This window comes from Alexandromys fortis, unplaced genomic scaffold, assembly GCF_014885135.2.
Source record: "Alexandromys fortis isolate MF-2015 unplaced genomic scaffold, M_Fortis_MF-2015_v1.1 scaffold_77, whole genome shotgun sequence".
NCBI classification, from domain to species: Eukaryota; Metazoa; Chordata; class Mammalia; order Rodentia; family Cricetidae; genus Alexandromys; species Alexandromys fortis.
Window position 1 is genome coordinate 607,793 of NW_026067967.1, and position 52,618 is coordinate 660,410.

A 52,618-nucleotide genomic window follows, 5' to 3' on the forward strand; every position below is an offset into this window, starting at 1 on the left:
CATGGCTTGTTTTCTCCTTTCCCCCATAATCCCCTGAGTTTAGAGACTTTGTTTTTTGTTGATGAAAAAGCAGCTGTGGTTCTGATGTAGCTCCTAAGCATTTCCATTCTATCCCTCTTTCTTTCTATGGTGAGCCAGAGATGGGGTCATCCTGGGGTCATCAGGATCGCAGAGATCAGCTCAGGCTAATCCAGTCTGTAAGCCAGTGTTAACAGCGCCATGGCTGGGGTGGGGTGAAGAGCAGCTGGAAGATGCTTGCCAGCACGCATGGACTCTAGGTCCACTATCCAGCACTTCACACTGGCCATGACGTGCGAGGTTCAAGGTCATTCTTGGTTATGTAGCCCATCTGAGGCCAGCCAGGACTAAATGAGACCTCTTTCAAAGACACCGAGATACCTTTTATCTCCTGTATAGTTTGTGTCTTAAAAACTGGCAGGATTATTTTGAATTAAACTTGTTTTCCTTTTTAAAAGCTTCTGCCAAGGCATTATGAAATCTTGCGAAATGCTTAGCACTTTCAATCTGGATAGAGAACTAAGATGTTAGAAAAATATAGACTGTCTGGAGCACCTGAGCTTGCATGCACAGCAGCCTTGTAAAACCTGGGCGTACAGTTTGTCTGCAATCCTAGCACTGGGGGCAGGGACAGATGGATTCCTGCGGTTTGACAGTTTAGCAGAAATGGAAAATCCCAAGTTTGGGGGGTGAACAGGGGAGGGGAAGAGGGGGAGAGGGGGAGAAAGAGTGGAGGAGGGGAAAGGGAGAGAGGGAAGGGGGGAAGAAGGGAAGCGGAGGGAGGGGGAGATCCTGTTTCACGAAGAGTAAGAAAGAGAATAAGGAAGATGCTCATTGATGACGTGTGGCCTTCACAAGCATACACATGTACTAACACGCTTGTATACATGCATATACATGTAGTAGCACGCGTGTGCGCGTGCACACACACAAACACACACCAACAAAAACTGCCCAAAAATGAAAAGTAAGAAAAATGTAGAAGACTGGATGGATAACAACAAAAAGAAAACAATAAAATTTGAATTTCTTTCTTTTTTGGTTCAGGAAGTTAGGGTTCCAATCTCTAACTCTCTTTGAGATGGATATTCACATATCTACATATATGGTTACCTCTCTCTCTCTCTCTCTCTCTCTCTCTCTCTGAGGTGTTTGCCAATTTAAATGGATGATGGAGAAAGTCTGTTTCATGTAGTGAATCTGAGAGGCGAGAGGAAGCGCCAGGGAATGGAGGTGGCTGATCAGCCGGTTTGCATTAAGGCTTAGGCTAAGTCCCTGGGAGCAGCAAACAAACAGAATTGTTGCAGACTATTCCTTTACACTGTGAGAGGTGTCACTCTGATTGGTTAATACAGAGCTGAATGGCCATAAGCTGGACAGGAAGAGGGTAGGAGGGACTTCTGGGGTCAGAGAGGACTCGGAGAGGAAAACAGCAGGGTTGCCAGCCAGATGGAGAGGAAGCAGGGTGGGCAGTACAGAGTCAAGGTTAACCGAGCCACGTAAAAGAGTGTACATTCAAAGATAGGGCTTAATTTAAGTTCTAAGAACTAGTTAGGGACAAGTGTAAGCTAAGGCCAAGCGTTCATAATTAATAATAAGTCTATATCATTTTTTGTGAAAGGAGGCCCAAAGAAAAATCTGTCTACACAAAACAAAACACAAAAACCCACCCCTCAAACTGCTGTACATATGTGAAAAGTTAAAAAAGGTATATACATAAAAATCAGAGTATCTCCATATATTTCATATTAAATATAACACATTTGTAATAGGGTATACATTTTAAAATTTATTATTCACTACAAAAAAACTCCACTTACATAGGAAGTTACTTAGAAAATCCAACCAACTTCACTGTAGTCTTTTATTTTATATAAAAAAACTAACTGCAATAATCAGCAGGGACATAAAATCCAGTAAGTATGTAGACTATAGAATTGTTTTCAAGTATGCAATCTGATAACAAATCCTACTTCATTTATAAAGCTGCAAAACTCAAATGTAAAAACTGTTTCTGTTGCTGTAGTTACCAAAAGGACAAACCAGGCTTTGGGAGACAGCTCTTCAATACAATAACGTCATACAACACAAAAATAAAACACCAAAATACTGCTATTTAGTCCATAGGCACTTTGAAGAATTTGTAGTAGTACACTCTAAGGAGTGATGGGCAGCAACAGCAGGGGTGTCGATTTTACTTCCAGAATCTATAAAACCCCAATGCTATTGCCAAGCAAGTGAACACCGAGGCTGTGGAAGAAAAGAAGCTATGTTACAAGTTATAGTTTAATTAATTTCGGGTCGTAAAATAATAATTAAATAAACAGAAACAAAATCAGATTTATAGCCCATGTTCTTTATTCCCTAGAAAACTAAACTAAGGATAAAAGGCATTTGTAAGGCAAGATTTATATCAATAGCCTCCTGTATTGCAGAGAGTAAAAATAAAAATAATTTTAAAATACAGTTATGTGAGCAGTACTTCAAAGTTGCTAGCATTGTGTCTTAGGGTTTCTACTGCTGTGATAAACACTGTAGCTAAGCAGCCTGGGGAGGAAAGGGTCTATGTTATCTTACACTCTGAGGTCACACTCCATCACTGAGGGAGGTCAGGACATGGAGCAGGAACTGAAGCAGAACCAGCTTGCTCACTGGCATACTCGGCCTGCCTTCAGCCTGCCCAGAGGTCAGTGGCACCACCCACAGTGGCCTGAGCCCTCTCACATCAAACATCAAAATATGCGAACAGATTTATGGGCCAATTCTTAGCTTAGCTCATCTTCATGAGTCTGATTACATAGTCAGGGTTTCTCTTAAGGTTCTATAGAATCCAACTCCAAGAGTGTACACGATGGGGCTATTCTACACAACGTATCTTAAGGAATTCACCCGCACTGCTGATAGCCTGCCCAAGACTTCCCTTCAAGGACTGGCACTTTAGTTTAAATTTACATAGGGAAGGTGAATGTCCTGGACCAGTCCTCACACTGCCATCATGCCAGGGAGTCCCATGCCTACCACACAATAATTAATATTTGTCATTATAGAATGCAGTTATAATAAAGTCTTTCTGAAATGGATCTTGACCACCAAAAAAAAAAAAATTCCCCACAGGCGTGGCTGACCTTATGGAGGTATTTTCTCAGTCAAGGTTGAGGTTTCTGGGCACAGACTTGTGCCCCATACTTCCAGATACTTGGGAGGCTAAGCCTAGAAGTTTTGGGCAAATTGACAGCCAAATCCTACAGTGTTTGTGAATCTTCAGTAAATGGGACCTTATTGTCTTATTAGCAACATCTCAGGTATTCTAGGGAAAGTAGGTCCACTTAGGCTGTATCTTCCTACTTATTTAAAAATACGTAATTGTGGCTTCCTAAAATGCTTGCCAGTAACAACAGTACTAAGACATATTTAAAGAAGGAAGGAGAAAATGCCTCAGTATTACTGATTTCAAATCCTCAGTGAAGAAAACAAAAGAAGAATGACCAGGAAAGTCTTTATTTTTGTGTGTATGTGTATTTTACATGTATGGCTGTGAACCATGTGTGTGACTTGTGCCTATTGAGACCAGAAAAGAACACAGCATCCCCTGGGACTGGAGTTACAGAAGGTTGTGAGCCACCATGTGGGTACTGGGAATCAACCCTTGTCCTTGAAAATAACAACCAATGCCCTTAACCACTGAGCCTTCTCTCTAGACCCAGAAAAATCTTTTTTAAAACAATCGCTAATTTGCTTTACTCTTTTGCTACCACTAAGCCTATTAGATTTACCCTGGAGATGTAAACTGCTAAATGAAAGCTTTTTAGAAAATGTCACCATCTTCAACTTGGAGGGTAAAGGGGATTTGTTTTTAACTGTGGTATTTTGTAAGTAAATATGCTAGAGAATACTGGAAAATGCCAGCTCCAATTCGAAACCATTCCTTTGTTACTTGGGTACTGATTTTAGAAGAGAGTGAGCATCCCAGAGTGATTAGCATTACAGTTAAGCTCAAGGCCTTCGCTTTTACAGATTTTTCTAGAGTAGGGGTCTTCAAAGCCTAGCTTTAGAATTATTATTATTCTTATTGGTTTTTGGAGACAGGGTTTCTCTGCGTAACAGCCCTGGTTGTCCTGGAACTCATTCTTTTAGGCCAGGCTGGCCTCGAACTCACAGAGATACGCCTGCCTCTGCCTCCCGAGTGCCACTACTGCTGTCTTAGAACTATTTTTTTAATCTGAATTTTAAGAAGGAACCTAATGTTAAGGAGATAAAAAACAAGAGCTGTCATAGTTAAGAAAGAAGGTGCTGGGCTGGACAGATAGATAACTCAGTCGTTAAGAGCACTGACTGCTCTTCCAGAGGACCCAGATTCAATTCCCAACACCCACATCGCAGCTCAAAATTGTCTGTAACTCCAGTTCCAGGGGACCTGACACTCATGGCAAAATACAAGTGCACACAAAATAAAATAAAATTTAAAAAATTAAGAAGAAAGAAGCAGCTTTTTAAAATTTAATTTTTTTAATTTTAAAAAATTAGAAAGAAAGAAAGAAAGAAAGAAAGAAAGAAAGAAAGAAAGAAAGAAAGAAAGAGAAAGAAGCATCAGCTGAGGGCTGACTCCATCCTCTAACTGGTCACATCACCACAGACAGGGGCTGGCTGGAAAACCACTATGATCAGGGTTTTTATAGTATTTTGTTAATGCACACATTTAAAACAGTTGTATCTTCTGACTCCAAGTTTTTAAGCGCATAGCAACAAGGGTATAGCAGCGTGTGTCCTCAGAAAGCACGCACGTGCACGGATGTGCAGACTGGCAGGGCTCTTCAGGACAGAGAATTGAAAGCAACGTTGTTGGGGGAATTATAACATTTTGAACAACAGAATACTATCTTTTGTAATAAAAAGATGTGTGTTAATGTTAAAATATACTTAAGACATTTAGTTACATTTGAACACACAGAGTTAATTATAATGTATAATTCCTTTTTATAAGTAGATATATAACTTGTATATAGCAGACAAGAGATAAACTGCAAATAGTAAATAAAGAAGGTGAGGGAATTTTCACTGCTCTTGAATTATATGGATAATTTAAATAAAAACACATTGCTTTTATGAAAAAGGAGAAAGACAAGTAATACGTAACCAGTACATTCTCCTATTACACGGGGCCGTGAAATCTTCAGTCAGATTGAAGCTGTGGAGCTCAAAAGGAGACAATCTAATTTTGGGATGGTATCTGTGTGCTCAGTCGGTTTGGGGTGAGATGTTTCCGGACCCTCCACTCCTTTCTGCTATGTTTTTTTTAACAGCCTGCATCTACTTCAGTGATCTTTCTAATGCCATTCAAACTATAAAATGATTTTTTCCCCCAAAAATTTACCCAATTAATTTTACCACTTTGTTCTTGGGTTTATTTTCTCAAGAGCCAGACACCCTTTTCTCTAACTGAATTGCCCAGTTGCCTGATAAACTTCAATCTTGAAACTTCAAGCAAAGCAGGGTATCAATCAGTAAAGAGTATTTTGCTCCTTTTTCTTCTCTCCTGGAATAGTTATCCAGACACATAGGAACCAACAGATCCAAAAACTGTCAGCAGCACTTCCTTTCTGACAGACTTACCTGCAAGATAACGAACGGTTTCAAGTTTGTTTGATTCCATCAGTGTTTTTAAGGAAGCAATTTCAGTATCAATTTTATTACTGGTCTCTGAAATAATACTTTTAATTTGGGTATCCTATAGCAAATCAGAATAAAAAGAATTATATTTTTGTCCCTATGTAATATGAACAAAACATTTATATTAAAACCTTCAATTGTGTGCTAACTGTGCATCTAATAAAGTCTTAATAGTAAATGAATACTGCCAAGTAACAAAAAATTCCCCTAATTTCGTATCTGGAGGTAATTTCCTCGAATTATTCAATACTGGGCACAGCCTACTAAAAATCTCCTAAGATATTTGAGACCTAAATATATATGATAAACTAAGAAGTAAACATTTTAGTCACACCTATCGTTTTATAGGTAAAGTCCTTGGAATATTATTAATAATTTAAACATAAGAGCATATTTTAAATACATTTTGCCAAAAAAATCATCCAAGTTTATAATATGAACGGAGATGAATATACAAGGAACTGGCATACACCTGGTGGGTAACTCTGCAGTATAGGGAAGAGCGCTCAGAAATTAGCTGAGAGAATTTGCTCATTTTCTTAATTATCTATTTTTTCTGGCTAACAAGTCTAAGAAAACGAATTCTTGAAAGAGCACAGGTGATCTTTCCATCTCCAAGTTCCGAGCAAGAGAACTTTTAAAGAAAAGGATGAGGCTAAGTCAGAAAGCTAGATTTTACTTATTGTTTAATTAATATATTCAGGATTACTGAGAATGTAAGCAGACCTCTAAGTACAGGGTTCAGAGCCTGGATTCTTTATTTGAGATAGGATATTGCATAGTAATCTAGCCTGGCTTCAAACTCATGGCAGTCCTGAGTTCTGGGATTATATACCACACCTGGATTAGAATCTGAGTTCTTTTTTAAAAAAATTATTTATATTTCATGTGCATTACTGTTTTGCCTGTATATGTCTGTACGAGGGTGTGAGGTCCCCTGGAACTGGAGTTACAGACAGTTGTAAGCTGCCATGTGGGTGCTGGGAATTGAACTTGGGTTCTGGAAGAGAAGCCTGTGCTCTTAACTCCAGCTCCTACAATCTATGTTCTTTTCTCAACTCTATCAACTTCTGGCTGTATGATTTTAACCTTTTCGTGTATCATTTTCCAAACTGTAAAGTACAAATAATACTCAGTATAGAGGCTGGCCTGAAGATTAAATGCGTAGCAGACACAAGTATATGTATAATGGTAGCTAGTATATAATAAATAGTAAATATTTACTATGATTTAAAATGTTTATTTAAATCTAGACATTTACTTAAACAATAGTGAATTTCTTTTTATAAAAGTAGCTATTATCTATATAAAAAGTTAAAATTTGAAAAGTATGTCATGAACAAGTTAATTCTTTGGGAGGGGGCATTATTTTCAGAACAGAGTTACACTGTGTAGCTCTGATTGACCTTGACTTGACTATGTAGAGATCAGGCTAGCCTTGAACTCACAGAGATCCACCTGTCTCCCAAGTGTTGAGATTAAAAGCAGTGCTACCATGCCCAATCCTTACTTCAGTTTTTCAAAGTATTTGTTTTATTTTAGATTGTGTCTGTGTGGATATGTGATCCCCTGGAACAGGAAGTACAGGTGGTTGTGAGTGCTGGGAACCAAACTCTAGTCCCTGCGAGTGTAGCGTGCTGAGTGGCCACTGTAGCCCTGGGAGGCTTTCATTCTTATTCCAAGGGTGCAGCTCATGTAGCCCCGCTTCCGAAGCAGCTTCCCCAGAGGCTGGCGGGCTGAAAGAGCTGCGAGGAAACCAGATCCTACAGGCTCGGTATGTGAAGTCCAAGCTTTTACAAACTGATGCACACCAAAGTGTCACACAAACAAGGAACATGACATAAGGGGAGGGGAACTTCTGTATATTAGCCTTACCTTTTTGGTAAATTCATTGGTTGCTTCCATAAGTTGCTTTTCTTGATCTGTGAACTAAAGGATATAGAGGCAGAAGGTTAAAAGAAAGAGGGGCAGCAAGATGTCGCAGTGGGGAGAGACACTTGCCACACAGGCCTGCAACCTGAGGGTCCTGGGAGCCCACAGGCGGGTGAAGGACAGACTGATTCTGTGACGTTATCCCTCACCTTCCATGCGTCACAACGACAACAGGAAAAGGTTATACATAATTTAAAAGGGAAAAAAATAAAAAGTTCATTTAAAAGCACATTGTTGGAGGTGCTGGGAGGATGCTCAGTCATCAAGAGTGCTTGCTGCTTTTCCTGGGGACTTCAGTTTGATCTCTGGCACCCACACAGTGCAGTTCACAGCAGTTATAACAGCAGCTCCAGGGGACCTGACACTTGTGGCCTCCTAGGGTATCTGCGCTCATGCAGACAGCCACATGTGGACACACAACATCCTCACATCTACGCATAACTAAAAAAATATTAAAAAGCAAAACAAAACAAAAGCACATTACTGGGCTGGTGAGATGGTGGCTCAGTAGCTAAAGACACCTGCTACCAAGCCTGACAACCTGAGTTCTATCCCTAGGATCCACATGGTGGAAGGAGAAACCTAACTCCCATAAGTCAGTCTTCTGACCTTCACCAGTGTGCCCACACAAATCACATACACAAAATGAATAAAATGTAATTAATTTTTTAAAAAGCATATTACCATGTCTGTTACTCGGCTCCTTTCCAGGTTGATGTCCAGCTTATTGTCTGCTCTGATCCGACTGGTTTCATGCTTTAAAGAAAAATCAGTATTTTTAACAATTATCTTGTAGTGGGTATTTGTTACAAAACCAGTGAAATAAATTTCACTTACGGTCAGCTGCTGCTTAACTTGATCTAATTCAATTTTCATTTTCTAGGTGTAAAAGAGGTGACAATTAGCATCAATCCAAAAGTCCCGAGTGTTACTTTAAAAGTTTGAAAACTAATATAAAGGAATACATATTACATTTGTATTTTGGAGTCTGAGTTACCTCACTCGGGATTATTTTCTCTGGCTCCACCCATTTGCCTATAAATTTTATGATTTCCTTTTTTTAAATGCTGAGAATATCCCTTTGTATAAATTTACCCCATTTCTGTCTATTTGTCCATTGATGAACATCTAGGCTGTTTTTAATTTCTAGCTATTATAAATAAAGCAGCAATAAACATGAAAAAAAGTTTGAAAACTTAGATTAGCAGAATTTGTACCTCTATGGATTTTTAATACAGGATTATGATTTAAAAAGCAAAACACTAAGACAACTGTAGTCATTAAATAAACATCAGGTAGAAAACATTTAGTCCTGGTATTAGATTCTACCTTTAAAATGATTTGCTTTTTTTAAAAAAAGATTTATTTTATGTGCATTGGTGTTTTGAGCGTGTGCGCGTGAGCGCGCGCGCGCACGCGCGCGCGCGCACACACACACACACACACACACACACATACACGCTGCCATGTGGCTACTGAAAATTGAACCTGGGTCCTCTGGAAGAACAGCCAGTGCTCTTAACATCTCAGCCATTTCTCCAACCCCATGTTGTTTTCAATTCTAAAATATTTAAGCTAGGGCTGGAGACGTGGCTCAGTGGTTAAGACTGCGTGCTCCTAGTTCAGAGGACTGAGTTTAAAGTTCCCAACACCAACGTCTGATAGGGGCCAGCTGCCTGTAACTCTGATACCCTCTTCTGACCTCTGTAGGTATCATAGGGTATATCTCTCTCTACGGTCCCCCTCCTCTTCCCTCCCAACCCTCTCCAAATTGATCTTAAACTTTGGCTAGTAGAGAACTCAATTTCTGACTTAACCACAAAGATACATTTGGGGGTCTACAGAGATGGCTAGTGGTAGCTTGGTTTCTAGCAATCAAGTCCAGTTGCTCCAACTCCACAGGATCTGATGCTTTCTTCTGGCGCCTGCACCCATACACATACAACCACATACATATAAACAGAATTTAAAAATAATAAGTATTTAAAATACATTTTTCTCATGTTGTCAAACAACAGCATTAAATAAAATGGAGAATATCACAGTACTTTCAGTTTAAAGAATAACATATGATAAGCTATACTAGAAAATTTATATTGGCACTCAAATTTTTCTCCTTTTATAAAAACAACTTACAATATGTATGCAAAAAATGGTTTACAGATAAAGATTAGCTAAGGTTAAACAGTGAATTTTGTTTTTGGTTTCTGTGACAGGATCTCACTTTGTAGCCCTAGCTGGCCTAGAATGTGCTATGTAGACCAGGCTGGCCTAAACCACACGGAGATCCCCCTGCCCCTGCCTCCTAAGTGCTGGAATTAAAGGTGTGCATCACCATGGCCAGCTTTAAACAGTGAATTTTAATCTAAAAACTTGTAGTACATAATATTTTGGGGTCTTTCTATTTAATAAAGAAGCATAATTGTGAGATCAGTTACTTTTTTATCACTAGTAGTAAGTTAAAAGTTCTGTCACCTCATTCTCTGCTCTCAGATTCGCGAATTCACTCTTCTCTAGGATGACCATGTCTTTCCTGATGGAATCCAAGTGAGCCATCAGCTGCTGGACTGTGATTTCCTACAACAGAAAATGAAAACAATGCATGGGATGTCATGTATGGAATGGCGGCATCCTTCTAGTTTTGAATTGCCTTATGGAACTGTCAAAGAGTATGCCGACATGCAAACATGTAATTACTACACATGGAACCCACCTGTCTGAAGTAGCAAAGGAAAAACGAGGAAATTCAAGGAAAAAACCCCTCACTTTCTCACAGTGAAGAGCAGTACCTAGGTCTTTTCATGAAGAGAATCCTAAGAAAAGTGCTTACATTCCTCAACAAATGGTGTTTCACGGATGTTTTAGGTTAACTTATGCGTTTTATGTATATGAGTGCTCTGTCTCCATGTGGGCCAGAGGCGGAAATCAGATCCCATCACAGATGGTTGTGAGCCACCATGTGGGAGCTGGGAATTGAACTCAGGTCCTCTGGAAGAACAGCCAGTGCTCTTAACTGCTGAGCCATCTCTCCAGCCCCTTGGTTCTGTTTTTTTTAATATTTGTTGTTTTGATTTTGAGAGACTTTTATACCACAGGAAAATACTAAGATATCAAATAGGAGTCAGAGGTTTGGTTGTAAAGAAAATAAGCTACATATTTTCCTTTATCAGGACAGCATATTTAGTTTGGTTTAAATTTCCTGGACTCTCCTATATTTGACACTACAGAGAAAATATGAAAGAAAAGGTAACTCCTACAGGAAAGAATCATTCATATGCATTTGCTTTATAAAGAACTTTAAATGTGATTTTTGGAGAAAAGGTCCTGTTCTACGTAACTTTAAAAAATACTTAGAGACTACTTTATTAGTTTCTGTAATAAACCCTGTACAAATGGGTAAAATTAAGTTTAACATTTTCAAGTTACAATTTAAAAAAACCCAAAACATTAACATATCCTGACCACTTGCTTAAAATGGTGTCAGGTTGTTTTACTATCAAAAAGCTAGGTGACTACCTTCTGTGTGACAGGTGCAAATTGTGCCTTGTACGTTGCCCACAATTCTGGCTGCCACACAATATAAAAACATGGGCTGTATAATTCGGCCCCTACAAGCTAGTTCCAGATAGGCACCAAAACTACACAGAGAAACCCTGTCTGGAAAAACAAACAAAATTTTCAACTTCATATCCACTCAGATTTGAACATTTTAGCCAGGTAATTTATAGTCTTTTCTAGCAATGTTAGTCCCTTCTAGCTTTTGAAGTTTGTGAAGATTAACCATGCATACATAAAAACAGTGAATGTGTCATGTAAAAAGATTAGCTCTTCTATTTTGGAGGCTTTTCCAAAGGAAAAGGTGTTTCACCATCTCCTGACTGAAACACTACATTTATCTTGCTCAAGGGAAGGTGGCCAGATTCCACACTTGGTACACTGTACTCTTGTGAGGGACACTCCAGTCCTGTTTCTAGACAGACTGTGAAAGGCCTTTCCAATTCTTCCTTTCCTCCTTCCCTGGAAACGACAGGAGCGATAAGACAAAGAACGTATTACCTGCTGGGCTTTAGTCACCATCTCCTTATAGATGGTGTCCAGGCTGACATTCGATAGCGTACTTAGGACCGACACAATCGTCTGCGCCTGCGTCTTGTCAAACCCTGTATACAAGGAAACCTACAATTTAAGCATGGCATGACTAGCGGAAGAGATAGCTAACACCCTTTCAGCACCCCAACTGTTATACTTAAAGCAGTTACAGTGGAAATATGACAGACGATGCTATCTTATCTGATAATGCTCTAGTTCCCAACAGAGCTAGGTCGACAGCAAAACCCAGCATGTCTAGTCTCTTTTGATAGATTATATAACTGGCAATACGTGGTATGACTTTCATTTGTACTTTGTGGATGGTGTGGCTAACACTTCCATATACATTTTTAGTTAATTTTTGGTATACTGTTTTACATGGCCTTTGCCTAGTTTTCTATGAAATTACTAATCTTTAGCATTAGCCTTTTAAAAGTTTTTTGTTGTTTTTACTTCAATGAACTTATTTTGTGCATATAATATCATACAGTGCCTCTCGTCACAGTATGCCTTTTCCCAACATTGTGATTCTAAGTGACTATAAAATACTGTGTGTACAGTGGGCACCTCTCTTTCAAAAATCCCCCTTCACTGTTGGTAACGGTGCCACTGTCTTGACTTGGGAATTTATTATATGAGTGCTGCTTTCCTTTTTCGAGTACTCATTTCTCACCGTGAGTTTCCAAGTCCTGCACCAGCGCGTGGGTATCAAAAGTTAATTTTCGTTGTTCTAGAGGAGTTATGTCCACTGGCCTCCTGTCATAACTTGCCTTAGTTATGGTTGTCAAGAAACCTGAAAAGAGGAGACAGTGTCATCCTGTAATAATGTATAGTGGTATCACACTAAGGCTTCTAAAGAGCTCTCTTCCTGTAATCTCACCCAGATTAACTGGCTCTTCTGTGGTATAGGACAATGGTCTGTATGCTGTCAATTTTATTTTAAATAAACGCTGATTGGCCAGTAGCCAGGCAGGAAGTATAGGCAGGACAACCAGACAGGAAGTAGAGGCAGGCCAATGAGAACAGGAGAATTCTGGGAAGAAAGAAGTCCTAGTGTGCAGTCCTGACCCAGCCACAGAGCAAGCAAGATGTAACTGCCTCAGTGAAAAAGGTACCAAGTCACATGGCTAACACAGACAAGAATAATGGGCTAATATAAGTTATAAGAGTTAATAAGAAGCCCGAGCTAATGGGCCAATCAGTTTATAGTTAATGTAGACCTCTGTGTGATTTCTTTGGGACTTAACGACTGCAGGAACAGGCAGGACAGAAAACTCAGTCAACACTTCTGAACGCTTTTCATCTGAAAAGTCTCTGATGTATTCTGTGCACAGCAAACATGTAACATATTCATCATTCAGAAGTGTTTTCAGAGTTGCTCTAGATCCTAACGTGGCATATTCTAATTACCAAGTGTCCCCACTTTCTGTGGTGCCTGCAAGTTGCTTAGTGCTACTAAACTTTTCTATGTGTATGTTCTTATCTAACGTAACCTCTGTTCTCTTACGGACCCATATCACCTATTTCCTACGGTGTTCAGCTCAGATACAGTTAGCATGCTGGCTGTTCTTTCTGACCTAGACTATGAGCCCTGTGCTGCTGTGGGCTGTACTTTTTGTTACGCAGTCTATAGGACCCCTAAGGACACTTGTGCAGCAGTTTCCTCTGAGACTGGAACATTCCACCTTGTAGAGAAGCTTCTTAAACAGGAAGGTAAAATAACTCAAAATACCTTCAGGAAGTCCCTGAAACTGACCAGGTTCACTAGGACCCCCTTCCTGCCAGGGTAAATGATAAAAGCTGAGAGTCCCCCTGGAATGGAAGGAAGTTGTGTAGACAATTCTAGGAGAAGTCAAATTGCCGAGAAGGCTCGGACAAACAAAACTGAAAGAGGAGAAAAGCTCCAAAGATGATTCAGACCAGAACAGCTGCCCCAAAGAAGCAGAGACCAGCTGGGCTGCCTGGAGGAGGTTCAGACCAACCGAGGCATCTGGAAAGGACACTCTCCAACCTGTTGAGCTGCCTGCAGGCTGTACAGTGTGCTCTAAGTCCTCAGCTTTGTCCACTGTCACCCAGGCTGGGGTGGGGGTGGGACAGCTGCTGATACATTTGTCTCTGAGTCATTTCTGCTTCTATAAGCAAGCCCTCACCTGTCTTGTAAGTAACCACAATAAAACTCATGGGTCACCAAGTTGGACTTCGGTATTATCTGTACTTTGGTCTGTCATGGGCTCTCTAACTGGGGTGAGTAGATGTGTGTGTTGTGTCTACCCAGGAAAAGTTCTGTCATACAGCACTTTGATACACAGGTGAGTCATGATCAATGAATCTGATTTTAAGTCCTGGAGCATTTACTGGTCAGTTCTGAAGTCTTTTGGTCCTGCTCCATTCAATTCCCAAAACTTCACTCAGACACAGATTAGTCTTTTTCTCTGTTACTGATTAATTTTATTATAAAGTATTTCCTCTGAAGATGAATTCTGCACATATAAAACTATTATGATACATTAAGATAATAACCGTCAGTGTAATAGTCAAATACAAGGTATTATAGCAGATAACTTATATGCCGCCAAGGCAAGGTAGTATTATTCACTTCTTTAAATTAAAAACAAAACAAAACACTTATTAGAGTTGGACATGGTACCTCACACTGGATATGGTGATTCTAGTACACAAGAGACTGAGGCAGAAGGATCATGAATTCAATGCTATCCTGGGCTACATAATGGAACCAGACCAAACTAGACCAAACCATACCACGCTTAGGAAAGGCAAAGGAATTTGCTTAGGTTAAAGACCCTATGGCAGGTAAAAGGATTTCAATTTGGGTTCTTTTGACTACAAAGCTCACATTCCATCACCTTGTGTGGTCTGCCTCATTTATCCCAAGGTACTTATATATCTAGGTACTTAAATGGCAGCCTCAATTTCAGGCATTACTTTATGCTAGTGATTTATAGGGCATATGTGATTTCTTCTTAAATATCTTTATAGTCAACAAATGTAGACTAAGCACTAGGTCTGTGCCAGGCACAGGGCAATACACACTGAAGCCAGGCATTCCTGCCGTCTTACTGATTTTATCGATTGGAAGGCAGGAAATAGGCATTATTAAGAAAAATGAAAGCTTCACATCTGAATTCTGTTTAACCAAAGAGATAATAAAAGCAGCGGCTGGAAAAGGCGGACCCATGCTTTAAAAATAGATTAGCACAGTCAGCCTTCTTGTAGCTGAGTGCCATCTAGGAAAGGGGTAAAAATGTGCTTTTGTGTGTCACACCCAAAGGAGAGAAAAATAAAAATCAGACCTGTAGATTTCAGTAGCTGCCCTATACAGCTTCGTTAGGAGTGATGCTTGTTACCCTTAATTACCGCTTCCTCATTAGAAGTTCATTCTAGTTTAGAAAGAATTAGGAATACTTACATAACACTTTAGTGTTTTCATGCTTACTACCAAATTCTTAAAATTCTCATTTTATTAATGGATAAAAGTGATGCTCAGAGGCAAGTATGATATCTTAGATTTTAGGTCTCATGGGTAGTCACACTGGTACAGTTCCTGATTTCAGTCAACAAATAATGTATGGTCATACAAACGTTAGCTCCTTGGGATAGAGACCAAATACCTTAACATTGCCAACAACTCTCCAGCTAATCTCACGTCCTATTATGCACTCTGGCTCCTAGACTTTAACTCTACAAGCATGCCATCTGCTTGCTTTCCCTTCTTGGGGCCTTTGCCCAGTCTGTGTTCCAAAAGCTCTCGTTTGCCTGTTCCTACTCACTCTTCAGAGCCGTGCACAAATGCCTGTTCTGGTGGGACCTGTGCAAGGATTCCCGAGGTCAGGTCTCTCCTAGTGGGTTTAAAAGTACCTTGTAACATTCTCTCATAACGCCATTCACAACTTTCATATTACGAAACTATTGATTTGTAATGTAATGCCTCATTCAATCAGGCATTAGTCAGCTGCTGCCGTCAGGCTACCAACACCCAGTCTTCAAAGTTGTCTCCATAAATAAAACTTTATTGGAACTATTATCTATGACTGCTTTCATGCTTCAACAACAGAGAAGTGGTATTCAACCACATTAGCCACACAGCCTAAAGTATTTACTATTTGCCCCTTTTACAGAAAGTAAGCTAACCACGGAAGTAAACCTTGAGAGCAGGGGACACATCTGTTCTTGGTCTCCATTGAGTTCCCAGTGCCCGACAATTCTAGGTGCCCTAAAGCTATATGCTGGATGAAAGGAGCTGTGTTTGCATTTTATGTGCAATGATGAATGACTCTGTGGGGTCAGAGACTTGTTTACGTTGCCTCAGATTGCTGGGCTGTAGGGTACTTGATCACACTGTGAACCTCGAGATTGCCATATTTACTGGGAAAATCTGTCTCCAGATTTTCCCTAGCACACACCTTTAATTCAAGAGCTTTCTTGTAAACAGGATTAAAGTCAGTCAGTCATGGGTCAAGAGGTGGAGCAAGCAACCCGCAGACAGGAAGTGAACAGAGGCTTATTAAGGAAAAGAAAAGAGAATACGAGTGAGTCAGGATGATGGATAGAGAGATGCACAGGAAGTAGAAGGGAGGGACAATGGAGTTTGAGGAGGTCTTGTTTGAGGAGGTAGGAGAGAGAAGGCTTCTGGGACATCAGAGGAGGAGGAAGGCCGTCTCTGCCTCTCTGAACTAGCAGGCTTTCACCCCAGCATTGGCTCCTGAGTCCTTACTGGTAAAATCGACCGATGAGGATTTTGTTAAAAACAACAGCTGGGCTCAGATGATTCCATTTTAGCCCTGGACTTTTGAGGTTGTGTTTTTTGTGATATGATTTCAAAATATATCCACCGGATCAAAGGAGACATTTGATCCTTTGTGGGAATAAAGATTATCTGGAAATAACACGAGAGTTACAGAAAATCTTAAAGAAGTAAACCAGATAAACCCTGTGGGCGGGGCCCGGCAGGGGGCGTGTCCTCTAGAGTACGCCCACCCCGCCCCGCCCCGCCCGAATCGTTTCCCTGAGCGATTCCTTCTCTCACCTCTCCGCAGGGCGGGCGACAGACGCCCGCGGGGCGTTGAAGTCCAGCCACCTCGACTGCCGTCAGGGCGTAGGAGCCGCCAAAGCCAGCGGCTCCTCATATTCCCGGAGATCCGCGTCAGCAAGCGGAAGCGGAATACAGATGAACCTCGCAGAGGCTTTCTGACAATGTAGTTCTCTCACCATAAGAATGCTGGGAAATATAGTTTCCGTTCTGTTAATAAAAACATCTGCTTGCGGGGTCTCCAACGTGAGTCTGAGCCTCGTCACAGTCACACTTCACGAACGACTCCGAGCGTACCCCTTTAGCCTGTCGCCCCCTCCCCAGCCCTCTCTGGGCACCCATTTGTCGGCGTTGGGCTCCAACCCCACAGCAAGCTCTCCGGAGACTGTGTAGCCGCAGAGCATCCTGGGATTTGCAGTCCTCGCTCCTCAGCCTTGGAGGGCGGGACCGCGTTGTAACCTCCTCCTGGAGACTTGTGGCAAGTCCATCCCGCAACGCCGTTTTGCCGTTTCCCGTCTTTCTACTTGGCCCTCTGGTGCCTTGGAGGACCAACTGTTTTAGGCCCTTTCTTCAAGGGAAACGAAAATTCTCCTCTTACTGGGTCGGTAGGTTCACGATTTACGCCTCTCCCACTTCAATTACTATAGTAATGGCTCCATTTGGTAAAAATCTTGAAAATAACGTTATCAGCGGCTTCCTTAGATTTCAACTTTGTGAGAATCAGCTACTTACCGGTCACCATTCCAAGCACTGAAGTTCATTAAAAACAAAACTTGTTTTCCATCAGCAAGCGCTTCAGTAGACCCCACGTAGAAAACAGACGGTTCTGTCGGAGGTTACAGGGAACAGAGGTAGGAGGCACATCTGCCGTCTGCTGCACAGTAGCACACCCCTAATACTCGAGGGACTCAAGGTAGACTTTAAATTTTAATTTTTCAATTTCATTCTCAGAAATATGCGAATACCAGCTAGGTTAAGAATCAATATTGTGAAGAACATAAATCATTTCCAAATTCTTATTGTACAGGATTTTTTTTTTTTTTTTGCTAGGCTGCGTGGGGGTTACAAGGGTTCCTGCTCCATCAGATTGTGTAATGGAGAAAATAGACTTCCATAGAAAACAGTAATATATTAGCATCATGAGCGTTTGAACAACAGCTTCTCTCGCCCTGCCCAGAGCGAGATATTGGCAGTATCTGCAATAGCCAAGCTGTGGAAGAAGCCCAGGAGTCCATCAACAACAAGAATGTATCATATGCACAATTTGTTTTATTCAGCCACCAAGAAAATCAAACTCATGACATCTGTGGGAAAATAAGATAAACAAAGTGAGCCAGACCCACAAACACAAAACCCCATGCTTTCCCTTATATATGCAATCTAGGGGGTGTGTAGATGTATGGCAGTAAATTGAAGGGGAGGGCCGTTTGGAAAGTGCAAGGGAAGAGGAAAAGGAACAGTTATTGGGGGAGTAAAGAAGCACAGAGTACATTATCCTCTTGAATAAGAATGCTATTATTAATTCACTCCTTGTACAGTGAATATACACAATGACTTAGGAAAGAGAGACGAGGTAGGATTTAGACTTGTTTTTTAAGGATTTTTATTAAGTAGAGATTGTAGGGCACGGGGTCCTGGGGAGAGGGCCGGAGTGAGCAAGCTCACTTTGTTAATCTCGCCTCTTACTCGTGGCCTTTGCGTTGGATGCTTTCTCAACCTGGAGAACGTTCTCTGGTGAATTACACCACTGTCTTTATGTTCTTCAGATCCCAGCTGAACTGCTACCTCGCAAGCTATCGCCACACACACACCATGTGCACATTTGGTGCTTTTCAGGAGCTTATCTATGTCCTTCACAGTGGTGACGTGTTCCCTAGCACTTGGCATAGTGCCTGGTCCGTAGTGAGCCTTGATAAATAGATGTTAAGTGAACGTGTGAGTGTTCAAAACATAGTCACAACTTGGCAAGGAAACCTTAGATGGGAGCAAAAGAATACATGGATCTTGGGTAGAATGAGGACAAATCAAGGTACAAAGTGACTAAAAATGAGTAAAGAATTGGAGTTTCATCCAGTGGACTTAAAAGACATTTTTTTATGTTTCCAAGCCAGATTAATTTCAAGCCCATTGAAGTTCCTTTCCAGGAAGGAACTACTTGCCATTCTCCAGTTCAGGCAAATGGCTCTTTTCTCGTGTCCTGGTGTGGGGCAGCTTGGGTATGAGCGCTGCAGCTACTCGGAAGTAACCCAGTTGGTCCATTACTCAAAGGCCGGCGAGCGAGCCGGAGTAGTGAGTCCCCGTTTCTCATCACGGAGGACAACTTTTATTTTTTGCTATTCGTATGCACCCCAGATTTAGATAAGCATTACTGTTTGCCAGCCACTGTTTGCCGTTACTTCTTTTCCAGTTTGCAAGTAATTTGTGCTAAATTACCTAATCGGGCGAGTGGGAGGAAAGGAGCGCTGGCGCAGCCTCAAAGCGATAAATCCCTAGCAGAAGGCAAAGAGACTTGCCGGTTTCTTCGGCGGGCTTCTGGTTTCATCTCTAGTGAGGATACGACGTCTTTAAGCATGTAAAATGCCCACGCTCTCTCAAAGACCCAGACGTCTGAGGACCAGAGCTAAGGCTGGCATAATTGGCCGGGGTGACCAGAGGCTCCAGGCACAGGAAGTGCAGTTTGGGTGACGGAGATGAAAGCCGCTCCTTTTCTCTACCCTAGCCCATTCCAGTGCATTTAAAAAGAGGTCAATGAAGTAGCTTTGGCTCTGGATTTAATTTCCTACCTTAGCGTACTTGTTCGTTCATGACACTAGGGGGCGTATGAGAGCCAGGACAGAGGACAGTCCTTTGTTCTTTCTGAAGTCTGTTTTACAGACCTTTGTGTAATTCCGGAGACAGATGAGCCCACTGTCACCAAAGCTTGGGGGAACTATGATAACGTCACATTGCTTTCTTTCATGGCTTAAATGTGGCATCCGCTCCTTACCTTTGCAAATCAGGGGACTTTTTTTTTTTTTTCTGAGTGTATCAGAAAGTCAACAATGACTCTCAGTTACGAGGCTGCCAGTTACAGTAAATCAGAATAAAATAACAATAAAATTAAAACAAAATAACAAAAAAGACATGTCCAAGAATTGTATACTTTACAGTGGTATATCATCTCCTGATGTCTCTCACTATTTATTCATTCTTTCAAAAAGGTCATGGCTTATGGTGCTAAGTACTGTGATAGCCTATGGAAAGACATACACAGAGCACAGTACTGGCCTCAGGTTGGTTGTGAGTTTAAGAACTTCCAGACTGAAGGGAAGTGTGGCTGCCAAGGAAACACATAAGAGAGGTGTCTACTACTGGGCATGAAGCTCTGAGGAGATTCCTTTGGAAGAACAGGTAAAAGGTAGAGGCGAACTTGGCAGAAGGTAGTGTAGGCAATGGTGTGTGTAGAAGGCCATAGCGTATGTGAAAATTGGGGTGCACGTGTGAGAAAGACTTAGTCATTCAGATGCAGGGACAAAGGCTGTAGCCGTGAATTGAGCATAGGTTTAGAAGATGAGGTCAGGAAACGTGGGCCTGACCCTCACTGAGTAAGACGCACCCTGGGCCAGATGACAGTGACACACACCTTTAATCCCAGCACTTGGGAGGCAAAGCCAGGCAAATCTTTAAGTTCAAGGCCAGCCTGGTCTACAAGTCAAGTTCCAGGATAGCCAGGACTACAAAGAAACTTGTCCTCCTCCAAACAATAAAGGAAGCACCGTTGGGAGCTTTGGAAGCACCCTTGGGAGCTTGGGGCGTGGCACTGAGAAAGTCTTTGGCCAGTCTTCATACCTGGGCTTCTCTGTTAGCATTCAGGGCTTACTTTTTCAGCAAGGTTCCCTGCTGTACACACTGACTTAGTGATTTCTCCTTTTCTGGGCAAGGATAAACTCTTCCTCTGTAGAGGCTGAGCCCCAATTCAGGAAGGATCACATCCTCATTGTACGGCTTGGTTGCCTCAGACGATTGGTGGGATTTAGTTTCTACAGCTACTGCTTCTATCAAGTTCCAGCCCTGTAGCAGGGCTTACAGTAATGACAGGGAGACTTATTATTAACTATGAAAGCTTGGCCTTAGCTTAGGCTTGTTCCTAACTAGCTCTCATAACAAATTAACCCATATTTTTAAATCTACATTCTGTCACATGACTTATTACATCATCTCTCGGCACTACCCATCCTGCTTCCTCTCTGTCTGTCTGACCACTCTGTCTTTTTTCCCAGAGTCTTCTCTGTCCCTGGAAGTTCCACCTAACCTCTTCCTGCCTAGCTAATGGTTACTCAGCTCTTTATTAAACCAATCAGAAGGTGCCTTAACAAAGATACATATTTCTGCCAACTAAAACCTCTTATCTATTAAGTAAGTTTCTCCTTTTCCAACCTCTGGCTAAGCCAATCTGTATTCTGTCCCCAGGAATTTATCTATTCTGTTCATACCATATGAGTGGAACCACCGATAGGTGACATTTTTGGCATACCTTTTTCGTTTTGCAAAAATGTTTCGAGTGTTGATCTGTGCTTCAGCATGTATCAGTATTTCATGCCAAATATTCCTTTGCATGCATAATCTATTATATGCTTTCCCATTCGTTTATTGATGATTTTCATTTTGGCTGTTATATAGGGGCTGATATGAATATACTCTCCTTTATCATTCTTCAGTCTTTTGGGTACATGTCCACTTAAGAGTGTAATCGTGGGGTTATAGGATAATTGTGTTAAACTTTTTGAAGAAAGATCTAGTTCTCTTTGCTGTTGCTATGGGGATATATGGATATTAGATAATGAAGAAAAATAACCTTTTATTGGATTATTTATTTTTAGTTTTGGTGTATGTATGTGCGCGTGTGCTTCATGTGCCATGACATATGTTGTCAGAGGACAACTTTGTGAGTCGGGCCTCTCATTCCACCATGGGATCCAGGATGAAACTCAGGACAGAGGTTTGCACAGCAAGTGCTTTTCCTTGCTGAGTCGTCTCACTGGCCCCAAACTAGCCTTTTCCTAGCCACATAGTTTGTACGGTTTTAGCTTTATTTTGGAAACTGACTTTAAAACCTGACTCACCAATCACAGTTACTTCACTAATTATAGTTACCCCACCTATTATAGTTACCTCTCTAACTCTGGTTACCTCACTGGGACAAACATTGACATGGGGATTTAACGGAATAGAAGCTGGGAACTCTTGGAATATGGATTCTCATCTCCAGGACAGCAATGCCTAGTAGCCAGGATTTCTCCCACTCTCTAGATGCATAAACTGTGTTTCCCAGTGTGTGCCACAGCTGAGCTGCCGGGAAGCCTGGAGGAAAGACATGGGAAAACTCAAGCTTCCTTATACAGCAATGGTTCCTGGGGGAATTGTGGTGTTTAGGGTCTGAGCCAGGAGTCCCTGCACTTGGGGACACTGGTAGTCCCTCAAAATAACACAGGGGTGGTTAGAAGGAAAATGCCATTCTTGTCTCAGGACAAGTAGCTTTATAGACTAGGCGAGGATGATGTTTCAAGTAGGAGTCAAGCGTTACCCTCAGTCTCCATCACTGGGAGACAGGCAAATGGCTTTCGGTGATGAGTGATGAGGGGCCAAGGATGTAACTTTATCATTTAAACAGGCAACATTTCTCTCTCTCTCTCTCTCTCTCTCTCTCTCTCTCTCTCTCTCTCTCTCTCTCTCTCTCTCTCTCTCTCTCTCTCTCTCTCCTTCCTCCCTCCCCCTTCTTTCCTTTCCTTCCTTTCCCTTCCTTCGTTCCTTCGTTCCTTCGTTCCTTCCTTCCTTCCTTCCTTCCTTCCTTCCTTCCTTCCTTCCTTCCTTCTTTCCTTTCTTTTGACAGGGTTGTTTCTTTTAGCCTTAGCAGTTGCGGAACTTGATAGGTAGACTAGGCTGGCTTCGAACTCACAGAGGTCTACCTGGCTCAGCCTCCCAAGTGCTTGGATTAAAGGTGTGCACCACTGCTCAGGGCCTTCCAAAGATTCTTAAAGCTAGAAAGAACTGAGAAGGTAGCTAGTCCCCCTGTGATGACGAAATTCCTCTCAACAGTTATTGAAATTATTTTTAGCTTTATCCAGATTCTTAGTTTATTTTTTAGTTTTGGGTTCTCATTTTCCAGGTCAATGCTCAGTGGCAGGTTGCCTTCCAGATAAAATATGCGAACAGGTGTAAGAATAGAAAATTTAGTAACAGTGGAGTTTAAAAATGTTAATGAAATCAGGACACAAAAGAATCATAGGAGTTTGGTTCTCTCAGAAGTTTAGTCTGTGTGTCAAGTATGCGAGGCTGTGGAAAAATATGACTCTGAAGGACATTACAGGGAGAGTTCTCTTCATAGGAAGAGGAACAGTGAGGCTATGCCTTACATCACAAGGGGAGGTTGTAAGAGATTCCTTTATAATAAAGGGATATATAGTGCTCCTCCTTCGTTTGTTTTGCCTAACTGGAGATTCTGAAGTGTCTCTGGGTTGACAGTTGAGTCCATATCCGGAGAGAGAGCTCCTCTCTTCCTTCGGATGGAGGTGAGCACCAGGCTGATGCAGGCTGCGATGAAGCGGCCTTCCCGAATGGTGCGGCAGCTCTGTAGGCCATGGCCAAGAGTAAGCACCTGCCTGCCGGCCTCAAGCCATGGCAGGTGCTGTGAGAACGAGAGAACAGGAATTTGAGAAAAAGAAAGAAACATGGTCTTGTGATGTAGTGTGGGTTGGCCTCACGCCCCTCCTGCTTAATCTAAGTGTTGGGATTACAGGTGTGTGCCTCCATGCCCAAGGTATCATGGGGCATTTATGGAAGAGACATGTGGCCATAAGGAAAACAGCTGTGTAGTAAGCTCAGCTCCGGAGCCCAGGGGGAACTTAAAAGATTAGGCACAACTTTGTGGAGAGAGAGAGAGATTTATCAGCAGGGTAGAGTTGAAATATGGAGACCCGTGGAATCCAGTGCCTTAGGAGACAGGCTTGGTTACACCACTAACATTGCCTTTTCCCTGTCGCTTTGTGTTTGGATCAGTTTAGATCCTAATAGCATTCCTTAGCTGGGACTTGTATAGGTTATTTTATGTATGTATGTGCTTTACCTGAATGCATACATGTATATATCTGTTGCATATGCATGTCTGGAGCCCCTGAAGGTCAAAGAGGAGGCTGGATCTCATGGAGCTGATGATATGAATGGTGAGTCCTGGGAACTAACCTGAGTCCTCTGCAAGAGCAACAGCTGCTCTTATCCACTGAGCCATCTCTTTAGCCCCTCACCTGGGGCTTTCAAAGCAACTTTTGATGAAGAGACTGCTTACAAAAGTGTGGGCAAAAACACTGGCAATACCTGCAAGCAATTATCACTGCTGGGCCCATGGTAATCCTAGAGCCTGGATGAAAGTTGGAGCTATATAAGGGCTACCTGAGGACAACCATAACTATAGCGGAAGGGCGATATTGCCAACAGGAGTATAGGAGGGAGAGATGGGCCTCTGAGAGAATAAATACCATGGCTTTTCTCTCTTTCATCTCCAACCTCCTGCCAGTTGTCCCACTGACTGGCTGTGAACCCAGGCAGATGCCAGAGAGTAAGGGACCCTAGTGGTGCACCCATGTATGAAATCAGGGCAGAGAAGACTGCAGACCAAAGCAGGGATGAAGGTGACAGCAAGTGACGACTCGCCAGTGTGACATCCTTTAGTTTTCTCCAATTGTTCTCTGATCGAGTTCCAGGAAGAAAATCAGATTGGCTCAGTTAACTACTCTTGTTCCACTCCGTGGTTTGCAGCTTTCTGGCCAGCTTCTGGATTGCCTACTCACATGCTTCCAAGCAGTTCTGGGAAGAAGAGGAAGGATAGGGTCTCAGAGTCTGGCCTCTTCCCCATTGCTGGAGGGAATGCAAGCTGGTACAACCCCTTTGGATATCTTTATGGTGATTTCTCAGAAAATTAGGAAGCAACCTTCCTCAAGACCCTGCAATACCACTTTTGGGTATATATCCAAAGGATGCTCAATTGTGCCACAAGGACATGTGCTCAACTATGTTCATAGCAGCTTTGTTTGTCATAGCCAGGACCTGGAAACAACCTAAATGCCCCTTGACCGAAGAATGGATAAGGAAAATGTGGTACATTTACACAATGGAGTACTACAGAGCAGAAAAAATAATGACAGCTTGAATTTTGCAGGAAAATGGATGGAGCTAGAAAACATTATTCTGAGTGAGGTAACCCAGGCACAGAAAGACAATTATCACATGTACTCACTCATAGGTGATTTTTAAACATAAAGCAAAGAAAGACAGCTTACAAATCACAATCCCAGAGAACCTAGACAACAAATTGAGTACCTTAAGAGAAACAGACATGGATCTAATCTACATGGGAAGTAGTAAAAGACAAGATCTCCTGAGTAAATTGGGAGCATGGGGACCATGGGAGAGGACTGAAGGGGAGGGAAGGGGAGGGGAGCAGAGAAAAATGTATAGTTCAATAATATCAATAAAAAAGATATGGAAAGTTCCCCAAGTTGGTCCTACAGAATTCTATCAACTTATGAGGAAGAAATCCTTTTATCCCTCTTGCTCAATCAAACATAAATGATGTCCGAGGAATGAAAAGGATCACAGGCCTGCTAGGAATCTGACAGAGTCTGTATTAGTTGATTTTCTCATATTGTGATAAAGCACCATGACCAAAGCAACTTACGGAAGAAAGAGTTTATCTGGGCTTATAGGACTGTTGAGGACTACAGTCAGTGATGGCGAGGAAGCATGGTGGCAGGCACTGGCGGCTGAAGCAGCAAGCTGAGAGCTCACATGGTGACCTCAACCGTGAAGCAGAGTGAACTGGCAGTGGCAGAGAGTGTTTTACTTTCAGAGTCCCCCCCCCCCCCCCCCCCCCCCCCCCCCCCCCCCCCCCCCCCCCCCCATGATAGACTTCCTCCAAGGCCACATCTTTTAAAATGCTCCATTCAGTGCTACCAGCTGGGGACCAAATATTCAACGCCAAAGGATATGGGAGACTTTTCTCACTCAGACCTCCACAGAGCTCATGACCTGTTCCATAGGAAAAATACATATACAGCTGCCCTAGAGAAGTTCAGTGAGTTTGTGAAGGCCTGGTTAAAATTTTCTCCTTGCTTGGAAAACAAAAACAAAAAACAAAAACAGCAACAACAAAACAAATATGTTGGGTCTTCAAATTTTGTCAGTAAAAGAATGGAGTTGTATGTGTTTGGAACCCTTCCCTACCCTTTGCTCCATCTTGTCCTCCCCATACTTCCTGATGCTGATGGGTTTGGGTTTGTGTGCCGTTCTTGTTCTCAGCTGACCTCTAGCTCATCCCAGCTCATCCGCATTCAGGCGCTGACTGATGAGCAGAACGTCCCTATGAATAGCACAAGACGTGATCTATCCTAAGCTTTCTGGGGGAGAATATGGGACTGTGGTTCAGCCTTACTACTCATGAACTTTTTGACTATGGAAAAATCATTTCGCCTTTCTCATTAATCACAGCTCTTGTTCTGCTGTCCTCCTGAGATGCTTGGAAGACTCGGTAGGATGTGGCTATGCTTTGAAAAGTGTTGAATGCAATATGAAAGCAAGAGCCTGTAATTATTCCCTGTGCTCTCTGTTGCTTAGAGACGGGCCCTGGGTGATTATTATCACATGGTGTTCACAATCCACAGGCATCTTCTTTTTTGCTCCCTCTCTCGAGGGAGTGATCCTATCAAACCTTGGTCACCTCCTCCTATTCTAAGGTGATAGACTTTGGTTAATGAGGGATAACTAATTTCCTTCTAGAAGGTGTGTGTGAAGGGCAAAGAGGGTGAGATTTTAAAAGGAATCAATAAAGCTCTCTATGGAGGTTGCATGATAGGAGTGAATTTTCATGAACAAAACTAACAGATCAGTTACTTATCAGAAAGAATAAACCAGGTTTAAAGGAACCAGTGGCCTGAACTATGTGACAATAGAATAGTTTATAAGAGTTGAATGTGGTTTATTATGAACAATTATGTGATTTCAGCAAATTCCCAAGGTCACTAAGTTTTCCTTTCTTTCCTTTCCTTTCCTTTCCTTTCCTTTCCTTTCCTTTCCTTTCCTTTCCTTTCCTTTCCTTTCCTTTCCTTTCCTTTCCTTCCCTTCCCTCCCCTCCCCTCCCCTCCCCTCCCCTCTCCTCCCCTCCCCTCCCCTCTCCTCTCCTCCTCTCCTCTCCCTTCCCCTCCCCCCTCTCTTTCTTTGGCAGAATCTCTTCATCGTACAGCTCTGGCTGTCCTGGAACTCACTCTGTAGACCATGTTGGCCTCAGACTCACAGAGATCCACCTTCCTCTGCCTCCCAAGTGCTGGGATTAAAGGCATGCACCACCACCCCTGTAAAGTTATCATATTTTATGTAACTAAGGGTCTCTAATTTAGTAGCTCTGGGATGGTGTGTGAGTTTTGAGTTCCAATAAGTTCTCAGATGAAATTGAGGCTGCTGGCCATGGGCCCACTTGAAGGAGTAGGGAAATTGATGTGGGACAGAGTCTACACAAAAGAAAGTCTAAAGTATAGTGTCTTAGTAACATTTAGTGGCTTCTATGGTGTGGTGTTATCACATTGGTAACAGATGTTTGAATTTGGTGATGTAGCTCTGTGGTAGAGCATTTGCACAGCATGGGCAAGACCCTGGTTCCATCCTTAATGCCAAAGCAAATGAACAAATGAATGGACGAACCAACCAACAACCAAAAAAATGACAGTGGAAGACAGAGTCATATTAGTTACTCTTCTATTGCTGTGATACATCATGAACCAGGCAGCTTGTGAAAGGAAGGGTTTATTCGGGCTTACACTTGAGAGTTAGGATTCATAACCGCGGGGACAGCATAGCAGCAGGTGGCAGACATGATAGTTGGAGTTGGAAGCCGGAAGCTGAGGGACCATAAACACAAGCAAAAAGAGTAGAAAAAAAAAAAAACTGTGAGTAGACCTGGCTCTGAAACACCAATGGCTCTTTTCAGTGACGTCTTTCTCCAGCAAAGCCACCCCTCCTAAACTTGCTCACTGGGAGCAAAATATTCAAATGCTCAAGACTGCGGGGGACATCTCATGCAAACCAACACACTCCCAAAGCCTAAAAGAAAAAGAAATAAATACCTGTTTGTCATTGTCTGGTGTTATGGCCATCTGGCTCTGACAGCTATACCATTCTCTCAAGCTTTTTGTCCTCTCTGAATCTCAATTTCTTTTGGTATACAATTTTGGGTTAAATTACATGATGTTTAAGGTCTTTGAATACCATGCTGAATTATGAAAAGCAAAATAAGGATGAATGCAGGAATGTTGTAGAAAAGTATTTCCATGACACAGGAAGATAGGGAGAAAGAATTGACCTTAGACCATTTTTACAAGTGCCCACTGACCGGAATCAATAGAGAAACCATTTTCTCTTTGAGGAAAGTAACGGTTAATGTCACGACGGTCCTCCCCGAGTATCGATCTTTCCAGATTGTGATTTATCACTAGAAACCTTGAGAAGACTCTCCAGGCTGTCTTCTAAACAACAGCGAGAGAATGGCCACTAGATATCGATCAATCCTGGATTTCAGCTCTGTTTGTGAGGGGATAGCTCCTTCTCATCTGTTGTATCAGGGTAGGGACCTCACCCTGCAGTCAAGAGCCCTAAGGTGAAATAGCGCGCTCAGAGAGGAAGACACAAGTGCCCAAGCTCTTGAAACTCTCTTGTGCGTAATGCAATGCTGTGCTCTGAAGAGTCAATAAGGACCCAAGCTAAGCACTTTCCAGTCTGAGCAATGATACCGTGGAGGGTATGGTTGACTTTCTGGGACAGATGGGGAAAGAGGATGAAAGATACTGATAATACTACTCTTAAAAAAAAAAAAAAAAGACTCCTCTAATAGACAAAACTACCTCTTTGAGTTAGATACTAAACCCATTAAGAAACAGAGGCTTGGAGATTTGAGCCGCTTGTCCAAGGCAACTCAGCTGGTGAGTGGGACTCACGTCCTGGCCTGACAACGGCAAAGCCTGTGCTCTTCCATCCTGCGCTACTGTTTATTCCGGAAAGCCAAGAGGAACTGAAGGTCACCCTGGAAACCACACTTGTTCCCCAGTCTTAGACAGTTGATCTTGGATTTAAAGGCAAGTTACTGTCATAGGGAAAGGAGAAATAAGACGTGAGGGTGAGAATAAGCTGTGGGAATTGCTGAGTCCCGCCTGGCACATCTGTCTGTGCTTGCGGGGAAGAGTGTGGATCAAGAAAGAGATAGACAACAGAGTCAGGATGGTGTCCAGTAAATACTGCCATCGGCCTCGTGATTATTTCTCATGCCTTTATGTACGCCAATCCAAAAAGGAGGGGCAGGCAAAAGACTTCTTTACCAAAATACAAACGACAAAGTAATTACCTTCTGAATACTCAAAACAACAAGTAATGACAGCCTAGGTCAAAACATCCTATTAATAGCCACACCCTGGGCCAAACCTCCTGTCATAACCTTGAAGGAGCAAGAATAGGGCTGAACTCTCCGACCTTTACTCAAGGTGGAACAGATCCACTTCAGTGGACTTCACAGGGAATTTCTGGCTTTAACTGTGAATAGAGCCCAGAACTCTGTGTAAAGATCTCTGATGTAAAGGCGCTTCTCACTTAACAGGCACCCGTGAGCTTTTAGCTCAGTGTGAGCTGTTGCTTCTTGGCTGTGGAGGAAAACCACAGTTTCTCTTGACTTAAATCATCCCAGCGAGTTCTGGCTTCACTCCCGTCTCACAGGACACTGTGGACTTCTGACTTCAGGATTCGCTTTCCTCCCCTTAACGCATCTGTGCTCATCCATCTTCTGATCATCGGGCTGAAGTATAATCCCCCTGGAGAGTGTGGATGCGTGCCTGCCTGAGATGGATGCAGGTTAATCACAGGAGACAAGCGCTCCATTGCTCCTGGGCAGAGTCGACCCAGATTCGCTCTGCGTGGTTTTCATGGTTCACGACAGCAGGGTTAGGGAGAAGTCTGGACACGGCAAAGCTTTGATTCAGATTTTTAGAACCTCACAAGTAACAGAACCTAGTTATTACTGGGCTAAGCGCTGAGATCAGGCTGAGTCCTGTTGTGCTTAAAGGTGGTGCTCCAGCCTGAGCTTACTCCGGGACTCCATTTTATAAGCAGCTTTGACTACATTTTGAGGATAGGGGATGGCTCTGGGCGACAGGTAATTGGCATCACCTGACTGGTCCCCCCCCCCCCCCCGTATAGCACAGACTGATAAATGACATTTCTAGGAGCAGAAAACGTGTCACTCTATAAATTTATCAGGGAAAATTGGAATTGTAGGGGCATATTGTCGTGGGAAAAAAGTGCCAAGGAAATCAGGTATAAGAACTTATCAGATACTCCAGACCAAGAAAAGGCAGTAAGGACACCTAATTTTGATATAATGATGGCCACTACCAACCTGCCACCTGACCCCCTGGCATCAAGAAACCTACAGCAGAGAATTCTGGCTCACCCAGGGGCTTCAGCCTGGCTCGGTTACTGTCTGTTTGAGTTGCTAGCTGCCAGTCTTCCTATCTGCCAGTCTGGAGCTGCTATTGTTGGTCCTCCGACTAGTTCGTCCACACCTCATCTTTACTTCTTTGCTTCACTTTGATCCTCCCGCTTAGCTCTGAGCCTGCAACCCTGCTTTATGGTAGGGCTGCAGCAACTTCTTCGGCAAAATACTCAGTTCCCTGTGGTTCCCAATCTTAGCAATATAAACTCTCACTGTATTTCTGTCATCCTCCCTGATTCTCAGGACCTCTAAAGCCTCTCCATGTCTGTGGTAGCCTCTTAACCCCTTAGAGCCATTCTGCAACCCCCCCGCCCCGACACACACACTCAGATTTACTATGTGATATGTCATGTGTGATCTCAGTGTTATTATTAGTAATTAAGACTGGAATAAAAGAACCCGTTTGTCTTGGGCCGATTCAGAGTCCCAAGGAAAGTGAAGAGTACCTGGCAAATTGCTGAGATCGAAGCTATGATGCATTGTGAATTTATTGTTACTCAGTAGATTCGGACACACTAGTAAGACACAAATGTGTGTGTCTAAGTTTCTGATGTGACACACTCCCAACATAAGTGTTAGGGTAGGGATGGTTGTGGAGGAAAGGGAATATTTAAAAGTAGAAGATTGTGCCAAGGAAAACTTATCTAAATGGAGAGGATGTTTGACGTTGTGATGATCATTTTTTTTTCTCTTAAGACCAATTTCTGGGATTTCTTTTTTTTTTAATTTATTAAAGATTTCTGTCTCTTCCCCACCTCCGCCTCCCCTTTCCCTCCCCCTCCCCCAACCAAGTCCCCCCCCCTCGTCAGCCCAAAGAGCAATCAGGGTTCTCTGCCCTGTGGGAAGTCCAAGGACCACCCTCCTCCATCCAGGTCCCGTAAGGTGAGCATGTGATGATCAAGTTTAATGGCTTAAATGATAATTTATGCAACAGATCTTCAGATTGGCTGCCCCTTCCATGTCAGGTACTATGGAAGGTAGCTGTTAGTCAGCAATTCCTGCCAAGATGAAACAACCCAGCTTAAAGAAGATCATGTCCACAACAGTGATGCTGACCATGTGAATAAAAGCATTCACGTGTGACGTGTAAGTGGAGTGGCATTGGTAGAAGGTACAGACCATGCTGAGCCAAGGTGTTTGATTAGAGAAGAAGGGAAATTTGGAATGTAGTGGTGAAGGAATAGCAGCTTTCTTTCAGGACAAGATATTTTGATATAATGTGCATTATCTAGGGGTGTTTGGTACCTGCACGTAGCTGTTCAGGACTGCGGGAAGTCAGTTTCAGTTAAACTGGGGGAGTAAGTTTTAGTGACCAGCGGCCCTGCATTCCGGCTATAATTAATATTGTGCATTTCAAAATTGAGGATATATATTAACTTTTTAAAATCACATATGCACAAAAAATATGTAGTAGACTGAATCTTTCTATAATGTAAACATAAGATTAAAATTATCTTTGTCCTTGTCAGTTGCAGATTTAATAATTTAGCCAGGCAGAGGTGGCACACTCCTTTAATCCCAGAGATCTGCAGAGGCAGGTGGATCTTTGAGTTTGAGAACAGCCTGGTCTACAGAGGGAGTTCCAGGGCAGCCAGGGATACACAGAGAAACCCTGTCTCGAGAAACAACAACAATAACAAAATAAGGACAATGAATTTAATACTAACAAGTGGTGGTTGATGGTGCTGACTATGCTGGGAAGTTAGTTCATAAAGAGCGTTTGGGTCATGCTTTAGGAAGCTGGATTTTATCTTGTAAATAAAGAAAGCATTACTGAAACATTTTTCAGTTGCAAAATGAGTTTAGTAGCTTTGAAATGTAATAGAATGAAACCCAAGGCAAGGAAACTTATTAGGGACTGCTCTAACAATTCAGGTAAGAAACAATTCAGGTTTGGCATGGAGGGGAAGGAACTAAGTCTAGAAATGTTTGCCAGGCAGCTGGAGAGATGGCTCTCCTTCCAGAGGTCTGGAGTTCAGTTCCTAACAACCTCATGGTGACTCACAGGCATCTTCAATGAGATCTGGTGTCCTCTTCTGGCATGCAGGCATACATGGGGCAGAACATTGCATACATAATAAATAAATATCTTAAAAAGAAATAATTGTCAATATTTTCAGGACTTGGTATGGTAGGTGAAGAAGGAAAAAGATCTAGAAGTGTCTGCATTTCTTACTGGGGCACAAGTGAGGACAAACTGTTCCCTATTGAGATTTACAATATAGAGGGTATGAAAGTAAGTTTAATCAATTCACTTAGTCCAACTGCAGCATCTAGCTGTTGGTCAAATACTCATATGCATATTTCTGGGAAGGAGCGTCCTGCCCCCCTTTCTATTGATGAATGTTTTCCCTTTGAAACAGCATCTCACTGTGGAGCCCCACTGGCCTGGAACTCTCTGTGTAGATCAGGCTGACCTAGAACTCACAGAGATCCTCCTCTCTGTACCTCCCAAGTCCAGTGATTAAGAGGCCTGTGCCTCCATGCTGGCCCTTGTCCAGGGTCAGTCATTAGCATATTAATTATATATGACAGGGATTTCATTATGACATACACACATATTTTTAAACATTCATATCTTTTTACGCTACTGTCCCTCTCCACTATCACTGACCCATTTCCTTGTCCCAACTAGCACCCTTCTGTTTTCATGCATTCTTTCTTTGAGTTTTGGCTTTTGACCCAAAAATCTATAGGGTAGCTTGTAGGAGTGAATGAGAGATTATTCGCAGGAACACAGGCAATTTACTAGAGGCCACACACACCATGGAAACAATGACTCCAACACTAACTGCGTATGGATCTTTAGAAAGGAGTGAGAGCTTGTGTGTCCCTTCAAGAGAAGATACTTTTTGGATGGGAGTAGCATTTAAGTCAGTTGATTTAGAGTACAGGTTGCCTTTCACAGTGCGAGAAACTCATCTAATCTGTTGGAGGCCATGAGGGAAATGACAGTCATTCCTCAAAGAAGCAGGATGTCTGCCTTCCAGTCCCTTTCTTAAGTATTTTCCAACCACCTTCCAATGATCACTCAAGTCTGCTGCATCAATTCTGGTATCCAGCCTGCTGGTCTCACACGTTCTTTAAAATAAATCTCTCTTCATGGGTATCCGTTTGGGAGGGTGTGTTCTTGTTCAAGCTTACACTTCAGAGTTCCTTTTGCTAGAGTTCAGGGTGTTTGTTTGTTTAGAGTTTCTAAACATGCTCCAGTCCAGCGCCATGATGAACTGAGGAATGGGGCAAAGAGACCCACACAAAGGCCTGCCTGGTGCTTGGAGAAGAAAGCATAGACCTTCCCGGTGTCACAAGGTGCCGAGGCAGACAGGGCACTATTATGGTGAGCAAATGTGCAAATTTACAGTGGATTATGGGACAGAGAAAGGAGAGAGAAGAGAGAATGACAGAGAGAGAGAGAGAGAGAGAGAGAGAGAGAGAGAGAGAGAGAGAGAGAGAGAGAGATTCATTTCCTTTAGACAGAGGCATATCTGAAGAGGTGGAAGCAGTGGGGAGCAGGCTGAGGTGGGTGGCTTGATTGCTCCCCAGGGCCATAGTGATGTGTGGGCTTGGGCTGCTGTAGGGCCCATATCTAGGATCACAGCCCTGATGCAGGCACGATCTGTGTTGATGTCTGAGGCTCCTGATACCACCAAAGGCACAGTGGACTAGGCTGTACAGAGTTAGCCCCTGCACCACTGACTACTAGGAAGAACTAGTCTTGAGGCACTCTGGAGAGAGGTTCCCACCCCTCGCCTGGGCAGGACAATATAGCTGATCCTGTCCGGAGGGGCACGGGCATGCTAGCCCTGCGGGTGTCATGTGCTGGTGGTGGGGGAGGAAAAGATACCCTCCTCCCCTTGTCACTCAACACCTGCACCACGTGGGGGACCTGACCCAACCCCTCACCAGCTGCAGCGCTCAGGAGAATGGGCCCTGCGCCTCTCCTGGGCCGCCCAGTAGAGTTGACCCTGTAGACAGGGCATGGGCGAGCTGGGACTGAGGAGTAAAAGGGGTATAGCTGGTACTGCCACATCTCATCTGTGGTGTGGTGCTGGGGGCGAGGGTACGTTGACGTCCCCCCTTGCCCCTAATGTCTCTGGCTAGCGAGGAAGCTGTCCCTCCCCCTTTCCAGGGCAGCACTCCGGAAGGCAGGTCCGGCCTGGACAGCACAATGGAGCTGACCTTGTTGAAGGGGGCGCCGGTGAGCAGGCCCGGAGAACAAAAGCATGGGAGATCTGGCCCCATTCCTTATCTGCCATAGGGTGGCATTGGCAGGAGAGAGAAGCCTCCCCTACCCCCATTGCCTGAGGCAGGTGGGAGAGCTGCCCCCGCCCCTTGCCAGCCGCAGCCCTCGGGAAAGCAGGCCCTGCATCTCGTCTGAGCAGCACAATAGAACCAACCCCGTTGATAGAGGTGTAGTACGGATTCTAACAGGTATTAATAATAAAAACCCAGAGTCAGGTATTAGGGGTGAAAGCCGAGAGATCAGAGAAGCAGTTCAGTCAGTCACTAGAGAGACCTTTTGCCTCTACCGAATCCTAAGACCGATGCAGACTGTACCTCAGACAGCATTTTCAGTCTGCAACTGTCTCCCCCAAACCTCAGACTACATCTGAGCTCCTCTCTCCTCCTCCTTTACAGTCCTTCCTGTCTCCACCTCCCTTGTACTGGGATTAAAGGTGTAGGACTCCCAAGTACTGGAATTAAAGGTATGAGCCACCACGTGTCTGGCCTCTAGTGGCTTATTAGGCCGGCGCTCTGATCTTCAAGCAAGCTTTATTTGTTAAAACACAAACAATACGTCACTACACGGAAGTGTGGGTCAGCCAGCTTCAAAGCTGTGAGCACGCGAGAGATGCGCCCTTACCCTTTGCCCCCTCTCGGACCCGCCCCTTTGCCAGCTGCAGCACTCAGGAAAGCGGACCCTGCTCCTCTCTTCGGCAGCAGGGTAGAGCTGAGCCTGTCGGTAGAGGTTCAGGTGAGGAGCCCCGACGGTCTGAAGGTGGGATAACTGGCCACACCCCCCTTATCTGCCACGTGTTGGTGAGGGTGAGGGAAAGATGCCCTCCCCCCACCTGAGGTGGACGAGGATGTTGACCCTTCCCCTTGTCAGCTTCAGCACTGGGGAAAGTGGACAAAGAGACTTATTATTAGTAACGAGTGCTTAACTTTATATTATGCTCATTTCTTGCTAGCTCTTACAGCTTACATTGACCTGTTTCTCTTTGTCTACATTTTGCCTTGGGGCTCTTTCCCTTTCATTCTGAATGGCCCACTTTCCCTGCTTGCTCTGTGTCTGGCTGACTGTGGCTGGCTAGCCCCAGGCGCCTCCCTTTGTTTCTCACGTCCCCTTCTCTCTTCTCTCTCCTCCTACTTATTCTTTCTGCCTGCCAGCCCCACCTGTCCCTGTACTGCCTAGCTATTGGCTGTTCAGTTTTTTTATTAACCCAATCAGGTGCCTTAGGCAGACAAGGTGAAAAAGCGATCGTTACAAAATTAAACAAAGGCAGCATAAACAAAAGCCGCACACCTTTACATAATTTAAGCAATATCCTGCAACATAAACAAATGTAACACATATTTGCCTAGTTAAAGTGATATTCCACAACACCTACAGCTTGCCTGAGCTACACAGTGGAGCACCCCGAATGTGTACGTGTGGGAGAGTGCCTTCCCACAAGGACATAAAAGCCGAACCGGCCCCTCCTCTTGCTCTTCACTGCAAGGGGTGAACTAGCAAGCGCTATGCAGAAGAGATCACCTTGGTGACGAAGACAGGGGAGAGCTGACTGACTGACCAACCCTGCAACTGCCCAGGTCCGGGACTGTGAGTTGGCCTACCCCAATATCTGTGATCTTTTGGAGCATACAAAGGGGCTGGTCCTTCACACCCCAAACTGTAGGATCTCCATGACACAGGGCAGCAATAGGATGATCAAGAGGAGTACAAATGAGGGCCCTGCACCAACCGTGCAGCAGAAACCAGAGGCTGAACCAGACCAATGACTCTACAATCAACACTTGCGCATAAAGATATATGGATAAAAGGGTTTGCTGCGTGACTCACTGAGTCACACTGCAGCTTCCATGAGTTTTTTTTTTTTCCTTTTTATCCCTTTCTATTTTTCTCTCTCAAATTTTATTTTATTTTACTTTTTTTTGGGGGGGGGGTTGCAAGGTCAGAGGGCAGACACGAAGGGACAAACAATAAATGGGATTGAGATGCATGATGTGAAAGACACAAAGAATAAATTAAAAAAAAGCTAAAAAAGAGTTTCTTTTAGTTGTTTATGCCAGCAGTTGTTTATGTTGTGGTCCAATACAAAGGTTATTATATTATTTACGCCTTTGAATTGTGGAACTATTTCCCTTCTAGGCTTGCACTGTATGTCAGAGAAAGTGAGATATACTTGTGTAATTCTTACCAGTAATAAAATTCATCACATGAGTGTGTGTCTGTGTGTGTGGTGTTGGAAATGTGTCCAGGAAATGTACCTCATGAGACAGGCATGGGAGGACCCAAGTTCAGGGCTGCGGTTTCATTTCTTCTGGGGAGGGTGGGAGTTTCTGCAGTAGCAATTGGACCCTGGAAAGTTAGAGGAGCTTCTCCTGCAGAACCAGTGGAAGAGAGGCCAGAAAGCTTAGCACAATTTCTCAAAGTTTTACTGCCTTTTTTTTAATTTTGTTGTTGTTGTTGGTTCATTTCCTCAAGCCAAAGCCTTCTTTTTAGACAGATACAAGTCTTCTATCTACTGTCATTGTGACTTAGGGCAGGAAAACTCGTCTGCCTCTTCTGCACATAGAAACACCAGTGAGGTTTTCCTAGGGACTCATTATGACATTACTTATAAAGTACCTTGTCGAGGACGGTCATGGAAGCCATATTTATGATTCTTAAGATGTATTTGTTTTCACCTATACTTCTTCCAGTCTGTAGATTCCACAGGATGAATACAGTACAAGTGTTCCATTTATTGAGATTCACGAAAATTTCTCTTCACTAAATTGAGTTTCCTTAATATCTTAAAAAACGATATCTAATATTTAGATATCAAATATTTAGAGCTAAATATAAAGCCTAAAATAATATCTAAAAAGAATGAAGGGCACTGACAGAAAGTAGACATAGCATGTTTGTGATTAAGTAATTCTAGCTGAAGAATAAATCTTATTTAATGATGGTCAAAATGTCTCCAATGGAGTTCATCTCTCTCTTCCCTTCCTCCATTCAGCCAGCTCTACACTTGTTTTCCAAAACCCAGGTTAGCATCATCTTCTAAAGGAGTCTTTTCTGTCTGTGAACAGGTCTTCCTTGACAACATCAGCACCATCGCGACTGCTGAAGGACATCCCCAGGAACAGCAGTCATGTTTCACCTGTCCCACTGGCTGGGGACTCTAGAGTTGTCTGGTAGGTGACACTTTTTCTTTATTGTGGTCTGTATTACATAGTATGTAGCCATTGGTTCTTTTCTTCATATCTTTTGTATCAAGAATGAGATCCACGTTGAATCTTTTCCCTCTAGTGCCTACCATAGTCCTTAAACGTTGTCAAGGGAATGAGCCAGTGAACGGATGAATAAAAACAGGCCACGAATAAAATCACAACCATGTGATTAAATGATTTCTCCCATCAACTGCTCATTTTTGTCATATCTCCATCTTTCCTAAATACCGAAAGTGGCATCGCTTACCGTGTAAGTGTAGAACTTAAGACACTTCCGAATTCCACAACTCCATCTTCAGGCTGTGTTTGTTATGGTCATAGCCAACAAGGCAGACAGTGACTTTGCCTTCTCATTAGCATTTTCCATAAGTTGTTTGATAGGCTCACAAAGCCAGGATTGCAAATTTAGAGATGAATCGGTAATATCTCGACTTCCTGTTGAGTGGAGATTATTCATTGCATCCTTCCTATCAGAGTGCCCATGTAGTTTTTATAGGGTTGCCTATAGCTTTAACCCTCTCCCTACTGGCAGCTCTTATGCGGGCATGTGGCTAGCAGAAGGTAACTTTTGTTCAGTCTGTTTTCTCTACTTTGCATAGATGCAGAGTCTCTCTTGTTTCTGACATTGTACTGTGCATCTGAGCTTCTAGCTGATTTGTCTGTCTCTGCTTTTCATATTGCCTGTAGCTGGGATGACAGATGTGTGCCAGGACATCTGGCTTTTTTATGTAGGTTCCAGAGGTCACACTTAGGTCATCAGGTGTGCAGCAAGTACTTGCATCTCTCAGTTCTTTATTTTTCCTTAGCTATCCCCCCACAACAGTCCCACATTATTTATCTATTACTCTCTAAATAGAACATTAGCACTGTTTTACCAGCTTTCATATTTACACTGACAAATCAAGAAAGAAAATGCCCATGCCATACCAGACTAGACGCTTCAAGTTCTCCAGGGATGCTTCTGTATTTATTGGACATCATTCATTCAACAGCTCCTATTTTAACTAAGTCTTTCCTGGGTGCTGAGGATGTCAGGAGCAAAGAGATAAAGCCCACAGTATGGCTCTTTTGTGTCAACTGTAGGTGGGCCACAGTGTCCACATATTTGATCAAACACTATTTTGGGTATTTCGGTGAAAGTGTTTCTTGACATAACTTATCTTTAAATAAATGGACTTTGGGTAAAACAGGTTATCCTCTGTAATGTGAGTGGATCTCTTATACAAGTTGAGGACCTGAAGAGAGTAAAGGAAGGCTGCTAGCAGATAGCCTTAGGGTGGGGATGTCAACCGTTCTGAGACCAGCCTGCTGGGCTTCATTAGCAGATCTCGGATTCAGCAACCCTCCACGATGGTGTGAACAGGTTAACAGGTTGCTTGAATAAATGAGTGCACACACACACACACACACACACACACACACACAGTATCTGACATGATAGCTTGCTTTACAATTCTCAGCCCTGTGATGATCTGAAGGAGATCCACATTCAATTCAAATGGACTTTGAACTTTGCTCATTTCCCAGGCTACTGATATAAACCACACTATTCTCACTGCCGTCCTAGTGTGCGTGGCTGCCATACATATGGTTACTTATACAGTCATAAGGGTAAACAACCAACACAGTGTACTGAGCACGCTGGAAAACGAATTACGTTGCTAAGTTATGCGATTTGGAAGGCGAGGTGTATTAAATTCACTTTGATTTACAGTATTTTCATTTATAACAGGTTTATTGGGATGTAGCCCCATCATAAGTTGAGGACCACCTCTTTGCCTTCTTGGTTTTATTTTGGGAAAACTCTGTTCTCAGCATCTCAGGACCCTGAAAACAGACGTGCAAACAATTAGAATCCAGTGGGGAAATTGCCCTCAGTGGCAAGTTTACATCTGTCTTCCTTCGCCACAGGGGAATATGTCCTAAGAACCAGTGGGTGCCAGAAACTGGAGAGTACCAAACCCTAAGCTTGCTTCTCTATAAAATGTTTAATATGAACATTAGGCATAGTAACAGGTTATCAGCAACAGTAATAAAACAATTATAATAGACTGTAGTAAAAACTATATAAATACCTCTTTCAAAATGTTTTATTGGACTTACACCTTTTCACCAAAAGGAGGCGCTTTTTAACATCAGCTCAGCAGAGCTGAGTTAGCAGTGGGACTGCTCCTGCACAGCAGAACTTGGTTAACTGCATTACCGCTCCTGCCCTTGGGGGCTGTTGCTAAGTAAGATAGGGATGTTTGAACACAAGCAGTGTGCAGATGAAGAGAGGGGGGCTATATTCAGAGTGAATGTGCTAGATAAAGTGGTGATTCACTCCTGGGCGTGACAAAGTGCTACCGTGTGAGATCGCATTACCATGTTTGAGAGAGTGCAGTTTACAACTAGTGAATGAATCTTTTCCCTGCAATTTTTCGTTTAGTATTTTCAGATTGTGGTTGAACATGGTCAGCTAGAACTGTAGACCTGTGCATAAGGAGGGACTAAGTAAAGTGTAGCTAGGGGCTAGGACGGTGACTCAGAGTCAAGGTGCTTGCTGCCAACCTTGACGACCTTAGCTGGATTTCCAAGACCACAAAGGGGAAAGAGAGAACCTAGTCTTATGAATTGTCTTTTGAGGTCCAGATTCTCTCTCTCTCTCTCTCTCTCTCTCTCTCTCTCTCTCTCTCTCACACACACACACACACACACACAGATACACACACATGTAGATACACACAGACATACACAGAAACACACACGGAGACACACACACACATACAGACACACACATGCACAGTCACATAGACAATGTGAAAAACAAAACATAAAGGAAAAACCCCTGTGGTTAGATTATAGACAAGAAAGCATTTATCCCTCTGGGGATTCTTATAGAAACTTTGGGGTATATTCCAAGCAGTCTGCTTCAAACCCAGATGAAGCTAACCTGATTTGAATGTGAGAACCGGAGCGAGTCACGGGTGAGGGTACCGCCCTCGCATAAACACCCAGGCCTAGAATAGCAGGCACAGGGGAGCATCCCGGGGGACTGTCTCATGCTGTCTGTTTGTTAAAAACAACTGACACTTGATCCGCGCTGCTCAGTGTCTTAAACTTATTGTTATTCGGAAAGAGGGGTTTACTCTGATAGCTATGATTGCATAATGACAAGGACCGGGCTGCTTGAAAAGGAAGAGAACCAGCGGCCATTAAAATAGAGAGTCATTTGAGAGCGCTGCTCCATTTTCTGAAAGAAGTTTCGGAGACAAAGGTTAAAAATAGATCCCGAGAAACAAACGATAGGTGAACAAAGAGAAAAAAAAAACCCTACACCTGCAGCCTAGAGACTGATTACAATAGAAAGAGGACGCTCTTAACCTAATTGTGCCGCACGAACCGTAATTAGGCTAAGAGAAACGTAGAGTGCTATCGTTTCAAGGACAGCTAGGTCTGTATGAGGTTTCAAAGTGGAGATGTTAACCGGGGCGCGAGCATCACGTGGAGAGACTCAGTCGTCCTGAGGCTGATGGACCGCATAGCGTGAGGTTGAAGGAGCGCTTCTGTTAGCTGGCCTCCCTTTGAGCGCCTGACCCTCCACTCAGGTGCCCCGTATCTCGCTCACATGAAGTGTTTCTTTTGCTGGGCTCCAATTCATCTGGTTTTGTTCCATGGCCTCTAGCAAAGATTCCCTGGCAACTCTAGAGAGACCCTTTAAGCCAAACCCTTGAAGACCTGAACTCAGAAAGAAGCCATTTTTAATACTTCAAAATATATTGAATGAAACTTATAACTGCTAATTTACACGATTTTGCCTTACATTATGTGGCTGTGTCCTCAGAGCCTGTGGCTTATGGAAAAGACTTTGCATAGCAACCCACTGTCAGGTCCAAAAGAAACCGGGGACAAATGACTCCCTGTGGTGCTTATTAGCATACCAAAGCACTTGGCTTCTAGGTTATCCTCTGTGTCTCAACTACCTGTGACAGAGTCCACACTGGCTCCTCTCAGCTCCTCTCATCCCACCCTGTCCCCTAAACTTCACCTCACAGGCTTCCCTTCCCCCTTTCATATCTACAGAACCCTGCCAGTTTGGCCATACACTCTCTTGCCCTCTCTTCTCTTTGCTTTCCTCTTCCTCTCTTGTTTAGACTCAGTTTAGCCTGCTGGCAGTATTTAGTCTACTGCTTTCTCTCCCTGCTCTGGACTCTTGCAGACACCTCTGGCTGTAGAATCCCTCATATCTAGAATAAAAACTTGCCCTTCATCATGCCTTGGAGTGGTCATGTCCTCACTTCATATGTCTGGTGCTGAAACCCTCGCTTTATACACTTCTGTCCTGTGGAGACTGAAGGGAGATTCGGTTTACTTCAACTGTTGAAACTATGAGTATCTCTTATGTCTATTAACCAAGTAACTCAGGGTGTGGGATGAGGCTGTAAATGCCTGGTATGTGGAAAGCCACTTGGTCATCAACTCTGAGTTCATTTTATCAGTGTGAAGATTTAGACTTGGTGGCAACAAAATGTGCAACCAACTGGCTGTTGGCCACGGGCACTTAATCTCTCGGAGCTTTCGAGTCTTCGTTTGTCTAATGAGGATACAGGAACTGCCTGCCCATCTGGGCGAACTTCGAGGATCTGAAAGGCAATATTTGTGATATGTTCTTGGCATTCAAAGTCCGTGATGCTATTGCTAGCCTTATCTCATCCTGTCTTGTACTCTTCCCCTAAACGAACTCTTTGCTTCATCCCTGCTGACAGGTGGGACATCTCACGCACACCTGCTGTTGCTTATCTCGTTTTCCCCTAGGAATCCTAGTTCACATTCTTCTGCTGGTCCACGTGACTTTGGAAAACCTGGATAAATCCCTAGACTTCCTGTCACCTCCCTGAACTATCTCAGCTTTTAAAACAATGTCTCTTTCCTGTCAAATCTTTTGTATTTTAAATATGTTTTATTGGCATATATTTATTTTCACAGAATAATGAGTTTCTCTCTCTCTCTCTCTCTCTCTCTCTCTCTCTCTCTCTCTCTCTCTCTCTCTCTCTCTCNTCTCTCTCTCTCTCTCTCTCTCTCTCTCTCTCTCTCTCTCTCTCTCTCTCTCTCTCTCTCTCTCTCTCTCACACACACACACACACACACTTGAATCATTCACTTCTCCTCACCCTCTCTTGTTTCTCCTTCTCATCTACACTAGTCCTTTCCTCGTCCCAAATAGTTCCTTTTCTTTCATGCTTTGAAAAATAAAATCTAGATTTGTGTCTAAGAGAAAACGTAGTAGTTGTGTTCCTGTGGCTGGCTTATCCTGTGTGGCACGGTGTTTTCCCGGTTCCGTCCACTGTTCTCCAAACATCGGTATTTCATTCCGTCGCGTGTATAGGCCATGTTTTCACTGTTCATTCATCTGAGGGTAGACATCTGGGTTGATTCCACAGCTTAGCTGTTATAAATGCTCCTGCCTCAAATGTGAGCACGGGTGTCTCCCCATCGTATGATGACTGCGATTCCTTGGGTGGGTTTCCCCAGTAGTGAGCGGGATCATTTGAGGCCTCTAGTTTGGATGTTGTTTATTTCTACAGTGGCTGGGCTAATTTACACTGCTACCTACAGGGCACAGGTTACCCCTCTGACTCCTCTGAGCTCCTTCTGCATCTCAGAAGCACTTAGCTCCTTAGATGCTTAATTTTATGTATAAAACATAATATTACTAACTTTACTTCCTACTGATTCTGCTTCTTCACGAGTTTCTTCAACTAGGCTTTGCCATGAGTCTGGAAGGAGGAAGGAAGAAGGTTGTGGGGCTAGGAATTTCTTCCTGGAAAAAGGGGAAACTTGGAAGACTCTGTGGTCTTGGGTGGAAGAAGTGAAAAGGGGGGACAAAGTTCAGGTACAGAACACCCCCCCCCCCAGCTCTGCACTAGCAGGCAAGTGTGTTGGTTATATTACATTTTCCCCCTCTTCTAATCACATAACTTGAATATAAACATATTCTGTCTCCTAGCAGTGGTGAAGAACCAGCTTAGGCATGGTTTTGCTCCCATGGTTGATTTTACTTTTGGGCATGGGGGAGAATGTGGTGAAGGATTTCAGGTCAGTTAACTACCATTGTTCTCCAAAACACAGATTATCTTGGGAGGCAGATGTCTCCCTGAGAGCTAAAATTTAAAAAAAAATCATATCTAAATAGTTTTCCCCTGAAAATGTTTCTTCTGAGCTCTGATTTTCTATCCGAGTCCCTCTTAGGTCGTTTGGTGTGTCTGCTGTGTCTGCATAAAGGCTTGGCTTTTTATGATAACTTCTAGAAGTGCACACTCCCTCTGCTGTGTGTCTCTCACACAAACACCTCCCTCATTGTCCGCTGGCTTTATTCTCTCTTCCAGGAGGCCTGCCTTCATGAAATTCTCCTCTGATCCTTCCAGATTCCTCTCCTGAAATGACAAAATTCTCAAAGCTCTCCTGAAAAACGCAATTTTCAAACCTGCTTTCAGTGACCTGTTGTAGACCCTGAGAGCCCACATGCTCACTGAGGACTGTTTGATGCTGGGGCTTCGGCTTCTTAATCAACGAATCACCACACTAATGCATTAATTAATATAGACTTTGTTTGCTTGTCTGAATGCTGAATAAGTTCTAGCTGTTTTTAACACATTCCAAAGGCCTAGATAAAAGAAAGTTTAAAATGGTAATTTGGAAGGACAAGCTTCCAACCTCTATAAACAGGCAAGACGGTGCACAGGCTATTATTACGTTTCATTGTGACCAGTGTTGTAAAACAGCCCGCACAATTGAGCCTCCAGGGACACACTCAGCCAGCTCATCCTTCGACTCAGAACAACTGAACCAATATTCAGGGAAGTTCTACATTAGTCTGCAATTTAGGGGCTACTGATGCTGAGTTCAGAAATCTATTTAGTGGTTTACTATTCATGGACTTAGAGTGACTCATTCCACTTCCAGTTCACCTGTGTCTGGGTTCAGTTCTCAGTCTTGATTTCCACCCTGACCATAGCACTCGGCTGTTGGGCCCCATGATGAAATGTACCAGAAACGGAGGGCACAAAGAACTCAAAATGACTTTTAAGTAAAATGCTTAGGTCCCTACATTGTCACTAAAAAGGAATTCATTGTCAATAGTTAGGGAGCCATGTACTTTTCCAGGGGCTTCTCTCGTCCCTGGCTCCAAGTGGCTATCATGACTATGAGATATAAAATGCCATTGCTACATTGCTCTTGAGTCATGGGGAGTCCGGATGATGTAATGTGACTACTCGAAACCAGGTCTCAGGGGGACGAAGGTTGATGTCCATGGCTGTTTTGCAGCCTCTTTCTTAATCCATTTATCCATATGAGATCATTTTTAAGATTGAAATTTTTGACATAACTAGGAATAAAGTCAGTAAGAACAGGAAGTTTTCATCTTAATAGTTCTGAACATCATGTGGCCACCTACTGTGTAGGCCTGCATTGTTGCCTGTGAAACACATTACAATGTCTGTGCACCCAGGCAATTGGGCATATACTTTTGAATTGTGCAGCTATGTGGGTTTGCAAATGATTCGATCTCGGTGACTGCATTGCTGTCTTTGTACTAACAATTCAGTCTGTAATACACTTAATGGTCTATTCATGTGTTTAAATGCTTGTGCTAGCTTTCTCTTGCTGTGACAAAACACACCAGAGAATCCCATTGAGGAAGAAAACTATGTTTTAGCTCACCGTCTCAGAGGCTTCAGTCAGTTTCAGTGTTTCTGGTCACAGTAAGACAGAATATCACGGTAAGGGGCATTTTGTTGGGGAGAGGTCTCATCATAGGGATCAGGAAACAGAAAGAACATGGGAGAAAGGCATCAGAGATATGCTGTAACCTTCAAAGGCATGCTCACAGCGACCTGCTTCCTCTAACTCGGCCCAAGAGCCTGACATGGTGACAAATGCCTGTAATCCAAGTACTTGGGAGATAGAAGTGGAGATCATGAATTTGAGGTCATTCTTGGCTACATAGCCAATATGAAGCTATCTTGGGCTAAGGAAGAGCTTAAAGGAAGAAACAGAGAAAGAATGAGAGAAAGAAAGAAAAGCAGACAGAAAGAAAAGCTAAGTTTAATCTTAAGCACAAAACAGTGAAGATCAGGAGATGAGGATAAAGATCTTTAGAGCTCCAAGTTCTATGCTTATAGTTAAGTTTTCACTGAAGATTTAGGGGGACATTCTCAAAGGCCGAGAAAATTTACCAGTCATAGACCCTTTGTAAAAAGACCTTCAAAGGCTTAAAATGAACCTAGGAAAGAAATGTAGTACAAGAAGCAAATGACCCCAAAATTATACTTTGATGTTCAAGTAAGTTAATAATATGAAATTTATAGAATTAAAATTCATTCATTCATTAACTTGCCTGTTTGTCTTTTGAGACATACTCTAACTATGTAGCACAGGCTGGCACAAAACTCATGGGCTAGCATTGAACTCATGATCCACCACCTGTTTTAGCTTTCTGCATGCTGGGATTACAGGCATGTGGTCCCATTGTCTGATTCTACAATGTTACATTTTGTAATGTAGCTGTGGTGGTTTGAGTGAGAAATGTTTTCCATAGTCTTGGGCATTTAAACACTTGGTTCCCCCCACCCCCGCCCCAAACAACAACAAAACACTTGGTCCCCAGTAGGTGGTGCTGTTTGGAGGAGGTTTAAGAGATGAATTGTTGGAAGAAGTATGCCTGTGGAGCTCTTTGAGAGTTTACAGTTCTCTCTCTCCCTCTCTCCCTCCCCGTCTTCCCCTTCCTCCCTCTCTTTCCCTCTCCTTTTCCCTCTTTCTCTCCTTCTCTCTCTGTCTCTCTGCTTAGCACCTGTAGAGTAGAACAAAGCTTGACTCTCAGCTTTCTGCTCTTGGGGCCAAGCCTGCTGCTTGCTGTCACGCTGCCATTAGGGATGCTGATTCTCCCGAACCATAAGCTAAAATAAACTCTTTATTCTGAGAGTTGCCTTGGTGAAGGTGTTCTGTTGCAGCAACAGAAAAGCAATGAACACAGAAAGAGACCACTTAATGAATTAGTGTCTGATTTTTAAGCCAAGGCACAGCAGAAGAAATGAAATGAAATCTCTTATAAAACGTAGCAGACCACATGAAGGGGAGTTTGCTGTAGCTGTCAGAACTGTGAGCACACAATGTCAAAGAAAGGGTGCTCTAGCTTTGCAGGTCTGGGATATGAAAATTTGGGGACATACAACAATGTATTAAGGTTTTTATAACCATCTAGTGACACCGTTCTGCCTTTTTCATCATTGCCCTTGCAAATACATATGTCTGAGAGAGGGATCTGGGTGTCTGAAGCCTTCCCCACCCTGTTAAGGACTTGGCATGAGTAGTCTTTTGATGGAGGAATGAGCCAGCTCCAGGTACTTTTGATGCACAGCTTCGATGGTTGGTCTTTGTTGAAGGAAGGCTTCAGGTCCAGAGACATTCCGTAAATAAGATGGTTCACAGAGATCAAGGAGCTGAGAGGGACCGTGTTCCGTACAGACAGCTGCAGCTGTCGTTACCCTGGGAGTCTGAGAAAAGCTGACGACTTGAGTAGTGGCAGAAATGATACGGCTTCTTCCAGAAATAAGAGTGCTGTCATTACCAGCAGCCACATGGGGGTCTTGCTCTCAGAACTTTCCTTAGGGGTCTTTAATGGAACACCATGGGTAGCACTATCGAGCAGCTGTTAATGCCTGTCTCTGCTGCTCTGACTCCTAAGGCAGCCTATAAAACCAGCCACTCAGAGAGACCGCACTAAGTTCGCTGGTTTACGGAGGGACGAAATGCTGAGCATCCGAGTCTTATTGCTGAGACCGTAAGATCTGGTGAGCAATGGGCCATAGCTAATTAAATCTGGTACCACCTACAGCTTTGAGCTCCCCAGGTCTGATGTGTTCCTCAGTTCTGAGAGTCTCATTCTTGCTTTCCTACATCCAGGACCTCCCCACTAGTGAAGAACTCTCTAGAGCCCTGGAAACCCAGGACCCCAGAACCCTATGCTCCAGTGGTCCCGCTCCTGCATGGGCATCCTCTCAGGCCTATGCTCTGGTCTATGGTGTGGTCAGTGTGTGCTATTTGAGGGCTAAAGCGTGGCTGAGAGATGGGTGCTTTCACAAAGGAGAGGACAGAGGAGCTTAGGCAGGAGGACCATCATATCTGTTGTCAGAGGTCCCTCAAAGTGTGTCCCATGGGTCAGGATGCACTGAGGGGTGGTTGGCATGTTGGGATAAGTGGGGATAGTGTTTAGATACATCATGTCTAAGAAAAAATAGGTTGACTGATATCTGGTTATTTCTAAGTTGCCCTATTGTGAATAAAACTGCCATGAACACTCATTCATGTTCTATTGCTTAATATTCCAAAATATGAAGGAATCAGAATCCATCTATCGCCTGTGGAGAGAAACACAACTCCTTCTTTCTCCTTATTATCTTAAATTTGCAATTAAAATCCATCTTCTTGGGCACAATTGCAGAGTCGCGCCTTTTAAATAAAGAAGAGTAATAGTGTTTGATTGTGTTAAAAAAAAAGCCACAGAACTTTTTCATTTTGTTTTAACCTGAGAGATAACTTTACTTTAAAAAACTATTTATTTATTAATACTGTGTACGCATGTAATCTTGGAAATGTGTTACTGCAGGCTAAGCTTTGAAATTGTTAAGAGGACAACTTTTCAGCCAGCGAGGTGGCGTAGAGGGTAAAAAGGTGATGGTCACACAAGACAGACTAACTTTAGTCTCATCCGCAGAACCTAAGTAAGATAGGAGAGGATCAACTCCACAAAGTTGTCCAGACTTCTGCAATGCACCATGACGTGTGTGCCCCCAATTATATAATGAATAAAAAACTGTTTGTTTTTTTTTGTTTTTGTTTTTGTCAAAAACTGTGATCCAGTGTTCAGTAAGGAGTAGCTTCCTGTCTCTCTCTTTTCTTTGGTCCTGAAAGTCACTTTTTGCTGTCTTCCTTATTGGACTCGCCCACTTTATGTGGTTCATAGAAACAGAATCATATACTAAGTGGTCTTCTATATATGGCTCCTTTATCTTAGCATGTTGTTGGCAAGGCTCATTTATAGTGTCACTGGTATTCCCAGTGGTGGGGTACTAACTTACATATTAAATCTTTTGAACTTCCATCCTCTGCAAACCCAACTTCCTAGAGTGACGGAATTATGGAGGAGCTGGAGGGGGGAGAGAAGGGGCAAGATGATCAAAATACATTGTATGCATGTATGGAATTCTCAAAGAACAAATAAAACTTATAAAACACAGCTTCATAGAGAAAGGAATAAGCCAAACATGAGTGATAGTGGCCTGAGAACATGAATTTAGACTTCCCTAAATGATATATCTTATGGTAGAAGTGGTCACTTAAACTTTTAAAGCCACAGAGCAAAAATATATCAGTATATTAAGTAAACACATTGGTGAGAATTATGCCAGGTAGGTAGGTTACAACCAATAAGACACCTATGCTATAGGTCTGATACCTTCTGGGGACATTCTTAGCTTCTGGGACGGTGGAAACTAGTGGTTTGATAATAATTAATACACCGCAGAAGATTTACTTGCTCTTCAAAAGTTCTTAGTTCAGATACAGGAAGCTACAAAGGGAATTGATTGAAGATGGCCCAAGATGACGTTGGCTCTGGATTTGTAACCATGTAACCATTTCATCTCTCCATGGCCATGAAGTTTGAATCAATCAGTCTGCAGAACTTTTTCAGATAACATCTGAATACACATATGAAAACATCTCTGGGAGAGGAAGTATCCTTAGTCAGTGGTCCTCAACCTTCCTAATGCGATGGCCTTTTCCATACAGTTCCTCAAGTTGTGGTGACTCCAACCATAAAATTATTTTTGTCTCCACTTCATAACTGTAATTTTGATACCATTATGAATTATAGTGTAAACTATGCAAGGCCGTCTTAGGTGATCCCATGAAAAGGTCCTTTGACCCACAGGTTGAGAACGTCTGCCTTAGACTTTGTCCAGCAGACTCGTTGGTTGAAGTTGGACTTCCTGCTTCTCCCAGAGGCTACATTCTCTGGAGTGCAGTGTGGGGATGAATGAAGAAAGGCTTCTTAAGAGTCAGCATGAGGGAAGTGGAAAGAGCACACAGCCCTCAGAGTTTCACGTTTGTCGTCTGTCACTTAACCAGTCTCCAGCTGTTGGTCCTTAGGTGGTGTAATTTTAAATGCACTTCATTTCGCCAAGCCTTGGCTTTTCACATCCACTGCAAGTGGAATAAGCATGCTACCTTTATTACACAGTTGTTGTGAGACTTAGAAGTAAGGGACGTGGGACACCTGCACACAACAGCAAACCATCTTTATAACCACAGTGGTCCCTAAAACACCCACCCGACTCAGCTCTGGTTCTTCAAGGGAAGGGGCCACTTCAGATGCCCCTCCGTGCTCCAGTCCCGCGAAGTGGCACGTATCTGTGAAAAGATAACTGTGCCGCACTTGTGATTACTTTCTACCTGGCTTGAGTTCAGAGTTTTCTGGTGTGGTACTTCTGCGCTGGGATCTGCGCAGAAGGGATTTCAGTGGTTGGCATCCCAGCTTGCTTTCCTTAGGGAGCTCCTCTTTACCCACTTTCCCCATCTGCTCTTTCCCACGGCAGAAGCGTTTCAGGGCGTATGTTGCTCAACTGGAACCGGAGCGCATGGCTTGAGTAAATGCAATCAGCATGCTCTGAAGAAAACACACTGAGCCTTAGGAATCCAAGTACTCGCCATTTTTAGAGAAACTTGGATGTGTGCTTTAGCCCTCTCCCTCAGGGAAAAGCCAAATAAAAGGCAGGTGGAAGTTATGGGAGTTTTACAATGTAGAATCACCGGCTGCTGTGAAGGGTCAGAGGGCAAAGGTGCTTGCTGCTAAGCCTGATGACCTGGATTCAATCTTGAGGACATCCCTGGGGTTGCTAGCTGGAACATGGCACTGTGTGCACTGTTGGGGAGAGAATTGTTACCTGTGTGAGCTATATCATCCTCCTAGCTCAGAATAACGAGCTCAGAATAAAGATAATACTCAATAGCCAACTCAGAAGAAAGGTGCACTCTGTGACTTCGGAAAGTCACCTTCACTCCTAGTCTGGGTTACTTTGTAGAATTTGAATAAGGAATTTTAAAGACTCTTAATGGTTTGTACTTGTCTTAAACTGAACAGGACAGCAGAGGGATAATCACAGCTGTTAAACCACAACTATTAAAAATTTTAGATATTGTCTCCTTTCTTCTTTCTTCTTCTTCCTCCTCCATCTCCTTATTGTGGAATATTTGTAAACAAATAGATAGAACTGTGCAAAGATATGTTGCATTTGTTTATGCTACAAAATATTTGTCTAGTTATGTAAGGGTATGCGTGGAAGTGTACATGCCATGGCATGTGTGTACTAGAGAAGAGTTTTCTGGAGTCCGTTCTCTCCTTCCACCATGTGGGTCCTGGGCTGAAAACTCAGGGAATCAAAAGTGGGAGCAAGTGTCTCTATTCGCTGAGCCATCTAGCTGGCCTGCCCCTGGTATTACTAACTAACTTCAGTGCCATAGACAATGAAATGCTAATGAGATTTTCCATAAAAGCTGACTTGCGTTTTTGCAAAACCCTAACAAAAATGAGTAGCTTACGAAACATTTGGCATGAAAAGTGTATCTATGACATTCTGAATACAGGACACAGAGAAGCCAAGCTGAAACTGAGCTAGAAGTTTTCTCCCTGCCGAGTGGTGTTGATAATGTTAGTCGCCAACAATGGCATCCAGCTGTAGATCCTGCATGCTGCTACACCAAACTGCCTGGCCACACATGCGCACTGGTACAATAGTGGCGGGGAATGTTGGGGGGGGGGGAACTAACCAGGTCATGATTGAATGTGAAGCCCACTCCATAGGAAAAAAAAAAAAAAACATGTTTGGCGCTTTCGAACTGAGGCCCACTCCGTAGGAAAACAACACATGCTTGGCGCTTTCGAGCTGGCTAGGCAATTCATGGGCCCAATGAAGTAATCTGCGGGAGAGGTTTTGATAAATGCACATGCCGCTAAACTGCCCGCAACATACACTGCATTGATAAACCGTCAGGTGGGGCTTAATTGTGTTGCGATCGGAAATGGGAGCAAAGAGGGTCTTCTTTTCCCCTCACTGTAGTGTGTTGAATTCAAGTGTTATCTAAGGGCTCTTAAGTCATTTTCCCTGCAGTGTGCAGACTTCCCACTCGGCGGCAGGGAGGGCAGAGTTTCACCAAACAGCCGCAGTGAAAACATTTGTCCCCAAGAACGGGTAGAAGCTTAAGCATTTCCAGCAGGTATTACTATTTTTTATCTTGCGATATAAAAATGCCTGCTCTGGTGGTGGGAAGCTAGAAACTTAACCACGTGAAACACAGCGGTGCAAAGAATGGAGAGGAGCCTCCACCTGGGCGTTTCTCAACTGGGAACTCCAACTGGCTACCTCCGCGTCTGCAGTTGGTTTGGGTTGGATGATTTTAAGTGAGAGACTTGATGTCAACTCTCTGCTGTTCTTCCCTCTTTTACTTGAAAGCCCCACAGGAACGGCCACTGTTCTTTTTGGGACTATTAATCAGGAACCTATCTGGTTGCCTAAATGGGGCTAACCCGTTTGATTTCTGGGGCTGGCGGTTGGCTTGTGAGTTAATGTTGCCTTTTGTTTGTCTCCCAGCGCGGCTACGCCGGTCATCTCTGCTGAATGTTCTGAGTACCCAGACTAGTGCTGCTTTACTCCCTAGCTACTGTTTCTTTCTGTCTGCTACTTGGTTTTTATTTTTTACTTTTGGTTGCTTGCTATATAGTTAACAAACTCAGTTATTCAAAACGAAAACCAAAAAAAAAAAAAAAA

At 43.2% G+C, this 52,618-nt stretch overlaps 1 protein-coding gene across 3 annotated transcripts; it reads right to left on the reverse strand.

Annotated features, from left to right (window-relative positions):
• Positions 1 to 1,787: 1,787 nt before the first annotated feature.
• Ccdc90b (coiled-coil domain containing 90B) lies at positions 1,788 to 17,119 on the reverse strand. 3 transcript variants are annotated; one of them, XM_050154483.1, is made up of 9 exons: positions 16,751 to 17,116; positions 12,380 to 12,499; positions 11,674 to 11,777; positions 10,093 to 10,194; positions 8,455 to 8,496; positions 8,302 to 8,373; positions 7,561 to 7,614; positions 5,629 to 5,743; positions 1,788 to 2,268 (listed from the first exon to the last, which is right to left on the reverse strand). In XM_050154483.1, the coding sequence occupies exons 1-9, from the start codon at positions 16,848 to 16,850 to the stop codon at positions 2,213 to 2,215; spliced, it is 765 nt and encodes a 254-aa protein (XP_050010440.1). In that variant the 5' UTR covers positions 16,851 to 17,116; the 3' UTR covers positions 1,788 to 2,212. The 3 variants fall into 3 exon arrangements, with proteins under 3 accessions (XP_050010440.1, XP_050010442.1, XP_050010441.1); XM_050154485.1 differs by lacking the exon at positions 5,629 to 5,743 and having other exon boundaries at positions 16,751 to 17,119; XM_050154484.1 differs by lacking the exons at positions 1,788 to 2,268; positions 5,629 to 5,743 and adding an exon at positions 2,275 to 5,628 and having other exon boundaries at positions 16,751 to 17,119.
• Positions 17,120 to 52,618: the final 35,499 nt, after the last annotated feature.

What these genes read in the sequence shown, in the direction of transcription:
- Ccdc90b (XM_050154483.1), bottom strand. Translation starts at nt 16,850, where the DNA reads ATGAGGAGCCGCTGGCTTTGGCGGCTCCTACGCCCTGACGGCAGTCGA. An exon ending in TGGTGACTAAAGCCCAGCAG is followed by an intron (nt 10,195 to 11,673) that starts GTAATACGTTCT and finishes TTTCTGTTGTAG; the next exon opens with GAAATCACAGTCCAGCAGCT. An exon ending in CCAATGAATTTACCAAAAAG is followed by an intron (nt 5,744 to 7,560) that starts GTAAGGCTAATA and finishes GATTTGCTATAG; the next exon opens with GATACCCAAATTAAAAGTAT.